The 72,089-nt window shown below is 40.9% G+C and overlaps 2 protein-coding genes across 3 annotated transcripts; both read left to right on the plus strand.

Moving 5' to 3' along the window:
- Positions 1–3,516: 3,516 nt before the first annotated feature.
- Positions 3,517–35,197, plus strand: LOC115172629 (protein lin-52 homolog). The gene is made up of 6 exons (XM_029730259.1): positions 3,517–3,576; positions 5,721–5,795; positions 5,878–5,915; positions 6,011–6,077; positions 6,184–6,267; positions 34,378–35,197. The coding sequence occupies exons 1-6, from the start codon at positions 3,558–3,560 to the stop codon at positions 34,431–34,433; spliced, it is 339 nt and encodes a 112-aa protein (XP_029586119.1). The 5' UTR covers positions 3,517–3,557; the 3' UTR covers positions 34,434–35,197.
- Positions 35,198–52,396: 17,199 nt separating this feature from the next.
- Positions 52,397–59,805, plus strand: LOC115172630 (visual system homeobox 2). Of its 2 annotated transcripts, none has more exons than XM_029730261.1 (5): positions 52,397–53,001; positions 53,404–53,488; positions 54,737–54,860; positions 58,110–58,290; positions 58,613–59,805. In XM_029730261.1, the coding sequence occupies exons 1-5, from the start codon at positions 52,581–52,583 to the stop codon at positions 58,987–58,989; spliced, it is 1,188 nt and encodes a 395-aa protein (XP_029586121.1). In that variant the 5' UTR covers positions 52,397–52,580; the 3' UTR covers positions 58,990–59,805. The 2 variants fall into 2 exon arrangements, with proteins under 2 accessions (XP_029586121.1, XP_029586122.1); XM_029730262.1 differs by having other exon boundaries at positions 58,676–59,805.
- The last annotated feature ends 12,284 nt before the right edge of the window (positions 59,806–72,089 follow it).

Below are 72,089 nucleotides of genomic sequence, written 5' to 3' on the forward strand. Positions count from 1 at the left end.
GTACCACGTTCATCTGTACAAACAATAGTACGCAAGTATAAAAATCATGGGACCACACAGCCGTCATACCATTCAGGAAGGAGACGCGTTCTGTCTCCTAGAGATGAACGTACTTTGTTGTGAAAAGTGCAAATCAATCCCAGAACAACAGCAAAGGACCTTGTGAGGATGCTGGAGGAAACAGGTACAAAAGTATCTCTATCCACAGTAAAACTTGTTCTATATCGACAACCTGAAAGGCCGCTCAGCAAGGAAGAAGCCATTGCTCCAAAACCGCCATAAAAAAGCCAGACTACGGTTTGCAACTGCACATGGGGACAAAGATTGTACTTTTTGGAGAAATGTGCTCTGGTCTGATGAAACAAAAATAAAACTGTTTGGCCATAATGACCATGTTTGGAGGGAAAAGGGGGAGGATTGCAAGCTGAAGAACACCATCCCAACCGTGAAGCACGGGGGTGGCAGCATCATGTTTTGGGGGTGCTTTGCTGGAGGGGGGACTGGTGCACTTCACAAAATAGATGGTATCATGAGGAGGAAAATTATGTGGATATATTGAAGCAACATCTCAAGACATCAGTCAGGAAGTTAAAGCTTGGTCGCAAATGGGTCTTCCAAATAGACAATGACCTCAAGCATACTTCCAAAGTTCTGGCAAAATGACTGAAGGACAACAAAGTCAAGGTATTGGAGTGTACATCACAAAGCCCTGACCTCAATCCTATTGAAAATTTGTGGGCAGAACTGAAAAAGCGTGTGTGAGCAAGGAGGCCTATAAACCTGACCCAGTTACACCAGCTCTGTCAGGAGGAATGGGCCAAAATTCACCCAACTTATTGTGGGAAGCTTGTGGAAGGCTACCTGAAACATTTGACCCAAGTTAATCAATTTAAAGGCAATGCTACCAAATACTAATTGAGTGTATGTAAACTTCTGACCCACTGGGAATGTGATGAAAGAAATAAAAGCTGAAATAAATCATTATCTCTATTATTCTGACATTTCCCATTCTTAAAATTAAGTGGTGATCCTAACTGACCTAAAACAGGGATTTTTTACTAGGATTAAATGTAAGGAATTGTGAAACTGAGTTTAAATGTATTTGGCTAAGGTGTATGTAAACTTCTGACTTCAACTGTACTTATGCTGATCACACGTTACAGACTCATCCAGAAGTTATGCATTAAATAACGTTGGAGTAGTTCAGATCAGTTATATTTATGAAGATCTTGAATTGTTTTCTCTATCTCAAGGATCACTTTGGACACCCTGCTAGAGTGCTGACCTGTGGCGCTGCCCACACTATTTCCACTGGCTGCTCAGAGGAGGACAGGCAATGCTTTTCCTCACCGTCCTCTACAGGTGAGCTAATAATACGGCCTCCTTGTTATTCATACTGTTGATATGCCTTGGAGCTTAATAAAATGTTAACTGTGTAAGTTCTGTTCACGTTAGTGTTATTGCCTACAGTATGACATTGGGGCAACAGTAAATCTACACACAAAAAACATACATTTTGAAATTGGTTTATGTTCTCTTCAGCTTACATTTCAGTTTCCCTCTCAGCTTTTCTAACCCATGCAGATTTTACCTGTTTAAACTTCTGTCTTATGGTATGAGAGGGCTGCTAGCCCATGACCCTGCCAGTACCATGGCTGGCCTGAAGTGAATGGACTCCTGGGAGTTTTAGTCAGGTGAACAGTCAGGGAGAGTTCTGACTGACATAGTGATATATCGTTATTTTTTTATCAGTTGTATTTTATTGACCGCTAATGATGTCTACTAAACTGCCTTAACGTGTTGTTTTTTCTAAGTGCCTAAATACTTTTGAGAATTCAAATATTCTATTTAAATGTTTTATGATATGAATGAATGAACCTGTTTCTCTTTTTAAAATATCAAATATTGACTGTTGTATTTCTTACTTTTTCTTTGTTTATCTTGCAATGTTTGCTCAATCTTAGAGTTCAGTGTTGTATGAATCTTTGGCAAGATAGTGCTTTCAATGATTTTCAGATCTGCATTGTGCTTTCTCAAAGAAAGGGTTCTGTTACTTTTCAATACAACTTTTCAAAACAACCGTTATTTACCTGTTGGTTTGTATATCTTTTTGTTCATTTTAATAGTAAATATTAATGGCCTTTTTCATTGCTCTTTGTGTGTCCCATTTTTTTTTTTTTGCAGTGTATGGGGCTCCAGAGTGGCACAGCGGTCTAAGGCACTGCATCTCAGTGCTAGAGGCGTCACTACAGACCCTGGTTTGATTCCAGGCTGTTTCACAACCGGCTGTGAATGGGAGTCCCATAGAACAGCACACAATTGGCCTAGCGTCATCCGGGTTAGGCCGTCATTGTAAATAAGAATTTGTTCTTAACTGACTTGCCTAGTTAAATAAAGGTTAAATAAAATTATCTTATGTTGTGTGGTTATGACTTTTATACATTTGATCATGTGTTTGTGACAGACATCATTGTCTTACTTCTCGAATACAGAAAAAAAGCACTGAATGTCATGCATAATTTTTTTCTATATAGAAACAAGCAATGGATATTATTTGAATCCATATTATACCTAGGCTATATTGTAGGCTGCTGCCATGTAATCACCCAGAGGTTCATCTAGATTTTTAAACTTTTTATTGAGCATACAGTCACAGATATGAATGCTTTTTACTTAGATATTAAATGATTTATCTATACTGAACAAAAATATAAACACAACATGCAACAATTTTACTGAGTTACAGTTCATATAAGGAAATCAGTCAATTGAAATCAATTCATTAGGCTCTAATCTATGGATTTCACATGGATTATGGCCCATAGGTGGGCATAGGCCCACCCACTTGGAAGCCAGGACCCCACAAAAGGGCTTTATTACAGACAGAAAGACTCCTCAGTTTCAACTGTCCGGTTGACTGGACTCAGATGATCCCACAGGTGACGAAGCCGGATGTGGAGGTCCTGGGCTGGTGTGGTTACATGTGGTCTGCGGTTGTTAGGCCGGTTGGACATACTGCCAAATTCTTTAAAATGATGTTGGAGAGGGCTTGTGGTATCTGGCAACAGCTCTGGTGGATATTCCTGCAGTCAGCATGCCAATTGCACACTCCCCCAAAACTTAAGACATGTGGTATTGTGTGACAAAACTGCACAATTTAGTAGCCTTTAATTGTCCCCAGCACAAGGGGAACCCGTAACGGTCATGCTGTTTAATCAGCTTCTTGCTATACCACACCTGTCAGGTGGATGTATTATCTTGTCAAAGGAGAAATGTTCACTAACAGGGATGTAAATAGATTTGTGCCCGAAAAATTGGGTAAATAATTATTGTGCATATGGGAAAATTCTGCGATCTTCTATTTCAGCTCATGAAACATGGGACCAACACTTTACATCTTGCGTTTATGTTTTTGTTCAGTGGAAGAATCTGTGATGCAGTTGTGTGACACGGTGCCACCTGCTGACAGACGTTTGTAGTGCAGCCTGGTGCAGATACGTCAATCTGAAGCAACATCAACCTATTGGCTGCATTCTATCACGTGTGTGGATCTGAAGATGGCGTCTCCAAATGGAGGTAAATTCTAATTTCGTTGTTGGGTGTATAAATTGACATCTTGATACCGAGATGCTGATGTAACCCGTATGCTTCGTATTTCTATTTGCTGAAACATTCTGAGTTCATATGTTGTACAAATAATGTCTCACGTTTTTCACAAGGCTATGCTCACACAACAGGTTGTCTGCCAAACCAAAACAAGCCAGCTAGCAATGCCCTTCTTCATACTTGATAAGATAACTATGCAGTTTGTCTTTATTAGCCATCTCGGCCTATCCAATTTATCAGTAACAGCCATTTTAATGGACACTGACCTAGCTAGGTGATCAGCAAAGGAACAGTAGCTGTAATGACTAATTCATGTGCATGCTAGTAGCTAGCTACAGCTAGCTACAGCCAGATAATGTGATACAACCAAAGATTGGTTGTCCAATACTGGGCGTTTCAAGAAAGCCCCATACAAACCACCACCAATAGATGTGTCAACGAACCTGTTCTTGGCAATACTTTCTAAGTTATTGGTACTTTTTCCCCCACAGAATCAATCTTAGCAATGTCCGTTTCCAGTTGCAGGTGGTTCTACAAAAACCAGCGAAAACTCAAAGATCATTCATGTTTTGTACCTTGCGAGGAAGTTCCTCTCCGTTTTAGCTGCTGCACATCTGGCATTTCCCAAAATCTTTGCAGGAAATAGTCCTTTCTATGTGATGACAGTGCATCACACCGTGTGACCAAAACACAAGGTTTTCACACATGCAAGTGGCATATCTCACTCGATACTAAACATGGATTTAATGAGTTCTTGCTGGTTTTGAAGAACCACCTGTATGGAGGTACATTTGTGTATTTTCCATACACCTGCAACTGGAAACGGACATTTCTAAGATACTAGTAAGTTCTTGATTCTGTGGAGAAAAAAAATTATCGCCAAGAACTGGTTAGTTGAACAAAAAGGGCTGTCTAGCTGGAACTGGTTCATGGAACGGAACCGCAAAATCGGAAAATAAAACAATTTTGAAGAACAGAACCGAGAACGAAAGTGATCTATACTGTTCTGGAACGAACCAGTTATTACTGTTATTTTACATTCCCACGAAAAAACGCAACAAAGCGCCTATGCAAAGTCCTCACTGTTACTCAGAAACGTATTCCAGTGTCTGCCTGCCAGCTGAAAACCTCCCCCTCCCTCTGAAGCATGCATAGTCTAATGTAGCTACTGACATTACAGGCGTGATTTAGAAATTAGGGAGAGGTTTTTTAATTAGAGAACAATGGATTAACTTTTTCAATGTTAAGGATACTATAGTTATCACGTTTCACATTGGATTTATAACTACAAAAAGGTAAAATGTGTTTTATTTTAATTCTGGTGCCACTCTGCTCACACAAGTTTGTCTGGTCTAGCGCTCAAATTCTAGGCAGCATTATGTGTAATGTAATGAATGGAATGGAACTGAGAGTCATGATCAAGAGCTAGCTCTGGTCCAAAGTTAGTTAAGCCAACTCTCTGAAGTTCAGAGACATTCAAAGTTCCTTCATAGAAGCTGCTCCTCCGTAGGTATAATTCTGTGGGCCTAATTCAGGAAATGCATGTCATAACAAGATGCCCAGTGCTCTCCTCACCTGCAAAATTTCAGTCGCATGTCGCACCCTACACTACACTTGTCTGTCCAATGCATGTACATAGCTTTCCCGTTCCGTAGCAAGCAGCTCTACCCATTGGTGAACTAATTTAATGTCGTTTTCAGAGGTTTAAAAAGGAGCAGAAAGGAACAATATAAACCGTTACTTTTTTGGGGTTCGAACCGGGTCAGAACTTTATTTTGCTGGTCGGACCAGTGGAACGGAATGAAAACAATAATGGTTCTGTTCAGAACTAAACTATTGGAAAATAATTTTGGTTCCAACCCCTCATTAAACCCCTTAAATAAGCCTACACTCAAACTCACTGTATATTGAGAAGAAAGGATTATGACTCCTTTCATAATATTATGTTAAATTCAAACCCAATCCCTAATTACTTATACTAAATGAGCCCTGTTAATGTAGCGAACAAGCACAATGACTTAGCATGAACAGCACTTAGCTAAAGGCTACTCTTTCACATTTAGTAGTGTTGAATCGGTTGATGATGACTAAAATACATTTTCCCCCTTTGTAAGGTGATGATTTTGAGTCCTCTCTGCTGAGTTTTGAGAAGCTGGATAGAGCATCTCCTGACCTATGGCCAGAGCAACGTAAGTTTGTCTTCTCCTCTGTGTTCGCTTCATAAAGCCTATCATTGCAATTTACTCATTCCTGATTCTGATTCTAACACAGTGCCAGGAGTTGCAGAATTTGCTGCATCTTGCAAAAATGTGAGTGTTTTTCAAAGATCTATAGCTAGCGTTGATACATGAATAGACCTACATGGCTGAGAGAATGCACATTCTTCTTATTTTCTGTCTTGCAGCCAATTACCAATTCTCCACCCAAATGGATGGCTGAACTGGAGAGTGGGGACATTGAAATGTTAAAAGGTAAGGTACAGTAGTGTCATATGCTACACTTACTGATGAGCATTGCCTACTTGTGAAAATAGACTAAGTATTCACTGACTGTACTCCAACTCTATTCCTCCCACAGAGCTGGGGAGTCTGACCACAGCAAACCTGATGGAGAAGGTCAAAGGGCTACAGAACCTGGCCTACCAGCTGGGCCTTGAGGAGTGTAAGTATACACACATGATACACATACACACTCACAACCAGTTGGGGACCAGAGCTCTGCACGGGCATATACTTTAAGGCCTACCCATGCCCGTGATACTCCGACCGATTTGCTTCTGCCAAAGTTAAGGCCCTGCCCGAAATTAGAAATAGTTTTCTCCGTTAGTAAATGCATAACTTTCTCACTGCGCGCTGCTCGCTCTGCATGCACTCTGCTCATGGCGGCTCTGGATCTGTGAGTATCCATAGCAACGGCTCCGCTTGAGCTGCTCTGCTCATTGACAAGAAATATATAGAGAGCGGTTAGCTACTTTTCATCACTCTAAACTCTTCCAAAACTCAATGAACATGATTATTTTCTGTGAAATGATCTCTCTCGTCTTGTATTTGACGAGGTTGAAGCGCTTTTGACACCATGTTGTGATCTTAGTCAGATACTGTTGGCTGTACTGCGCAGCAGAGCACAAGGAAATGACTCCGCTTCAAAATATTGGCGATCAATTTAGTGATGCCCTGCCCGTACCCTAGTTATTGATGATAAAACAGGCCCTAACCAAGGCCCTTCAGGCTCAGGTCGTGTAGCAGAGCTCTAGTTGTCATTCCATAGGCTACCTCTAGATGGTGCTGCTAGCCTTATGGCTAATTTATGTGTGAACAGTCAAGGAACATCTCAAGTATTTGCTACAGTCATTCAACTCATTTTACATTTCACGAAGTAGACACCGCTTATTAAGATTCAATGTATTTCTAATCTTTCTGAATATTGTTATGAATTAGACAGAAATAGATTGTAAATGGAGAGTATTGGAATGATTCCTCATGAAATCCAGACAAAACAATAACGTGATTTTTGTAATTTTCACAAAATGTGATCCATAGAATAGTCCATTGGAGGATGGATTGTTGAGATATATTTGACATGTGTATCTAAAAGCATAATTGAGAAATAATTAAAGTTGGCATATTTGACATTTTAGCCTTAACCAAAGACTCCATATTTTTTCATCTTTCATCAGATGCTACAAAACAAAAAAATTGGTGTCATTTGAAGCTTTACCGCTTGCTCTGTAATATTTTTATTTATATATATATATATATATATATATATATATATATACACACTTTGGACAGACACAGGGAGACAAATTCACCTTTCAGCAGGACAATAACCTAAAACACAAGGTCAAATATTCACTGGAGTTTCTTACCAAGACGACTTTGAATGTTCCAGAGTGCCCTAGTTACCGTTTTTAGTTAAATAGGATTGAACATATATATACAGTGGGGGAAAAAACTATTTGATCCCCTGCTGATTTTGTACATTTGCCCACTGACAAAGAAATGATCAGTCTATAATTTTAATAGTAGGTTTATTTGAACAGTGAGAGACAGAATAACAACAAAAAAATCCAGAAAAACACATGTCAGAAATGTTATAAATTGATTAGCATTTTAATGAGGGAAATAAGTATTTGACCCCCTCTCAATCAGAAAGATTTCTGGATCCCAGGTGTCTTTTATACAGGTAACGAGCTGAGATTAGGAGCACACTCTTAAAGGGAGTGCTCCTAACCACAGCTTGTTACCTGTAAAAAAGACACCTGTCCACAGAAGCAATCAATCAGATTCCAAACTCTCCACCATGGCCAAGACCAAAGAGCTCTCCAAGGATGTCAGGGACAAGATTGTAGACCTACACAAGGCTGGAATGGGCTACAAGACCATCGTCAAGCAGCTTGGTGAGAAGGTGACAACATTTGGTGCGATTATTCGCAAATGGAAGAAACACAAAAGAACTGTCAATATCCCTCGGCCTGGGGCTCCATGCAGAACGGTGAGGAATCAGCCCAGAACTACACGGGAGGATCTTGTCAATGATCTCAAGGCAGCTGGGACCATAGTCACCAAGAAAACAATTGGTAACACACTACGCCGTGAAGGACTGAAATCCTACAGCGCCCGCAAGGTCCTCCTGCTCAAGAATACATATACAGGCCCGTCTGAAGTTTGCCAATGAACATCTGAATGACTCAGGACAACTGGTGAAAGTGTTGTGGTCAGGTTAGACCAAAATGGAGCTCTTTGACATCAACTCAACTCGCCGTGTTTGGAGGAGGAATGCTGCCTATGACCCCAAGAACACCATCTCCACCGTCAAACATGGAGGTGGAAACATTATGCTTTGGGGGTGTTTTTCTGCTAAGGGGACAGGACAACTTCACCGCATCAAAGGGACGATGGATGGGGCCATGTACCGTCAAATCTTGGGTGAAAACCTCCTTCCCTCAGCTAGGGCATTGAAAATGGGTCGTGGATGGGTATTCCAGCATGACAATGACCCAAAACACATGGCCAAGGCAACAAAGGAGTGGCTCAAGAAGAAGCACATTAAGGTCCTGGAGTGGCCTAGCAAGTCTCCAGACCTTAATCCCATAGAAAATCTGTGGAGGGAGCTGAAGGTTTGAGTTGCCAAACGTCAGCCTCGAAACCTTAATGACTTGGAGAAGATCTGCAAAGAGGAGTGGGACAAAATCCCTCCTGAGATGTGTGCAAACCTGGTGGCCAACTACAAGAAACGTCTGACCTCTGTGATTGCCAACAAGGGTTTTGCCACCAAGTACTAAGTCAGGTTTGCAGAGGGGTCAAATACTTATTTCCCTCATTAAAATGCAAATCATTTTAGAACATTTTTGACATGCGTTTTTCTGGATTTTTTTGTTGTTATTCTGTCTCTCACTGTTCAAATAAACCTACTATTAAAATTATAGACTGATCATTTCTTTGTAAGTGGGCAAACGTACAAAATCAGCAGGGGATCAAATACTTTTTTCCCCCACTGTGTATGTATGTATATGTGTATATATATATATATATTATATATATAATATTTATAATTATTTTTTATTTTTTTATGAATATTGAAACATCTAAACATGAAAATATATATAAAAAAAATATTTGGCAAATATTTCAATATAATGCCTTCAGAAAGTATTCATACCCCTTGACTTATTTTATATTTTGTTGTTACAGCCTGAGTTTTTTTTTAAGTCAGCCATCTACAGTACTCACAATACCTCATAATGACAAAGTGAAAACATGTTTTAGATTTTTTTTGTGCATTTACTGAAAATGAAATACAGAAATATCTCATTTAAATAAGTATTCACCCCTGAGTCAATACATGCTAGAATCACCATTGGCAGTGATTACAGCTGTGAGTCTTTCTGGGTAAGTCTCTAAGAACTTTGCACACCTGGGTTGTACAATATTTGCACATTATTCATTTTTTTATTCTTCATGCTCTGTGAAGTTGTTTTTTGACCATTGCTAGACAACCAGTCTTGCCATAGATAAAAACGGTAACTAGGACACTCTGGAACATTCAAAGTCGTCTTGGTAAGAAACTCCAGTGAATATTTGACCTTGTGTTTAAGGTTATTGTCCTGCTGAAAGGTGAATTTGTCTCCCGGTGTCTGTTGGAAAGCAGACAACCAGGTCTTCTAGAATTTTGCCTGTGCTTAGCTCTATTCCGTTTATTTTTATCCTAAAAAAAACTCCCTTGCCGATGACAAGCATACCCTTAACATGATGCAGCCTCCACCATGCTTGAAAATATGAAGAGTATTTCAACACAACACTTTATTCAGGGCATAAAAGTTTATTTCTTTGCCACATTTTCATTTTTTTTAATTTTGTGCCTGTTTTGGAATATTTTTATTCTGTAAAAATGTCCTTTGTTTCTCTTTGTCATTTAGGTTAATATTGTTTAGTAACTACAATGTTGCCCTCATGGTGAAATCCCTGAGTGGTTTTCTTCCTCTCCGGCACCTGAGTTAGGCAGGACGCCTGTATCTTTGTTGTGACTGGTTGTATTGATACACCATCCAAAGTGTCATTAATAACTTCAACATGCTCAAAGGGATATTCAATGTCTGCTTTTTAAATTTTGACTCAAGACATTTCAGCTTTTCATTATTAATTAATTTGTAAAATGTCTAAAAACATAATTCCTCTTTGACATTATGGGGTATTGTGTGTAGGCCAGTGACATAAAATCTAAATTTAATCCATTTTAAATTCAGGCTGTAACACAACAAAATTTGGTAAAACTCAAGGGGTATAAATACTTTCTGAAGGCACTGTAATATCTGCTAGTTTAAAGTTATGGCTATTTTATACAGAGAAATTGGCAGTAGTAGGCAATCACAGCCCTCCTTTTACTTGTATCATTGCACGTCAGCAGAGGGCAACCATTTTGAATGCATTTTCACATTAAAGGGTAGTTAGCATGAACTTAGTCACATGTAACAAATGGATTTACAGTAGTATATGCATCAATTTCCAATGCAAAGTTACACCTCACTTTTCAAAACTTGTTTTGTTATTAAATAAAATGGATGAGAATGCTGAAATCATGACGGAAACATTTTTTCGGGATGTGAAGGTATATGTAGGACCCAGCAAGCCAGCCTATTCCCTATAATGTAAACTCCAGCAGAAATGACTTAAAATGTATAACTTAAAATTAAACCAAATCGTTTGCGCTCATGACTACGGGTTTCAATTTAATTTTCAGCCAATTTACAAGCAAATACTTGGATTTATTGTTGCAAATCAGTTTACTAGGTTGCTAGCCAACTAGCCTGCTAACGTTAGCCATACTTGCATGCTAAAGTTAACCCTACCAGCCTGCGAATATTTCAGCGCAGGTGCAGGAATTTGTTTTACTTAGCTGCTGCACACTGCTGCCAATGTAACTTCTGCTCTGTGCTCCCACTGCTCCGCTGCCACTTCCATGGAGGGGGAAACTTCATGTTGTGCACTAAAGATATGGCCGAAATGGCCGAACTATGCATTCCATGCCTCAAGCGCGATTTCATGTTCTTTTTTCAGTAGGGGTGTTAAGCTACATGTAACTATCATGTTGTACACTGAAGACATGAGTGTGCAAAGCTGTCATCGAGGCAAAGGGTGGCTACTTTGAAGAATCTCAAATATAAAATATATTTTGATTTGTTGAACACTTTTTTGCTTACTACATGATTCCATATGTGTTGTTTCATAGTTTTGATGTCTTCGCTATTATTCTACAATGTAGAAAATGTGTTGGTGTGTCCAAACGTTTGACTGGTACTGTAACTCAGTGTAAAACAACAGCAATTCAACATTGCATTTAGAAGTCTGGTGATGTAGGGGCAGGTCTCACATAACACAACAAGTATTGAAGCATGTGATGGATGCAAAATGTGGATTGACAGATTTTCTGCATCCATTGTCCTAATCCATAAAGTGTGGATTAGAGAGATGTAGCCTAGCTAAGTGCTCCTTTTTTTCCTAAGAGGAATATGGGTACTTAGCTCGCTATGGACAAAGCACACCATGCACAAACCCAGAAACAAAACGCAGTGACAGAGATTTGATACAGACTTAAGTTATTTCCTCTCAAAGTATTTTTTTGCTGCCAAAATAAAAGTATTGTTGAATTCTAACTATGCATTTAATGTTGGCTGCACTCGTTTTGCACACACTCTTGTTGTAGAATAGAGCACTCCCTTAAATCTATGTTCTCTGGGCGGAGTTCTACCTTAAATCTGGAGTGGATTTAGCCTCCATTCAATGCTTAAACAGAAACTGTAATCTTGTACAGTGAGGACGAGGAACCCTCTGCCCCCCTTTGTGATTCTGAGAGATGTAGAGCATGTTGGTTATGCAGAGGGGGTGCAGGGCTGATAGGTCCCGCTCCACAGAGAGCACCGCTGATTTGTCAAATTCCATAAAGACAGGATGATTAAAGTAGACTCATTCTGGAAAGGATTATGCCAAACATGATTTGTCTGGGCTTTGCCCTGCTCGCTCATAGAAATGAGAGATATATTTTTGTTTAATGGCAACGTTTATGTTGATCAAGCAAGCAACCTACCTCAAGATATAGCGCATGACTTGACCGCTTGAGTGACAATGAATTGCCTCAAAGTGCACATAGACTTGGTGGGGATGACAAACGCAATCACACTGCTTGAATGTCTCATTATTATGCAGCAGGCATTATGAAAGCTCAGATTAGTGTCATTGACTTCAGCATAGCTGTAGATAACACATTTTATCTGCTTATTCCAGGCTCATATTTACAGGTCAGGATCCTCTCTCTACCACATATTATAGCTAAATGTTATAACTAAATACAAATTAAACAAGCTGATCATACAGTCTGATCCAGGGTCTGTGGGACCAGTCTCACCCAAACGTGATAAGCTTCATTTATAGGCATTTATGGGAAAATGAAGCTATCTGATGTCCCTCACATTTTTCAGATCAGCTTGTCTTATGCCCTGAGCATGCAGTGATCTGTTCATGTTCTTTCATTTGATTAAATGCTTCATGTTGTCTACCATACGACATATTTGTTAGTTGTAAAGATGTTAGCAGCCATAAAGGAAGGGATGTTGTCTTTGCAACCATGTCATGTACCTCAGGATGAAGTAATACAATAATGGTTATTATTGGTCTCAGAGCAGCTTGTAATGATGCCTTTTTAATGTGCTCTGGTTTAATTTTCTTGTTTTCCCGGCTGTCAGAGGAGGCCTTGTAAATCTCAGCTACTTTTTCATCATGTTTGTTTCCTCAGAGAGAGAGAGAGAACACAAACCAGGGCAGGGGACAGGATTTACTACCCCCCCCCCCCTTTAAACATGTGGCCCATTAAACTGAGCTGGTTAATGGGCAGAGCACAATCAGCCAGTGAAAACACCCGCCTTGATGCCTGTGGAGGAAGGGGACTGGCCAGACGTAGACACCCTGACCTAGAGGACACTGATTTCACCTGAACCTTCAGAAGGACTTGGAACACCAGCCTAATGTCATGTAAAATGGCTAAATGTAGCCTAATCTTTGGAGATCCATAGGCAGATTACCTGTAGAACAGAGGCCCCAAGTGTGCAAGTGGGGCAGCACTGCATGTATATTATACATGCACATATGGGTGTGTGTGGCAGGCCCCTGTTCCCTGGGGGCCCCCCTCCACCCCCCCGATGGCTGTGTGATGCTGCCACAGTGTGCCCCAGGCGGGACCTGGCGCATGCCTCCCCAGACCCCAGCTGCTGCTCCGACCTGTGATGAATGCCCCTGTTGTGGGCCGCTGAGCTCGGCATCAGCCCTGGGTCCCAGGAGAGCGCTGACTACTGTGATAAGTGCTGTTATTGGAGGTAATTGAAAGGGGATTGGTCCTGAGGGACAGGCCTCAGGCTGCTGCTCTAACACACTTGTAGGTTTCACTGATCCCCACCACCACCAGCTGACTGGACTGACTGGGCCTTGGCTCCTTGCTAATGCAGTGATATCTTTCTCTATGATGTGGCCTAATATGGAGCCAAGCAGCTTCCCTATGCAGAGACCATTTAGTGTAGACTGATATCATTTTTCTGTATAATTATTTAGAGTCAGATGATGAGGATAAGTACTGAACAGAACCAGCCTCCTTATTTTTCACTGCAATGGATTTATTGTTGGAAATAGATTCAGATTGAAATAATGGGGCCAATGTGTGACATTGGGATTACAATTTATAAATGGTTTGAAACAGAATTAAAAAAAGATTTTCATGCAGGAAGTGAATATTTGCAAATGAGCTATTAACTTCACCTATGCAACATCATATGCCTAGGACTATACATCCCTTTAAGAAGGGTTCATAAAACATTGGCAAGACAAATTCAAGGACTTTCAGGAACTTTTTTAAGCACTTCATTGTAATTGAAGGACCTCTGTTATACAATTGTAAAGACATCATTTAATTATATAGACCCCCCCCCCAAAAAAGCATTTAAGAATAATAAAAACATTTTTTTGGGGGGGGGGGGGTCTTGCCAATGCATTGATATTCAAATGATTATTACATTCTAAAATATGTGAGAATAATGTGGACATTGCCTGACTAAATAGATTGGATGGCCATTTTTCTGTAGCCTATGTGGCCGACGCAGGCACACATAATAAAGCCATGAATAGTGGTAACATTCATCTCACCATTTGAATCTCACCATCACTGTTTTCATAATGACAAAGTGACCAAAAACCAGGTTCCTTTTTTATTGGAAGAATCTGTCAATCAATTGAAGTGGTGGGAAACAAACGAAAGTGGCCACATCTCTCACAAAAACTGGGAAAAAAAGGAAATCATGGAAAATTATAAGGGAGCAGGAGAACGTATAAATTGGCTACAATATTTACAAGGACTTTTCAAGCACCAAATTGATTAAATGTCTGATTTTCAAGGTAGGCCTATTCAAATACTTGAGTTTCTGACCTCCAAATTAAAGTTCAAGTAGGCTACTTCAAGTCCCTTGTACTGTTTAAAATTGCAGGTGTAACATGGAAAACAAAATGTATTTATCATGTTATTTCATTACCAGGTTATATTGTGAATAAGCCCACTGGGGTATGTAATTTGTCATTATATCCAGAATAATTAATAGGAATAGCATTGGGTGTTGTGCAAAAGCCTATCTTACACAATTGAGCACAGTAGACTCGGTGTCCAATCCGAGGCACAAAAATATATGAAAACATGAACTCATTACCTTAATACTTTCTCTGTTAAATCTAACGAGACCCTGCTCTAAATCAAGCAGACAACAACAGATTATCAACATCAATTCGCTAGGGATATTAGATCCAATGTGAATCCAGGCACAACTGTCTTCACCGGCAACAAATGAGACACAAATATTCCTCGCAAACTCCTTTTTTCCAGCACTTGAGCTGTTGTTGCCTGGCATGCGCTATCACAACAGCTGTGTGTCACTTGACTGTCCTTCCTTCATGGATCTGGTGATGTGTGAGAATATCATGGTGTAACTAATCAGCTGGACACCAAACTGTTTTCACCAAACTGTGAAAACTGTTTTCACCCTGTAACATAAGGAGACACGAAATGTTACCTAGTTACACTGCGTTTCTGAGATCTCTATACAAAAAACTGTCCGACAGCTAGATCCGGGATTCTTACAGGGTTCAAGTTTAATATCTAATTTAACTGATTCATACTTTATACAATATATAATGACAACTTGCACTGCCATAAATGCAAGGACAGGAAAGTAACGTTTTATGTCACAATTTTTGACAAATCCATCAAGACACCAACCATGATAAAGGGTTAAACAGGTGAATCAACTCGTGAATTTTATTGAATATAGCTATGTTCTCCCCGTATATCTTCATGTAATGAGATGAAAAAATTGGCAGATTATTATCAATGACTTATCAACAGCTGCAACAAGTTGTCTAGTATAGGAAGTCCTTACTGGTGCCCTAGTTCATATAAAGATCCATTTGCATGTCAAGGTGCTTAAAGTGCATATTAGTCTAAGATCTTGTTAATTTTGAAGTATTGCACTTGAATAAAATACTTTGTCTCTGTTGGTTTTTACTTCTGCCTGCCTGTAGCTGTGGCCAGAGGGGAGGGGTTGGAATTTGGGGTGGAGTGGATAGAAAGAGTCTGATGTGATTCTAGTCGCCTTCTGCAGAGCTCTGCACAGACAGACAGATGACAGGTCTTGCTGCTGCCACATTATTTTACAGCAAGACCTGCCAATCTTCCTCAATGAGGCTGTCATAATCATCCAGGTAATCCTCCAGGTTTGGTTTGATACAAGGGAACGCCAGTCAAGACCAGTGCTGCTTAGTATTGGCTGGCGGTGGCAAAGAGCTGTCCAGGTCTAAACACCACTGTGTCGCCACCACAGTAAAGCCAGGATGACCCCTACATCCCTGCCTATGTGGAGTTGAGGCTGAAGGTCAGTGCTGACAGCTCCTAATGGCCCAGCATCAATCTCCTTCCTATTAAGAGGCCAGGGCTGCTGAATATGATTGCATTCACACTGGCCCATGGTGCTAATGTGCCTTCATCAATCCATCAGGGCGGCCTGAGCGACCGCGGGGCGGGCCGTTATGAAGTTCTGCTCTCTGACAACCTCTGAATGAGGAACTGGGGACCCACCCCCTCCTCTCCTCTGTCCTCCTCTCCGCATCGGCCTGCTTTATGAGCTCATAGTGGAGATGAATAGCAAGGCCCACCCGCTGGAGAATTGTCCGTGGTAAAGACGCCATTAGGAATGGCGTGATGGGAAACTGAAACGAGTCAAACGATGATGTGTGTGTTGAGAAGTTTTCTGTACCAAATAATTTCATTTTTTTGCGATTTGAGATGCATGTTTTGGGTGAAATGTTGTTTGGCTTGAGGAGATGAAATTACTGGTATGAGAAAAGTGTCCCTAAAAAAACGTTTCTGTTTAGCACAATATGTACCAAGTTAATCCAGAATCCTCAAACCAGTGTTGCATGGTTAACACAGTTTAGTTTCCTGACTGTTTATGTTTAGTGCAGCTGTTGAAGCATGTAGCAACAGTCAGTGCTGAATCGCAATCGTACAATCAGAATTGTGGTTCATCAAACTCTTGAAATTCTTCAGTTCACTTTTAGCAATTTTGAATGTTCGACTATTACACTAAGGTTGTCTAAACAGCCTAGAAGCTATGGTGCTTTGCCCTCTGTCTCTGTATCAGTGTTGGAGGTGTGTATCATAGTCGAGGGAAAGAGAGCTGCACACACCGCCTGTTCTTCAGCCCTGCCTGCCTGCCTGCCTGCCTGCCTGCCTGCCTGCCTGCCTGCCTGCCTGCCGCCTCCCTGAGCAGATCGGAAATGACACTTCATTTCCATAAACGCATTAGGAATTCATTGGATTTTCTTTCCCAGCTAATCATAGTGGCGGTGTAAAACCTTTTAGGCATTTTAATGAATGAATTTTGACTGATTGCCTATTAATAAGGACACCTCTTGAACAGGGATAGGCTGTGGCATGGGTGGGGAGGTGTAGATGTGTTTGTTTGTGCGAGCGTGTGTGTCTCAGTGCACACAGGCAGGAATATATTGGAGGGAGAGAAGAGGGGGGAGGAGAGGAGCGCTCTCGGTTGGGACATAAAGAGGAACCAGTGGCTCCCCTGGGAAATCACTGGCTGTGTCTGCATCTTAAATATCCCTGTGAAGTATCAATAAGTAGGTAATTGAATTGTGAACACAAACATGAGCGTCAGGTGTAGGCTATGTTTTGTGAGGCGGGTGTGTATATGGGAAGGGGGGTGAGTGAATGTGTTAATGGAGGAAGGAGGGGTTTGTGGGGGGTGTCATCCCCGGGTCCCAGGGGAAGTGGACAGTGAGAATGGATGTTAAATCCATTAAGTAAAGCTTACAACCAGTAATAGCTGAGTGGCACTTAAAGATGGGCAGCAGGGGTCAGATTAGTCTGCTTGACTCTTAATGATAGTGAATTGTGGAAGTCGGGTCTGGAGGCTGGGACGCCAGTTAACCCAGGTGGTCATCTGTCTCTAGGGCTAACAGGGGTCTGGCTGGCTCCTCTGGCGTGTGCCTGGAGAGGTGAAGCGGCCTCACCATGATTACTACCATTCTACACACGGGGGGGACAAGATGATGTGACAATGACACCCAGATCACCCACTCCAAACGGTAGGAAGGTGATGTCACACATTTAGGCTATACATTTACATTGGGAGAATGCTATTTTGAGAAGTGCTGGTGGACGAATATTGTATTCAGTATTGGATATTCATTTGGTTGAGGGGGACATTTTGTCATTTTTATTTCCCATCAGTCCCACATTGTGATGGCATTCCCAGGCCAGCCCAGCCAGGGCTAAATGATAATTAGAGCGCAACTAATCAACAGGGTGAAGACATGGCCCTCACAATCCATAAGGTGTTATTTAGTATGGCTGGCAGCTGTAACAAGTCACTGATAAATAAGTACAGAATTAGTGATTGACCTTTGTAATCAACTAAACACATCTCTAACTCCTTCTAATCAGTATTGATTGCCCCTGCCGTGTACCAGTGTCTATGTGTGGGCATGTATACATGCATCTGTGTGTGAGTGTGTGTTTCTGGGTGGGGGGGGGGTGTCTGCCATCTATGTCGGTGTCTTCCACTCCGTGTGTGTGAGTCCAGTTGCCTGAGGGTGGCTGACTGGCTGATCATTTCTCTTCCCGCTTTTAATATTTCTCTTACAATGCAAATCATATGAGTTTCTATGTGACAGAGGCGGATGCTAAACTGAACTCATAATTAATGAGTGGCTCAGAGGGGTTAGTCTTGATCAGGGGGGGGGGCTACAGCCACAGACCAGACAGACTCTCATTTATTGTTGGGGGGATCGAGAGAGATACGGAGGGAGAGGGCCACCAGTCTCTCCCATTAGCAGGCCTCTCCAGAAACCAGTGGTCCATTTAACACGCTCTTAGCAGAGAGATCAGAATGATAAACTGGGATTAGGAGACCAATGACTCAATAGTATTCTCTAAAGCAGGGGTATTTAACTCTTAGGGTGTTTTCACATATAGCCCTCAGTCCTCTTTAACGTGAACTCTGGTGTAAAAAAATAAGCAAAATAACTCTGTTCCCTTTGTATTTACACTGCCCTTGCATTTGCATGAGGATTCAACTCTTTTGCCAGTTCACTTCACCTTTTTTGAGGTCTGAGTCCTCTTTGCATTCAAATTGGCATGTTCTGAAAGGAACCAAGATATTTTTCCAACATTCACTCAATGCACTCTGGGTAAAAGTCCAGGACAAGCCATTCCATCAGAACGTGTTATCGGACAGCTAGATATACCAACGTACATTTTGTAAACTAATTGATTTAGTTAAAAAAACATTGTAATCGGAAGATAATATTAACATGTAAATATCATTGATAACAGATTAAATAGCAGAAGAATTACTGGAGATTAAATAATGCTGTAGGCCTAACTGAAAATTGTGCACTCAATGTAGGCTACTGCCCCTTTAACTTCTTACGGCTGAAATCCGTTAACGGGATCGATATGACAACAACCAGTGAAAGTGCAGAGCGCCAAATTCAAAACAGCAGAAATCTCATAATTAAAATTCCTCAAACATACAAGTATTATACACCATTTTAAAGATAAGATTCTCATTAATCCAACCACAGTGTTCGATTTCAAAAAAGCTTTACAGCGAAAGCACACCTAACGATTATGTTAGGTCAGCACCTAACAGCCATTTTCCAGCCAAATAGAGGAGTCACAAAAAGCAGAAATAGAGATAAAATTAATCACTAACCTTTGATGATCTTCATCAGATGGCACTCATAGGACTTCATGTTACACAATACATGTATGTTTTGTTCGATAAAGTTCATATTTATATCCAAAAATCTCAGTTTACATTGGCGCGTTATGTTCAGGAATGTTTTGCCTCCAAAACCTCGGTGACTTTGCAGAGAGCCACATCAATTTACAGAAATACTTATCATAAACTTTGATAAGATATACAAGTGTTATGCACAGAATTAAAGATACACTTCTCCTTAATGCAACCGCTGTGTCAGATTTCAAAAAAGCTTTACGTCGAAAGCAAACTTTGCAATAATCTGAGTACAGCGCTCAGACGTCAAAACAATCCATACAGATACCCGCCATTTTGGAGTCAACGGAAGTCACAAATACCATTATAAATATTCACTTACCTTTGATGATCTTCATCGGAATGCACTCCCAGGTATCCCAGTTCCACAATAAATGTTTGTTTTGTTCGATAAAGTCCATCCTTTATGTCCAAATACCTCCTTTTTATTCGCGCGTTCAGTCGAGTAATCCAAATGCACTGTGCTCGCGCAGTAAGTTCAGACGAAAAGTAAAAAAAGTTATATTACAGTTTGTAGAAACATGTCAAACGATGTATAGAATCAATCTTTAGGATGTTTTTATCATAAATCTTCCATAATATTCCAACCGGACGATTCCTTTGTCTTCAGAAATGAAAAGGAACACACCTAACTCTCACGGGAGCGCGCCTGTCTGAGCTCATGTCATTTTCTCAGTCATCTGATTCCAATGGCTCTTATTCTCGCCCCATTCACAGTAGACGCATGAAACAACATTCTAAAGACTGTTGACATCTAGTGGAAGCCTTAGGAAGTGCAAAATGACCCCACAGACACGGTATACTGGATAGGCAATCACTTGAAAAACTACAAGCCTCAGATTTCCACACTTCCTGGTTGGATTTTTCTCAGGTTTTTGCCTGCCATATGAGTTCTGTTATACTCACAGACATCATTCAAACAGTTTTAGAAACTTCAGAGTGTTTTCTATCCAAATCTACTAATAATATGCATATCTTAGCTTCTGGGCCTGAGAAGCAGGCAGTTTACTCTGGGCACCTTCTTCATCCAAGCTACTCAATACTGTCACCCATCCATAAGAAGTTAAGAGCTGGAATGGATTTTGGACCTTATGTTTTGATTATCAGCAACTATGTTGTTGTCTTCTCACACCATTCAAGCCCCACAATTGAATAATCCGTTTATGAATCTCTCTTAGCCTATAGATCAATATATTGCAAACAAATAATTTGAACATCGTGTCAGTACAAAACTCCACATATATTTTGGAATCCTTTGTATCCTTGACAATCACTAGTCAATATCCAAAAACAGTTTTTTTCTACGAACCTGCACATCATCTTCTCTCTCCAATGTGAGGGGTTATGTCAGGTGAAACAGTGTTGCAGTAGTCTAGTGTGAGGGGTTATGGCAGTAGTCTAGTGTGAGGGGTTATGACAGGGGAAACAGTGTTGCAGTAGTCTAGTGTGAGGGGTTATGTCAGTAGTCTAGTGTGAGGGGTTATGTCAGTAGTCTAGTGTGAGGGGTTATGTCAGTAGTCTAGTGTGAGGGGTTATGGCAGGAGAAACAGTGTTACAGTAGTCTAGTGTGAGGGGTTATGGCAGTAGTCTATTGTGAGGGGTTATGGCAGGGGAACAGTGTTACAGTAGTCTAGTGTGAGGGGTTATGGCAGTAGTCTAGTGTGAGAGGTTATGGCAGTAGTCTAGTGTGAGGGGTTATGGCAGGGGAACAGTGTTGCAGTAGTCTAGTGTGAGGAGTTATGTCAGTAGTCTAGTGTGAGGGGTTATGGCAGGTGAAACACTGTTGCAGTAGTCTAGTGTGAGGGGTTATGTCAGTAGTCTAGTATGAGGAGTTATGTCAGTAGTCTAGTGTGAGGGGTTATGTCAGTAGTCTAGTGTGAAGGGTTATGTCAGTAGTCTAGTGTGAGGGGTTATGTCAGTAGTCTAGTGTGAGGGGTTATGTCAGTAGTCTAGTATGAGGAGTTATGTCAGTAGTCTCGTGTGAGGGGTTATGTCAGTAGTCTAGTATGAGGAGTTATGGCAGGGGAAACAGTGTTGCAGTAGTCTAGTGTGAGGGGTTATGTCAGTAGTCTAGTGTGAGGGGTTATGTCAGTAGTCTAGTGTGAGGGGTTATGTCAGTAGTCTAGTGTGAGAGGTTATGGCAGGTGAAACACTGTTGCAGTAGTCTAGTGTGAGGGGTTGTGTCAGTAGTCTAGTGTGAGGGGTTATGTCAATAGTCTAGTGTGAGGGGTTATGGCAGTAGTCTAGTGTGAGGGGTTATGGCAGTAGTCTAGTGTGAGGGGTTATGTCAGTAGTCTAGTGTGAGGGGTTATGGCAGGAGAAACAGTGTTACAGTAGTCTAGTGTGAAGGGTTATGGCAGTAGTCTAGTGTGAGGGGTTATGGCAGGGGAACAGTGTTACAGTAGTCTAGTGTGAGGGGTTATGTCAGTAGTCTAGTGTGAGGGGTTATGGCAGTAGTCTAGTGTGAGGGATTATGGCAGGTGAAACACTGTTGCAGTAGTCTAGTGTGAGGGGTTATGTCAGTAGTCTAGTGTGAGGGGTTATGTCAGTAGTCTAGTGTGAGGGGTTATGGCAGGTGAAACACTGTTGCAGTAGTCTAGTGTGAGGGGTTATGTCAGTAGTCTAGTGTGAGGGGTTATGTCAGTAGTCTAGTGTGAGGGGTTATGACAGTAGTCTAGTGTGAGGGGTTATGTCAGTAGTCTAGTGTGAGGGGTTATGTCAGTAGTCTAGTGTGAGGGGTTATGTCAGTAGTCTAGTGTGAGGGGTTATGACAGTAGTCTAGTGTGAGGGGTTATGTCAGCAGTCTAGTGTGAGGGGTTATGGCAGGAGAAACAGTGTTACAGTAGTCTAGTGTGAGGGGTTATGGCAGTAGTCTAGTGTGAGGGGTTATGGCAGTAGTCTAGTGTGAGGGGTTATGGCAGGGGAACAGTGTTACAGTAGTCTAGTGTGAGGGGTTATGGCAGTAGTCTAGTGTGAGGGGTTATGGCAGTAGTCTAGTGTGAGGGGTTATGGCAGGGGAACAGTGTTGCAGTAGTCTAGTGTGAGGGGTTATGTCAGTAGTCTAGTGTCAGGGGTTATGGCAGGTGAAACACTGTTGCAGTAGTCTAGTGTGAGGGGTTATGTCAGTAGTCTAGTGTGAGGAGTTATGTCAGTAGTCTAGTGTGAGGAGTTATGTCAGTAGTCTAGTGTGAGGAGTTATGTCAGTAGTCTAGTGTGAGGGGTTATGGCAGTAGTCTAGTATGAGGAGTTATGGCAGTAGTCTAGTGTGAGGGGTTATGGCAGTAGTCTAGTGTGAGGGGTTATGGCAGTAGTCTAGTGTGAGGGGTTATGGCAGTAGTCTAGTGTGAGGAGTTATGTCAGTAGTCTAGTGTGAGGGGTTATGGCAGTAGTCTAGTGTGAGGGGTTATGGCAGGGGAAACAGTGTTACAGTAGTCTAGTGTGAGGGGTTATGTCAGTAGTCTAGTGTGAGGGGTTATGTCAGTAGTCTAGTGTGAGGGGTTATGGCAGGGGAACAGTGTTACAGTAGTCTAGTGTGAGGGGTTATGGCAGGGGAACAGTGTTACAGTAGTCTAGTGTGAGGGGTTATGTCAGTAGTCTAGTGTGAGGGGTTATGGCAGGGGAACAGTGTTACAGTAGTCTAGTGTGAGGGGTTATGGCAGTAGTCTAGTGTGAGGGGTTATGGCAGTAGTCTAGTGTGAGGGGTTATGGCAGGGGAACAGTGTTGCAGTAGTCTAGTGTGAGGGGTTATGTCAGTAGTCTAGTGTGAGGGTTATGGCAGGTGAAACACTGTTGCAGTAGTCTAGTGTGAGGGGTTATGTCAGTAGTCTAGTGTGAGGAGTTATGTCAGTAGTCTAGTGTGAGGAGTTATGTCAGTAGTCTAGTGTGAGGGGTTATGTCAGTAGTCTAGTGTGAGGGGTTATGTCAGTAGTCTAGTGTGAGGGGTTATGGCAATTGAAACTGTTGCAGTAGTCTAGTGTGAGGGGTTATGGCAGGTGAAACTGTGTTGCATAGTTTAGTGTGTGGTGCGGGAATAATGACAAGTGAACCTGGGAAGCTTTGTGTTCACATTGCCCTAAAAAAGGGAACTAGGCCTGCCGAGTTGTGCAGCGTTCTAAGGCACTGGAGCGCAGTGCTAGATGCGTCACTACAGACTAGAGGTCGACCGATTATGATTTTTCAACGCCGATACTGATACCGATTATTGGAGGGCCAAAAACCGCCGATCTCGATTAATCGGGCAATTTCTTTTATTTGTAATAATGACAATTACAACAATACTGAATGAACACTTATTTTAACTTAATATAATACATCAATAAAATCAATTTAGCCTCAAATAAATAATGAAACATGTTCAATTTGGTTTAAATAATGCAAAAACAGTGTTGGAGAAGAAAGTAAAAGTACATAATGTGCCATGTAAAAAAGCTAACATTTAAGTTCCTTTCTCAGAACATGAGAACATATGAAAGCTGGTGGTTCCTTTTAACATGAGTCTTCAATATTCCCAGGTAAGAAGTTTTAGGTTGTAGTTATTATAGGAATTATAGGACTATTTCTCTCTATACAATTTGTATTTCATATACCTTTGACTATTGGATGTTCTTATAGGCACTTTAGTATTGCCAGTGTAACAGTATAGCTTCTGCCCCTCTCCTCGCTCCTACCTGGGCTCGAACCAGGAACACATCGACAACAGCCACCCTCGAAGCAGCGTTACCCATGCAGAGCAAGGGGAACAACTACTCCCAGTCTCAGAGCGAGTGACGTTTGAAACGCTATTAGCGCGCACCCCGCTAACTAGCTAGCCATTTCACATCGGTTACACCAGCCTAATCTCGGGAGTTGATAGGCTTGAAGTCATAAACAGCACAATGCTTGAAGCATTGCGAAGAGCTGCTGGCAAACGCACGAAAGTGCTGTTTGAAGGAATGCTTACGAGCCTGCTGGTGCCTACCATCGCTCAGTCAGACTGCTCTGTCAAATCATAGACTTAATTTTAACATAATAACACACAGAAATACGAGCCTTTGGTCATTAAAATGGTAGAATCCGGAAACTATCATTTTGAAAACAAAACGTTTATTCTTTCAGTGAAATACGGAACCGTTCCGTATTTTATCTAACGGATGTCATCCCTAAGTCTAAATATTGCTGTTACATTGTACAACCTTCAATGTTATGTCATAATTAATTACGGCCTTTGTTAGGAATAAATGGACTTCACACAGTTCGCAATGAGCCAGGCGGCCCAAACTGCTGCATATACCCTGACTGCTTGCACGGAACGCAAGAGAAGTGACACAATTTCCCTAGTTATAAGAAATTCATGTTAGCAGGCAATATTAACTAAAAATGCAGGTTTAAAAATATATACTTGTGTATTGATTTTAAAGAAAGGCATTGATGTTTATGGTTAGGTACATTGGTGCAACGACAGTGCTTTTTTCGCAAATGCGCTTGTTAAATCATCACCCGTTTGTCGAAGTAGGCTGTGATTCAATGAGAAATGAGGCACCGCATCGATTATATGCAACGCAGGACACGCTAGATAAACTAGTAATATCATCAACCATGTGTAGTTAACTAGTGATTATGTTAAGATTGATTGTTTTTTATAAGATAAGTTTAATGCTAGCTAGCAACTTACCTTGGCTTCTTGCTGCCCTCGCGTAACAGGTAGTCAGCCTGCCACGCAGGCTCCTCGTGGAGTGCAATGTAAGGCAGGTGGTTAGAGCGTTGGACTAGTAACCGGAAGGTTGCAAAAACGAATCCCCGAGCTGAGAAGGTAAAAATATGTCGTTCTGCCCCTGAACAAGGCAGTTAACCCACCGTTCCTAGGCCGTCATTGAAAATAATAATGTGTTCTTAACTGACTTGCCTAGTTAAATAAAGGTGTATAAAAAACATTTTTTTTAAATGTGTGTGTGTGTGTGTAATCGGCTAAGCGGTGTCCAAAAATACCGATTACCGATTGTTATGAAAACTTGAAATCGGCCCTAATTAATCGCCCATTCCGATTAATCGGTCGACCTCTACCACAGACCCGGGTTCAATCCCAGGCTGTGTCGCAGACAGCCGCGACCGGGAGACCCATGAGGCGGCACACAATTGGCCCAGCATCGTCCAGGTTAGGGGAGGGTTTGGCCGGCCGGGATGTCCTTGTCCAATCGCATTCTAGCGACTCCTTGTGGCGGGCCGGGCGCATCCGTGCTGAATTCGGTCGCCATGGTGTTTCCTCCGACACATTGGTGCAGCTGGCTTCCGGGTTAAGCGAGCAGTGTGTCAAGTAGCAGTGCGGCTTGGCGGGGTCGTGTTTTGGAGGACACATGGCTCTCGACCTTCGCCTCTCACGAGTCCGTACAGGAGTTGCAGGGATGGGACAAGACTGTATCTACAAATTGGATATCATGAAATTGGGGAGAAAAAGGGGTAAAAGTTAAATAAAAATAAATAAAAATAAGGGAACCTGACCGCGGAATTCAAGCAAACCAAACTCAGACCACATATCGAGATGGTCTCAGTTTTGGTTCGCTTTGGGGACTCTTTTGATGTGTTTGAGTTCCTTTTGGAGTCTTCACACTCCACAAAAAATGAAGCGAACCACACCGAGTTCCCAAAAATTGTCTGAAAGGGACCAAGTGTGAAAACACCCTTACCCTACGATGTCCGGAGCGTGCTGGTTTTCTGTTCTGCTTGATAATTAATTGCACACAGGTGTTCCAGGTCTAGAGGGCAACAATGAGAAAATGGAGTTGAACTGGCTTTGAGTTCCAGAATTAAGTTTGAAGGCTCTCGAGGTCCTGTCTCCATCCACATGAAGTATGTCATTTGTATATGAACGATATATGAGCGATAAATCTATCATTTTAGGTTATAGTTTTATCTACACTCTTGTCTTTTTATTTAGTGTCATCATCAAATACAAGCTCATAGCAGACTACTAATCATGCTGTTGGATCTATCTTCTCTATTTAACATGTAGATCTCTATTCCTCTGTGCGGTGTGTAGGCCTAATTACTGATGTTAAACACTGTTGTGGTAGCCTTTGGCTCACCAAGCCCAACTCTTCCAAATAGGGAAATGATATCTGTGCACCAGTCGTTTTGGGTCATCCTAATTCATTACATCCCACCTGATACTGGTTGTTTCATTCGATCTAAGATCCTGTCTGCCTGTCTGTCCGGGGGATCTGATTATTTTTGTTTAGTGTTATTCGAAGAGACAGCAGCGCCGCACAAAATGTATCAATCCCAATCCAATTAGCATCATGTTAACCTGATGATGGACACCTCAAGGTGAAGCGGCCCTTGCTCAGCCGGGGCATTATCATTCCAGGCGGGGCGGCTCATCTAAATTACAATCCACCCTGGTTTTTCATTAGCTGCTAACCCCTTCACCGTGCACCACAACGCTCTGCACAGCCCAACAAGCACCCAGAAACCCAGGCTGCTCATCAGCTCTGGTGTCAGGTTCAACGAGCAGAGACAGACACTTCTACAACTGTGGACCTTCTGTGTGGGTGGGAACGCTTGGGACTGTGGTATTTGTATGCATGTTTTTCCAAAAAGATACAAGATGAAGGGCCGCTGCCCACTTGAAATGTGTTGCCTGTATTGCTCTTCATGTCCTGGTGGGTATGCTTAGCAACTGTATGAAGGAGGTGATTTTTGTGCGGGTTTGAAGAGGTGATCCCTGCTCCCCTCTTGGCCCTGCCTGAGCTTTGATTCTCTAAGAGCCTTCTTCTCTTATTACCAAGAACAAAGAGTAATTACTGGATCTGGGTGAGGCCTCTCCAGGGCCACACTGATGCTGGAGGAACATTGCTGTAGCTTCCATTGTGATATAATCTGGCTATTGTTGACTGAAAACCTCCTGAAATACTCTCCTTACCAGATAGAAGCAAAGTGACAAAAGGCCTTCAGTTGGGGCCAATCTGTTGTCGAGCTACAGTATGGGGTTGGCACGGATCCAGAACTATTGCGCAGAGCTTGTTTTGTAGACCCCCACCAAGTGTTTTTCATTATGTCTCTACAAAGTACTTCTCCCTGTTCATGGGCTTTTCTAGCTAACCTTTATGGTCTGTGTTGGGAGTTCTATCTGATCAGTGTCTTCGGTTCTTACTATGGTATTTCAGTGGTAAGTGTATAGTAATGGCAGTCAGAGTGGAAAAATATCGCCATAGTCTCTTACACATAAGGCACTCTGATGGAAAGTTGTGGACTAGGTATGGGCACTGTTAATCAAATATCCGGATATCCAAACAGATGTTCGTATTCAATTACTTGAGAGAGTGTCATCTTTGGAGATAAAACAATTGAAGGCCTATTTTAAAAATGAAAAAGTTTTTGTTTAAATTGTGACATTTTTACCTACAAGGATATGATATTTTAAATTCTTAATTTAATAAAACAACAAAACTTTTGAAAATGTTTATGACCTTGCGTTGAGCTACTGCTGCGCATTTCTCCCTCCAGGCTGCCCTGACATCGTTATGCTGTGTTTCCTTTCAAATAGCAATTACAGGCACTCACCTAACAGAGTTTCCACAAGACTAGACAGATCAATGCAAAATACTCATCAGAAAACCTTTTTGTAACAGAATCTGTTCTATCATGGCTAAAATCAGACTTCTCTTTTGCTGTTGCAGTTAGCCAAACAACCAGAGAAAAGCAAGCAGCCGATCTGCTGTTTACCTCTGCCATGTGTATTTGCGTCATTCTTATAGGTCAAGTCATTATTATTATTATCGCCTATCCGGATATCCGAAAAAATTTAATATTATTCAATTAGTAAAATCATTTCAAATGCCCAACCCTATGTGGGTTGATTCGTTTGCGTTCCAGAGAACGGTATCTTTCAGACAACAAATCCCCCTATCACTCCCCCTATCTTTTTTGTTGTTGTTATTTTTTTATTTATTTTTTACCTTTATTTAACTAGGCAAGTCAGTTCTTATTCTTGAACACACTTGCATGCCCGTAAACACCAACACACATACACTACCGTTCAAAAGTTTGGGGTCACTTAGAAATGTTCTTGTTTTTGAAAGAAAAGCAATTTTTTTGTCCATTAAAATAACATCAAATTGATCAGAAATACAGTGTAGACATTGTTAATGTTGTAAATGACTATTGTAGCTGGAAACAGTAGATTTTTTATGGAATATCTACATAGGCGTACAGAGGCACATTATCAGCAACCATCACTCCTGTGTTCCAATGGCACATTGTGTTAGCTAATCCAAGTTTATCATTTTAAAAGGCTAATAGGTCATTAGAAAACCCTTTTGCAATTATGTTAGCACATCTGAAAACTGTTGTCCTGACTAAAGCAGCAATAAAACTGGCCATCTTTAGACTAGTTGAGTATCTGGAGCATGAGCATTTGGGGGTTTGATTACAGCCTCAAAATGGCCGTCTTAGGTTGTTTTCCATGCCCAGAATGGAACAGATGTTGGTGTAAATTACCTCCCTGTTAGACATCTCACAAATGAAATGCATGCTTTGCATTGATAAGTGATTCTGCTCTGAAGTGAGGGACTGAGAGATGGAGTGCTGTAGCTTGTTTAAGTCTAAATCCCTGGTCAAAGCATGTTTTGACAGCATAACGTTTGTAGTGTTCCCAGTAGTGACGCACGGGTTGACTCATAACCCGTAGTCCCCGCGGTTATATCTGCAGGACAGGTGAGTTTAGGATCATTAAATATTGTGTGGCTGAAGGGCAGGTGGGTGTTGGGAAAGAGAGAAAACAATACCTTAAATCCATAAATGTATAATTCTTGTGCAATTTACAGTGAGGGAAAAAAGTATTTGATCCCCTGCTGATTTTGTACGTTTGCCCACTGACAAAGAAATGATCAGTCTATAATTTTAATGGTAGGTTTATTTGAACAGTGAGAGACAGAATAACAACAAAAAATCCAGAAAAATGCATGTCAAAAATTTTATAAATTGATTTGCATTTTAATGAGGGAAATAAGTATTTGACACCCTCTCAATCAGAAAGATTTCTGGCTCCCAGGTGTCTTTTATACAGGTAACAAGCTGAGATTAGGAGCACACTCTTAAAGGGAGTGCTCCTAATCTCACCTTGTTACCTGTATAAAAGACACCTGTCCACAGAAGCAATCAAAAAAATCCTGAAAACCGCATGTCAAAAATGTTATAAATTGATTTGCATTTTAATGGGGGAAATAAGTATTTGACCCCTCTGCAAAACATGACTTAGTGCTTGGTGGCAAAACCCTTGTTCGCAATCACAGAGGTCAGATGTTTCTTGTAGTTGGCCACCAGGTTTGCACACATCTCAGGAGGGATTTTGTCCCACTCCTCTTTGCAGATCTTCTCCAAGTCATTAAAGTTTCGAGGCTGACGTTTGGCAACTCAAACCTTCATCTCCCTCCACAGATTTTCTATGGGATTACGGTCTGGAGACTGGCTAGGCCACTCCAGGACCTTAATGTGCTTCTTCTTGAGCCACTCCTTTGTTGCCTTGGCCGTGTGTTTTGGGTCATTGTCATGCTGGAATACCCATCCACGACCCATTTTCAATGCCCTGGCTGAGGGAAGGAGGTTTTCACCCAAGATTTGACGGTACATGGCCCCATCCATCGTCCCTTTGATGCGGTGAAGTTGTCCTGTCCCCTTAGCAGAAAAACACCCCCAAAGCATAATGTTTCCACCTCCATGTTTGACGGTGGGGATGGTGTTCTTGGGGTCATAGGCAGCATTCCTCCTCCTAACACGGCGAGTTGAGTTGATGCCAAAGAGCTCCATTTTGGTCTCATCTGACCACAACACTTTCACCCAGTTGTCCTCTGAATCATTCAGATGTTCATTGGCAATCTTCAGACGGGCATGTATATGTGCTTTCTTGAGCAGGGAGACCTTGCAGGCGCTGCAGGATTTCAGTCCTTCACGGCGTAGTGTGTTACCAATTGTTTTCTTGGTGACTATGGTCCCAGCTGTCTTGAGATCATTGACAAGATCCTCCCGTGTAGTTCTGGGCTGATTCCTCACTGTTCTCATGATCATTGCAACTCCACGAGGTGAGATCTTGCATGGAGCCCCAGGCCGAGGGAGATTGACAGTTATTTTGTGTTTCTTCCATTTGCAAATAATCGCACCAACTGTTGTCACCTTCTCACCAAGCTGCTTGGCAATGGTCTTGTAGCCCATTCCAGCCTTGTGTAGGTCTACAATCTTGTCCCTGACATCCTTGGAGAGCTCTTTGGTCTTGGCCATGGTGGAGAGTTTGGAATCTGATTGATTGATTGCTTCTGTGGACAGGTGTCTTTTATACAGGTAACAAGCTGAGATTAGGAGCACTCCCTGTATAAAAGACACCTGGGAGCCAGAAATCTTTCTGATTGAGAGGGGGTCAAATACTTATTTCCCTCATTAAAATGCAAATCAATTTATAACATTTTTGACATGCGTTTTTCTGGATTTTTTTGTTGTTATTCTGTCTCTCACTGTTCAAATAAGCCTACCATTAAAATTATAGGCTGGTCATTTCTTTGTCAGTGGGCAAACGTACAAAATCAGCAGGGGATCAAATACTTTTTTCACTCACTGTATATGTATGGGCTACTTTAAGGTTTTTCTTTCATTATTTTAGGCTATCTGGTACAGTTAAGCCTAAACTTAACTGTACGTGCGCCAAATAGACTACACGCCAATCACCAAATGCTTTTGTGAAGTTCATGTCAATCCATGGAGGCAAAACGGACATTGTTGAAGTTTAATTCATTAAGACAAAAGCTGCGAAAGGAGAGTTGAAAATTAAGAGAAGGGAGTGCCAGAAAAGTAATGTTTGGGAAAGATTTGGTGAAGTGGTAAAAGAGGATGACAGCATTGTGTGATGATTGTGAGGTGCTATACAAATTTGACAGTCACAAAATGGGACTTCAAATAGGCCTATGGCATGTCAAGGGAACTGTAGCCTACTGTTAAGATGGGTTAAATGGAAACTGAAATCTGGACACACTGTAGGTCTATAACCTCTCACATAGTCTTAATATTAAATCCTGCAGAATAAAAAAATCCTTGCAGTAAAATGATACATCAAATGTAGGCAAAATGTGGACTTGAGAACAGGAGTGGGGGAAAATGATTTCTTTATTTCAGCGTCTTCAAATTTTATTGGTCACATACACATGGTTAGCAGATGTTATTAATGCGAGTGTAGCAAAATGCTTGTGCTTCTAGTTCCGACCGTGCAGTAATATCTAACAAGTAATCTAACAATTTCACAACAACTACCTTATACACACAAGTGTAAAGGAATGATTAAGAGTATGTACATATAAATATATGTATGAGCGATGGCCGAACGGCATAGGCAAGATGGTATAGAGTACAGTATATACATATGAGATGAGTAATGTAGGGTATGTAAACATTATATAAAGTGGCATTGTTTAAGTGACTAGTGATACATTTATTACATCCAATTATTAATTATTAAAGTGGTTAGAGATTTAGTCTGTATGTTGGCAGCAGCCACTCAATGTTAATGATGGCTGTTTAACAGTCTGATGGCCTTGAGATAGTAGCTGTTTTTCAGTCTCTCGGTCCCAGCTTTGATGCACCTGTACTGACCTCGCCTTCTGGATGATAGCAGCGTGAACAGGCAGTGGCTCGGGTGGTTGTTGTCCTTGATCTTTTTGGCCTTCCTGTGACATTGGGTGGTGTAGGTGTCCTGGAGGGCAGGTAGTTTGCCCCCTGTGATGCATTGTGCAGACCTTACTACCCTCTGGAGAGCCTTCCGGTTGTGGGCGGAGCAGCTGCCGTACCAGGCAGTGATACAGCCCAACAGGATGCTCTCGATTGTGCATCTGTAAAAGTTTGTGAGTGTTTTTGGTGACAAGCCAAATTTCTTCAGCCTCCTGAGGTTGAAGAGGCGCTGCTGCGCCTTCTTCACCACACTGTGTGGGTGGACCATTTCAGTTTGTCTGTGACGTGTACACCGAGGAACTTAAAACTTTCCACCTTCTCCACTACTGTCCCGTCGATGTGGATAGGGGGGTGCTCCCTCTGCTGTTTCCTGAAGTCCACGATCATCTCCTTTGTTTTGTTGACGTTGAGTGTGAGGTTCTTTTCCTGACACCAGGAAACCCTTGAGACACTTGAGAGAATGTGAATGCTCATATACCATCTGTAGAGGTGCTGTCTTTATCAGCATCATAAAAGCTGATAGTATTTCAACCACATGAAATATGCATCGAAGCCGAACTCAGATCTAATCAGATAATGTTGGGTCATTTTCACAGCTTTCTATTTCCTTACAACCAGTCAAACAGCTGTCATTTGGACATTTTGCAAAGAAAAACATTCCTTTTTTTGTGTGTGTGTGTTATTGCATTGCTCCGTGAAATAAGATGACAGAGAGAACTTTACCAGTGTCAACTAGATTGAAGCATTCATTCTATCGATCTATTACATTATTCTGTTGAGCAAGGGTTTATTTAGTGTTCTAGGGCAATGACAATAGAGAAGGTGCATGTATTTTAATTATAACAAATAGCCTACCAAAATGACGGAAATTATACGCAGAATCATACATTATATATACAAAGTGTTTGGACACCCCTTCAAATGAGTAGATTCGGCTATTTCAGCCATACCCGTAGCAGACAGGTGTATAAAATTGAGCACACCGCCATGCAATCTCCATAGACAAACATTGGCAATAGAATGGCCTTACTGAAGTGCTCAGTGACTTTCAAAGTGGCACCGTAATAGGATGTCACCTTTCCAACAAGCCAGTTCTTCAAATTTCTGCCCTGCTAAAGCTGCCCCGGTCAACTGTAAGTGCTGTTATTGTGAAATGGAAACGTCTAGGAGCAACAACAGCTCAGCCACAAAGTGGTAGGCCACACAAGCTCACAGAACCCGACTGCTGAAGTGCGTAATGCGTATAAATCGTCTGTCCTTGGTTGCAACACTCACTAATGAGTTCCAAACTGCCTCTGAAAGAAAAGTCAGCACAAGAACTGTTCTTCGGCAGCTTCATGAAATGGGTTTCCATGGCCAAGCAGGCACACACAAGTCTAAGATCACCATGGACGATGCACTTCGGCTGGAGTGGTGTAAAGCTCGCCACTATTGGACTCTGGAGCATTGGAAACACTTTCTCTGGAGTGATGAATCCCGGTTCACCATCTGGCAGTCCAACGGATGAATCTGGGTTTGGCTGATGCCAGGAGAATTTGGTTTGGAAGAACTTGACTGGCCTGCACAGAGCCCTGACCTCAACCCCATCAAACACTTTTGGGATGAATTGGAATGCCGACTACGAGCCAGACGTAATCGCCAAACATCAGTGCCCGACCTCACTAATGCTCTTGTGGCTGAATGCAAGCAAGTCCTCGCATAGCAATGTTCCAACATCTAGTGGAAAGCCTTCTCAGAAGAGTGGAGTCTGTTATAGCAGCAAAGGGAGGGACCAACTCCATATTAATGCCCATGGTTTTGGAATGAGAAGTTTGCCAAGCAGGTGTCCACATACTTTTGGTCATGTAAAGTATCTTAATCAGGCAGCATCAAAAAACCTGCATTCCCTGTAAAAAATCTTTCATTTGACTAGCCTGTAGCGCATTTTCTATATTTGCTGGTTAGGGTTGGGTGTGGATTTTCACTATCACACATAGTCGGGCGGATGGGTTATTAGCAATTGTGGGCAGGTGAGCAAACAGCAGACCCGTGCATCACTAGTTCCCAGAAGCATATAGAGAATCAGTGGAAATACTTTCAATTAACAAATTATTTTTAGGTAGGTTACCTCAAGTTGAATAAGAGGTGCTACAAAACGTTTCTGAAATATTCAGTTGTTGATATTTACGTTGTATCATTTGTTCATTCTCCAGCCAGGGAGATGACCAGGGGAAAGTTCCTGAACATCCTGGAGAGACCCAAGAAGTGAAGACCCCAGGAATGCTCTTTACACAGTATGTGTCTGCAAAGAGAGTAATACAACACCCAGACGACTGACTTAAGACTCAGAATCAGACTTATGCCTTCATGTATACACTCATACTACAACCATCATCAAGTTCCTGGACTTTTCATTTAAATAGAGACAGTGGGGCTAAATTCACTCACTGCAGAGTTCTCCTCTAACAGACCCTACACACTCTATGCAAATGGGGAGTGTCGTATATGATCCGTTCCAGAATTTGAGCCACACAAAGTACGTAGAACATTATGTATTTGGAGCATTATTTTCACCTCCTGTTGCATAATTAGGTGAGACAATGTCTCGGACTGTTCCCGGCTGGAGATGTCGCTCTGGGAGCGCTCACTCTCCACAAGTTACACATCTCCACAGGCCACTAATAAGCCTCTAATTGTCTTTCCAATTGACACGGACAGAGGCAGCCACTGTCCAAAGGGCTGCACCCCCTGCCTCGTTTGCTGTCGTTTGCGTAAAGTGTGTAACATCCTTAAGAGTCCAAGGGCTGCAACATTTTTCACCTCCTGTGGTCCTCAAAAACAGTTCCATTTACTTTTATAATGATTTGAAATGGTGAGTCGCTTTCAATTTCCTTTTTAGCTAGCTCGTAGGACTGTTTTGTAAATGAGTGTATATTCTGTATTTATTCATATTTTTTATTTGTATTTGTAGCATTATTTACATTTTGCCAATTTGTAGAAGAAAATTATGTAATAAAGTCTTAAAATTGAAAATATTTTTCCTCCCTCATTTTAGAGCTGGGCGATATGGCCAAAATATCATATCAAAGTATTATTATTTTTTAGTTTGACGGTATGACGGTAGTTTATGTTTCTAAATAACAAGAGTTTTACATTTGCTTCATGAGTAGTGCTTGACCCTAGGGTTGCAACACATACATTCTAAATTATTTTAATGGGTCTTTATCCATTCTGATTGTTTTATAATGTTCAATTAAACTTCAACCAAAAATAATTTATCAATTTCTGCATTTCCTGCACTGATTTTGAGATCATTTCCATGCTGCCAAGTAGAGCTACACATATGAGCAATCAATCTAGGCTTTATTTTTAACCAAATGTTGCAATTGCGATTTGACTTGTGATTTAGAGCAAAACACTTGGGTGAACTGTTGGAATCATGGAAATAGAATGATTATTCTAATTCTATAGTTAGAATATAATAGTGTGCACTTTGAATAATAATGTTTGACTTGACAACGAATGAAAATGCCAGGGAGGAGTTGTGACAGGGTAGGATCCAACGTTTTGATAAGTGTTTCCAAGGGAACTTGCACTATAAGCTTTGGTTACATTGAATGTTTTCTCTAATCTACTTCACGTAGGTTACATTCTTGCTTCGCGTATTCCTCTATGATTTAGAAGACACTGTTGCACAAACAACTTGCTGATTTAGGTCTACGCCATCATTGCTATTATCAGGCCGTATAGCTAATTACGTTTGCTCGGACAGTACATATATTAGCCAGCTAACTAGTGATTAGCATTAGCGGCTAACAAGATTTAGGCCAAACTTGCTAAGAAAAGACAAACCAGCTGTTTGCAGATGTAAGAAACACAAACTAATAGTGTAATTATAGAACGCTAGTGGATTTATATTAAGAAGCAAAGTGAAAACAGCATCGTCATCAACATTGACCATGCAGACTTAACACACGTTTCTGGTGGTCGAGGAACAACAAATACGCTCCTTGACTGACGGGGCGGGGCTAGGTCTGTGTGGAAAGCGGCAGAGAGATGACTCATGTAGCAAGTAGTAGAATGAGATGACTCATTCTACTACTTGCACATATCACTTGTGTCCATTGCTAAATTGTAATTATTTCGCCACTATGGCCTATTTATTGCCTTACCTCCTTTGCACACACTGTATACAGATTTTCTATTGTGTTATTGATTACGTGTAGCAAAGTAAACGATACTGAACAAAAAAATATAAACGCAACCTGCAACAATTTCAAAGATTCTACCGAGTTACTGTTCAAATAAGGAAATCAGTCAATTGAAATAAATTCATTAGGCCATAATCTATGGATTTCACATGATTGGGCAGGGCGCAACCATGGGAGGCATAGACGCACCCACTGGGGAGCCAGGTCCAGCCAATCAGAATTCGTTTTTACATACAAAAAGGCTTTATTAGAGACATAAATACTCCTCAATTTAATCAGCTGTCCGGTCCGCAGGTGAAGAATCCAGATTGGGAGGTCCTGGGCTGGCATGGTTAAGAGAAAAAAGCTTTTTATGTGTGTGTAACCGATGTGAAATGGCTAGTTAGTCAGCGGTGGTGCGCGCTAATAGCGTTTCAATCGGGTGACATCACTCACTCTTAGACCTGAAGTAGTTGTTCCCCTTGCTCTGCAAGGGCTGCGGCTTTTGTGGCGCGATGGGTAACGATGCTTCGTGGGTGTCAGTTGTTAATGTGTGCAGAGGGTCCCTGGTTCAAGCCCAGATTGGGGCGAGGAGAGGGACGGAAGCTATACTGTTACATATGGAAAATGTATGGGATCTATTATTTCAGCTTATAAAACATGGGACCAACAATTTACATGTTGCGTTTATATTTTTGTTCAGTATATAAAAATTGACTTTACACACAGCTTATCACATTTAGCAAACCAAACATTCAAATACCGTTATAGAAGATAAACCCAAACCGGTCCGTGCATCGATACCAGTATAGCTGAAAAATGTGGACCCCTACAAATCAGCCGGGCTAGAAAATCTGGACACTTTCTTTCTAAAATGATCTGCCGAAATTGTTGCAACCCCTAGCCTGTTCAACCTCTCTTTCGTGTCGTCTGAGATTCCCAAAGATTGGAAAGCAGCTGCGGTCATCCCCCTCTTCAAAGGGGGGGACACTCTTGACCCAAACTGCTACAGTCCTATATCTATCCTACCCTGCCTCTCTAAAGTCTTCGAAAGCCAAGTCAACAAACAGATTACTGACCATTTCGAATCCCACCGCACCTTCTCCGCTATGCAATCTGGTTTCAGAGCTGGTCATGGGTGCACCTCAGCCACGCTCAAGGTCCTAAACGATATCTTAACCGCCGTCAATAAGAAACAATACTGTGCAGCCGTATTCATTGACCTGGCCAAGGCTTTCGACTCTGTCAATCACCACATCCTCATCAGCAGACTCAACAGCCTTGGTTTCTCAAATGATTGCCTCGTCTGGTTCACCAACTACTTCTCTGATAGAGTTCAGTGTGTCAAATCAGAGGGCCTGTTGTCCGGGCCTCTGGCAGTCTCTATGGGGGTGCCACAGGGTTCAATTCTTGGGCCGACTCTTTTCTCTGTATACATCAATGATGTCGCTCTTGCTGCTGGTGAGTTTCTGATCCACCTCTACGCAGACGACACCATTCTGTATACTTCTGGCCCTTCTTTGGACACTGTTAACTACCCTCCAGATGAGCTTCAATGTCATACAACTCTCCTTCCGTAGCCTCTAACTGCTGTTAAATACAAGTAAAACTAAATGCATGCTCTTCAACCGATCGCTGCCTACACCTGCCCGCCCGTCCAGCATCACTACTCTGGACGGTTCTGACTTAGAATATGTGGACAACTACAAATACCTAGGTGTCTGGTTAGACTGTAAACTCTCCTTCCAGACTCACATCAAACATCTCCAATCCAACGTTAAATCTAGAATTGGCTTCCTATTTCGCAACAAAGCATCTTTCACTCATGCTGCCAAACATACCCTCGTAAAACTGACCATCCTACCGATCCTCGACTTCGGCGATGTCATTTACAAAATAGCCTCCAATACCCTACTCAATAAATTGGATGCAGTCTATCACAGTGCCATCCGTTTTGTCACCAAAGCCCCATATACTACCCACCACTGCGACCTGTAAACTCTCGTTGGCTGGCCCAAGCTTCATACTCGTCGCCAAACCCACTGGCTCCAGGTCATCTACAAGACCCTGCTAGGTAAAGTTCCCCCTTATCTCAGCTCGCTGGTCACCATAGCAGCACCCACCTGTAGCACGCGCTCCAGCAGGTATATCTCTCTGGTCACCCCCAAAGCCAATTTCTCCTTCGGCCGCCTCTCCTTTCAGTTCTCTGCTGCCAATGACTGGAACGAACTACAAAAATCTCTAAAACTAGAAACACTTATCTCCCTCACTAGCTTTAAGCACCAGCTGTCAGAGCAGCTCACAGATTACTGCACCTGTACATAGCTCATCTATAATTTAGCCCAAACAACTACCTCTTCCCCTACTGTATTTATTTATTTATTTAGCTCCTTTGCACCCCATTGTTTTTATTTCTACTTTGCACTTTGTTCCACTGCAAATCTACCGTTCCAGTGTTTTACTTGCTATATTGTATTTACCTCGTCACCATGGCCTTTTTGCCTTTACCTCCCTTATCTCACCTCATTTGCTCACTTTGTATATAGACTTATTTTTCTACTATATTATTGACTGTATGTTTGTTTTACTCCATGTGTAACTCTGTGTTGTTGTATGTGTCAAACTGCTTTGCTTTATCTTGGCCAGGTCGCAATTGTAAATGAGAACTTGTTCTCAACTTGCCTACCTGGTTAAATAAAGGTGAAATAATTTTTTTGAAATATCATAAAATACGGTATATCGTCCAGCCCTACATCTTTTAGTATAGTAACATATTTATTAATCGTCCTCATAATCAAACGAATTGGAAATCAACCTCAGTGTGCGTCTGTGGATACAATTGCATCTTTCAATGGGTTAGGATACAATGGAATTCACTTCAGAAACTGGTTTCATGATGCGACAGTTTTTGGGGGGACTCAAACTTTTAATTAGGGCAATAACTTCATGCATGTGCCACTCCATAGACACTCTGTTAAAGCACCTCTCTGGCTTTGGACATGTAAGGAGCTCTGACATGAGAGTGCTTCCCCCGCTACAAGGGCATTTTTCAATTTAATGAGGATTGGAAGTAGAGGCCCTACACAAAACATTGCGTAAAAATAATATTGCTCATTCTCATCCCTTTTAATGAGAGTTGACATAATTACTAGGACCATTTATTTTCTAATTAGCACACTTCCAGCGACGTCGGAGCTAGCGGCCAGGCAAAAAGGGAATCAGACAGGCATGCTGAATGGTAAACAAAAAGAAGTCCGTCCAGCATAATTAGGTGAGACAATGTCTCGGACTGTTCCCGGCTGGAGATGACGCTCTGGCCGCGCTGGGGAGCGCTCACTCTCCACAAGTTACACATCTCCACAGGCCACTAATAAGCCCCTAATTGTCTTTCCGATTCACACAGACAGACTGCCCAAGTGGCTGCACCCCCTGCCTCTCGCACGGACCCAGCTTCACCTCTTGCAAAATAACGATTATATACAGTACTAGTCAAAAGTTTGTACACACCTAATCATTCAAGGGTTTTTCTTTATTTTTACTATTTTCTACATTGTAGAATAATAGTGAAGACATCACAACTATGAAATACACATATGGAATAATGTAGTAACCAAGAAAGTGTTAGACAAATCAAAATATATTTTATATTTGAGATTCTTCAAAGTAGCCATCCTTTGCCTTGATGACAGCTTTGCACACTCTTGGCATTCTCTCAACCAGCTTCGCCTGGAATCCTTAAAGGAGTTCCCACATACAGTGAGGGAAAAAAAGTATTTGATCCCCTGCTGATTCTGTACGTTTGCCCACTGACAAAGAAATGATCAGTCTATAATTTTAATGGTAGGTTTATTTGAACAGTGAGAGACAGAATAACAAAAAAATCCAGAAAAAAGCTATAACATTTATAAAATGTTATAAATTGATTTGCATTTTAATGAGGGAAATAAGTATTTGACCCCCTCTCAATCAGAAAGATTTCTGGCTCCCAGGTGTCTTTTATACAGGTAACGAGCTGAGATTAGGAGCACACTCTTAAAGGGAGTGCTCCTAATCTCAGCTTGTTACCTTTTATAAAAGACACCTGTCCACAGAAGCAATCAATCAATCAGATTCCAAACTCTCCACCATGGCCAAGACCAAAGAGCTCTCCAAGGATGTCAGGGACACGATTGTAGACCTACACAAGGCTGGAATGGGCTACAAGACCATTGCCAAGCAGCTTGGTGAGAAGGTGACAACAGTTGGTGCGATTATTCGCAAATGGAAGAAACACAAAAGAACTGTCAATCTCCCTCGGCCTGGGGCTCCATGCAAGATCTCACCTCGTGGAGTTGCAATGATCATGAGAACGGTGAGGAATCAGCCCAGAACTACACGGGAGGATCTTGTCAATGATCTCAAGGCAGCTGAAACCATAGTCACCAAGAAAACAATTGGTAACACACTACGCCGTGAAGGACTGAAATCCTGCAGCGCCCGCAAGGTACCCCTGCTTAAGAAAGCACATATACATGCCCGTCTGAAGTTTGCCAATGAACATCTGAATGATTCAGAGGACAACTGGGTGAAAGTGTTGTGGTCAGATGAGACCAAAATGGAGCTCTTTGGCATCAACTCAACTCGCCGTGTTTGGAGGAGGAGGAATGCTGCCTATGACCCCAAGAACACCATCCCCACCGTCAAACATGGAGGTGGAAACATTATGCTTTGGGGGTGTTTTTCTGCTAAGGGGACAGGACAACTTCACCGCATCAAAGGGACGATGGACGGGGCCAAGTATCGTCAAATCTTGGTTGACAACCTCCTTCCCTCAGCCAGGGCATTGAAAATGGGTCGTGGATGGGTATTCCAGCATGACAATGACCCAAAACATACGGCCAAGGCAACAAAGGAGTGGCTCAAGAAGAAGCACATTAAGGTCCTGGAGTGGCCTAGCCAGTCTCCAGACCTTAATCCCATAGAAAATCTGTGGAGGGAGCTGAAGGTTTGAGTTGCCAAACGTCAGCCTCGAAACCTTAATGACTTGGAGAAGATCTGCAAAGAGGAGTGGGACAAAATCCCTCCTGAGATGTGTGCAAACCTGGTGGCCAACTACAAGAAACGTCTGACGTCTGTGATTGCCAACAAGGGTTTTGCCACCAAGTGCTAAGCCATGTTTTGCAGAGGGGTCAAATACTTATTTCCCTCATTAAAATGCAAATCAATTTATAACATTTTTGACATGCGTTTTTCTGGATTTTTTGTTGTTATTCTGTCTCTCGCTGTTCAAATAAACCTACCATTAAAATTATAGACTGATCATTTCTTTGTCAGTGGGCAAACGTACAGAATCAGCAGGGGATCAAATACTTTTTTCCCTCACTGTACAGTGGGTTCCAAAATTACTGCCACCCCTGACTGGCAATGCACAAACAATACTTAAACAAATATAAACAATATAATTATAGAGAAAAACTCAAAATAACAACATGTGAAAAATACTGTACTTTATTAATGTTTCAATGGAACCCAACAAAATCATTTATTGATTTAATTAAAAATCTATGTCCTCCAAATCAAAGTTTCACAATTAATGGCACCCTTAAATATTATTGTAAATAACATCTACCAACATTAAACCAGGAATTAAATTCCACTTATTTAAGTTTATTTAAGTGTTAAGGAACTATATTGAGCCATTACAATACTTCCTTTTTTAACTAGGGTATAAACATGAGGACAGGCATGCAATATCCCTTTGTCATCCAACATCATGAAGAAAAGAAAAGAACTGGCAGTTCAAAAGGGACAGATGGTCGTAGACCTTCATAAATCTGGTAATGGCTACAAGAAGATCCACAAACGGTTGAATATACCACTGAGCTCTGTCAGAGCGATTATTAAAACATTCAAAGATATGGAACAGTTGAAAACGTCACGGGTAGAGGACGTAAATGCATTTTGCCCCCCAGGATAGGGAGGAGGATGGTGAGAGAAGCAACAAAATCCCCAAGAATCACTGTGAAAGAATTGCAGGCCTTAGTGGCGTCTTGGGGTCGCCAGGTTTAAAAAAGCACCATCAGACGCCACCTCCACAACCACAGACTCTTTGGAAGGGTTGCCAGAAAAAAGCCCTTAATGACCCCAAGACACAGACGCAAGCGCTTGGAGTTTGCCAAACGTCATTTAAATTATGATTGGAAGAAGGTGCTCTGGTCAGATGAGACCAAAATTGAACGTTTTGGTCAGATACAGCATCGGCATGTTTGGCGTCGAAACAGAGATGCATACAAGGAGAGGCATCTCATACTCACGGTGAAATGTGGTGGGTCAGTGATGTTTTTGGGCTGTTTTAATTCCAGAGGTCCAGAGGCACTGGTTAAGATTGATGGCATAATGAATTCCACCAAGTACCAGGCAATTTTGGCTGACAGTCTGGTTGCCTCTGCCAGAAGGCTGGGACTTGGCCGTATGTGGACTTTCCAACAAGACAATAACCCAAAACATACCTCAAGATCCACACAGAAATGGTTCTGTGACAACAAAATCAATGTTCTGCCATGGCCATCTCAGTCGCCAGACCTCAATCCAATCGAAAACCTGTGGGCTGAGTTGAAGGAAGCAGTTGATAAGCGCAAACCCAAGAATGTGAAGGATCTTGAAAGGATCTGCATAGAGGAATGGTCCAAAATCCCTCCAAATGTGTTCCTTAACCTTGTCAAACATTACAGGAAAAGACCATGCTGTTATCCTTGCCAGAGGTGGTGGCACTAAGTGCTAAATAAGGAGTGCCAATAATTGTGAAACCTTGAGTTTGGTGAAATGTATTTTGTATTAAATAATTGTTTGATTTTGGTGGGTTTCATTGAAACATTAATAAAGTACAGTATTTCTCACATGTTGGTATTTTGAGTTTATCTCTATAATTATATTGTTTATATTATTTTAAGTATTGTTTGTGCATTGCCAGTCAGGGGTGCTAGTAATTTTGGAGCCCACTGTATGCTGAGCACTTGTTGGCTGCTTTTCCTTCACTCTGCAGTCCAACTGAGGTCGGGTGATTGTGGATGCCAGGTCATCTGATGCAGGACCATCACTCTTGGTCAAATAGCCCTTACACAGCCTGGAGGTGTGTTGGGTTGTTGCCCTGTTGAAAAACATATGATAGTCACTCTAAGCGCAAACCAAATGGGATGGCGTATCGCTGCAGAATGCTGTGTGCCTTGAATTCTAAATAAATCACTGACAGTGTCACCAGCAAAGCACCCCCACACCATCACACACCACCTCCATGCTTCACGGTGGGAACCACACACGCGGAGATCATCCGTTCACCTACCGTAAATTCCGGACTATAAGCCGCAACTTTTTTCCCAGGCTTTGAACCTCGCGGCTTAAACAATGACTCCGGCAATTTCTGAGGTTGGCAACTCTAATGAACTTATCCTCTGCAGCAGAGGTAACTCTTGGTCTTCCTTTCCTTTAGTGGTCCTCATGAGAGCCAGTTTCATCATAGCGCTTCATGGTTTTTTCGACTGCACTTGAAGAAACTTTCCAAGTTCTTGAAGTGTTCCACATTGACTGACCTTCATGTCTTAAAGCAATGATGGACTGTCGTTTTTCTTTGTTTATTTGAGCTGTTCTTTTACCAAATAGGGCTATCTTCAGTATACCAACCCTACCTTGTCATAACACAACTGATTGGCTCAAACGCATTAAGAAAGAAAGAAATTCCACAAATTAACTTTTAAAACAAGGCCCACCTGTTAATTGAAATACCTCATGGAGCTGTGACTACCTCATGAAGCTAGTTGAGAGAATGCCAAGAGTGTGCAAAGCTGTCAAGGCAAAGGGTGGCTACTTAGAAGAATCTCAAATATGACATATATTTTGATTTGTTTAACACTTTTTTGGTTACTACATGATTCCATATGTGTTATTTCATAGTTTTGATGTCTTCACTATTATTTTACAATTTAGAAAATAAAGAAAAACACTTGCGTGAGTAGGTGCGTCCAAACTTTTGACTGGTACTGTATTGTGTGTGTGTGTGTGTGTGTGTGTGTGTGTGTGTGTGTGTGTGTGTGTGTGTGTGTGTATATACACTGCTCAAAAAAATAAAGGGAACACTTAAACAACACAATGTAACTCCAAGTCAATCACACTTCTGTGAAATCAAACTGTCCACTTAGGAAGCAACACTGATTGACAATAAATTCCACATGCTGTTGTGCAAATGGAATAGACAACAGGTGGAAATTATAGGCAATTAGCAAGACACCCCCAATAAAGGAGTGGTTCTGCAGGTGGTGACCACAGACCACTTCTCAGTTCCTATGCTTCCTGGCTGATGTTTTGGTCACTTTTGAATGCTGGCGGTGCTTTCACTCTAGTGGTAGCATGAGATGGAGTCTACAACCCACACAAGTGGCTCAGGTAGTGCAGCTCATTCAGGATGGCACATCAATGCGAGCTGTGGCAAGAAGGTTTGCTGTGTCTGTCAGCGTAGTGTCCAGAGCATGGAGGCGCTACCAGGAGACAGGCCAGTACATCAGGAGACGTGGAGGAGGCCGTAGGAGGGCAACAACCCAGCAGCAGGACCGCTACCTCCGCCTTTGTGCAAGGAGGAGCAGGTGGAGCACTGCCAGAGCCCTGCAAAATGACCTCCAGCAGGCCACAAATGTGCATGTGTCTGCTCAAACGGTCAGAAACAGACTCCATGAGGGTGGTATGAGGGCCCGACGTCCACAGGTGGGGGTTGTGCTTACAGCCCAACACCGTGCAGGACGTTTGGCATTTGCCAGAGAACACCAAGATTGGCAAATTCGCCACTGGCGCCCTGTGCTCTTCACAGATGAAAGCAGGTTCACACTGAGCACATGTGACAGACGTGACAGAGTCTTGAGACGCCGTGGAGAACGTTCTGCTGCCTGCAACATCCTCCAGCATGAGGATGTGGGTCAGTCATGGTGTGGGGTGGCATTTCTTTGGGGGGCTGCACAGCCCTCCATGTGCTCGCCAGAGGTAGCCTGACTGCCGTTAGGTACCGAGATGAGATCCTCAGACCCCTTGTGAGACCATATGCTGGTGCGGTTGGCTCTGGGTTCCTCCTAATGCAAGACAATGCTAGACCTCATGTGGCTGGAGTGTGTCAGCAGTTCCTGCAAGAGGAAGGCATTGATGCTATGGACTGGCCCGCCCGTTCCCCAGACCTGAATCCAATTGAGCACATCTGGGACATCATGTCTCGCTCCATCCACCAACGCCACATTGCACCACAGACTGTCCAGGAGTTGGCGGAAGCTTTAGTCCAGGTCTGGGAGGAGATCCCTCAGGAGACCATCCGCCACCTCATCAGGAGCATGCCCAGGCGTTGTAGGGAGGTCATACAGGCACGTGGAGGCCACACACACTACTGAGCCTCATTTTGACTTGTTTTAAGGACATTACATCAAAGTTGGATCAGCCTGTAGTGTGGTTTTCCACTTTAATTTTGAGTGTGACTCCAAATCCAGACCTCCATGGGTTGATAAATTGGATTTCCATTGATTATTTTTGTGTTATTTTGTTGTCAGTACATTCAACTATGTAAAGAAAAAAGTATTTAATAAGATTATTTCATTCATTCAGATCTAGGATGTGTTATTTTAGTGTTCCCTTTATTTTTTTGAGCAGTGTATATATATATATATAATTTCCCCATTCCTAGACAGCGTGTGTGTTTTCCTGTGTGTGCTGGAGACTCCTGTGATGGGCAGGATGGGGTTGGGGGAGTGGATGTACAGCATCACCTGATGGGCAGGAATTTAAGCTGTGAGAGGAGGGCAATCTACTTATTTTACCCCCAATGCATCCAAGGTTTATTATGGTCCCTTGTAGTCAGTTTAATTGGTCTGCTCTAGTCTAGTGTACAGTGTGTTTGTTTTTTGTCAAATAACCACCATGGAAGCTTTTAACAGAAGTTTTACATCATTAGAAGGGTGAAAAGGGACTGTTTAGCTCAGATGGTGTAGCGCTGACTGGTTGACACTGGTTTACATGGCCTATTGCTGAGTTGGCTGGTTAACACTTGTTGGCTGATGTACATTGATCAGTCTACTGAGCATTGACACAGTAAGTGACCTGACGTTCACAATATGCTGCAATCACTGGTGGCTGCCTGTCATGCGAAGCCTCCAGTCCAGCCAGACATGCTCCTCAAGAAACAGGTCATTCCCCATGGAGGGGTCGTCTATACAGAGAGAAAAAAAGTCCTCCATCCATCAACAATACATAGACCTGACCTCACCGAGCCTCGCTGCCCCGACAAACGTCAATCCGATGTGCCCTCAGGCCTTTAATTAGCTGTCAATTAGTGCAAATTAATCAACTCCTCGCCTAGTTAAGCAATGCCGGCAGGCAGCTCCCAAACACGCCATTGTAGAGGAGCCATGAGAACTGGAGCTAGCAAACTCACTTTGCATCAGGGGGTCAACACGCCCTTGGCAGCGCTTTGGGGAAAGAAAAAAAGCAGAACCTCTTGCAGTGTTTTAGTTTTCCCTTGACTCGACACAAGATGTGTTCTGTCATCAGGACAGGCTCATTGTTTCAACACAGAGCTATAGAGTTAGGAGCCGGGCTTGATTCAGAACTATAACAGCTGAATCACAAAATGTGTTGGATTTACCTGCTGGCAAAGTCTGATCAGAGTTGAAAAATGCTGCTTCTCATTTGTTATATCTGCACAGTATAGGGCGAATGCAGATGTATGGCTGTGTGAGCATCAGTAATCCTTCATTTTGATTGCATAGCATGAAATATCAAGTTCAAGCAATCTGCAGGGGCTGTGCGAATGCATAGTTATGTTACTTATACAGCCCATCACATAGCCCATTATCTAGTGACCTTCCTGTGGACTGAAAGTTCTTTACCTATTCATTATACATAGACGTCAAGCTTTTCCCATCAAAATGACTGCAGACTGAAGACTCCATTCATATTCATTCAAAGGGGGAGGTTTTTGTTTGCGACATTAAGATATCTGGTGAAATGGAAAGTGACACAGTTAAACATCCTCTGGTTTGATCTCTCGTCTATGAAGGTCAAGAAGTTTACTTCAGATGACCTCAGTTTGTCTAACACACTAGATAGCCATTCCAAATATGACTATGTAATAATGTGCTTTAAAGTTGAAGCACACATTTGTTTATTTCTTCTCCATTTCAGCCTCCTTTCGTCGAGTTGAAATCTTAACCTATATTTGTTTCTCATTTGAGGGCAATCTGGTTTACACAACATGACAACTCTCCCACAGTAAGATGGAAACAGAGGGAAAGGGGGAACAGAACAGATAAACACATTTTTGCAACAGCTGTTTGCCTTTTAATCTGCAGCCCTCAGATCTTGTGGTCTTTGATGAGCAACCAAATACACGAATGACTGAACTAAATCTTCCCTTAATCTAGAGCCCTATTAGACTGTCCTCTCCTCTGCATGTAAATCAGGGTGGAGTCATTTTCATATGGAGATGGATTATTAAAAGCCATACTGAGGAAGAGGGTCTCTTGCAACAATAAACAACAAAGCCGTGAGAGATTGCAACAGAAGTGGAGTGAGGGCAGGAACCCGCGGTGTAATTGACAGGTCATCCTGACTCACGGTTCCATGTGAATAGATGGGCTCATCTCCACTGGCTGATGCGTCATTAGCATATCCTGATAACATTGATTTCTTCATTACCCGTAATGAAATTTCCACTTAATAGCCTCCTAATTAGTTTCAACTGGTGATCGAGTAATTGTAGCGGTAATGTTTTTCTCCCTCTTAATCAGTGGCTCAATTTGAACTGTTTGATGTAGTTTACAATATTTATTTTGTTTTAGCATCCATGTCTCATTCACCCCATTGACTAGATCAGATATGGACATAATCACACATTTCAAGAACAAAATACAATTTAGCCTACCAGAATAACCATTTTACCAAACGTTTCCTTTTTGACACAAATTGCCAATGCCGTAATGGCTATTTACAGTGCCTTCAAAAAGTATTCACACCCCTTGACTTTTTCCACATTTTGTTGTGTTACGGCCTGAATTTAAAATGGATTAAATTGAGATTTTGTTTGTCATTAGCCAACATACAATACCCCATAATGTCAAAGTGGAATTATGTTTTTAGAAATTTGTAAAAATGTATTAAAAATGAAAGCTGAAATGTCTTGAGTGAATAAGTATTCAACCCCTTTGTTATGTCAAGCCTAAATAAATTGAGGAGTAAAAATGTGCTTAACAGGTCACATAAAAGTTGCATGGACTCACTCTGTGTGCAGTAATAGTGTTTAACATGATTTTTGAATGACTACCTCATCTCTGTACCCCACACACAATTATCTCCCTCAGTCGAGCAGTGAATTTCAAACATATTCAACCACAAAGACCAGGAAGGATTTCCAGAGCCTCGCAAAGAAGGGCACCTATTGGTAGATGGGTAAAAATAAAAATGCAGACATTGGATATCCGTTTAAGCCTAGTGAAGTTATTAATGACACTTTGGATGGTGTACCAATACACCCAGTCACTAAAAAGATACAGGCGTCCTTCCTAACTCAGTTGCTGGAGAGGAAGGAAACCGCTCAGGGATTTCACCATGAGGGCAATGGTGACTTTAAAACAGTTACAGAGTTTAATGGCTGTGATAGGAGAAAACTGAGGATGGATCAACAACATTGTAGTTACTCCAAAATACTAACCTAACTGACAAAGGGAAAAAAGGAAGCCTGTACAGAATAAAAATGTTCCAATACATGCATACCTGTTTGCAACAAGGCACTGAAGTAATACAGCAAATCCAACACAACACATTACTGAGTACCATTCTCCATATTTTCAAGCATAGTGGTGGCTACATCATGTTATGGGTATGCTTGTATTCGGGATACAAAAGAAAGAAAAGGGAGCTAAGCTCAGGCAAAATCCTAGAGGAAAACCTGGTTCAGTCTGCTTTCCACCAGACACTGGGAGATTAATTCACCTTTCAGCAGGACAATAACCTAAAACACAAGGCCAAATCTACAATGGCATTGCTTACCAAGAACAGTTTTCATTTAAATCTACTTGAAAATCTATGGCAAAACCTGAAAATGGTTGCCTAGCAATTTTTTTTATTTTTACTATTTAACTAGGCAAGTCAGTTAATAACACATTCTTATTTACAATGACGGCCTGGGTTAACTGCCTTGTTCAGGGGCAGAACGACAGATTTTTACCTTGTCAGCTCAGGGATTCGATCTAGCAACCTTTTGGGAACTGGCCCAATGTGATATTTCTGTATTTCGTTTTCGATACATTTACAAAACTGTCTAAAAATATGTTTTCACTTTGTCATTATGGGGTATTGTGTCACGTCCTGGCCAGTATATAAGGTTAATTGTTTTGTAGTTTGGTCAGGGCGTGACAGAGGGTATTTGTTTTATGTGGTTCAGGGTGGTGTGTTTTGTTAAAAGGGTGTTTGTTTTAGTAATTCCGGGTGTTGGTTTATGTTTAGGTATTTCTATGGGGAGTCTAGTGAATGTATGTCTATGTTTGGTTAATTGGGGTTGGGACTCTCAGTTGAAGGCAGGTGTTGTCTATCTGCCTTTGATTGAGAGTCTCATATAGTAGGGTGTGTTTGTGTTTGGGATTTGTGGGTGATTGTTCTGTGTTCAGCCCTAGGCTTTGCCAGACTGTTTTGTTGTTCGTTCGTTTTCGTGTTTTGTTTGTTTTGGAGTGTTCATTTTTTGTAGTTAATAAAAGTCGAAATGAGCATACACGTACCTGCTGCATTTTGGTCCTCATTCACCGACGACAACCGTGACATATTGTGTGTAGATGGGTGAAAAAATATATATTTCATACATTTTTAATTCCGTCTGTTACACAACAAAATGTGGCATAAATCAAGGGGTATGAATACTTTCCGAAGGCACTTAACCCCATTTCGATGGGGTTATCTTCAAACGTGTAAATGATATATTGTATGAACCGCTCTGTAGCCATGGATCGGTCGGTTTTAGCCTGACGTAAATCAGAGAGCCTGAAGGCTAATGGTATGAGGTGTCTTGTTTATACATCTGATAACCCACACCTGGTTCCAACTGGATTATGTCTATATCAGTAGTCATGGCTGGACATCATCCGTACATTTCACATTCACAACAACAACAAGTTCCCATCGAATCAGTATGTGTCATTTCTTGTGGAATAACTAAGTAGGTATAATAATAGGCCATTATTGTGTTTCTGGGGCACCTAACGCGTTTCTTCTCTACTTTATACCAGGACATTTATTCATCTATTACCACGTGGCACTTAGATAAGATCGGAGTTAGCTTTGTCCCCCTCAGATAGTTTCAGCTCATTTCCATAAATGATCTGGGTGTAATTATCTGTCCAGATGTCCAAATTGTCCCACACACAACTCCAAACGCATCCAAACCCTATGCGGAAAACAATGGTTGTATGACTTATTTGACCCATTAGTAGGCCTAATCGTAAACCTGCTCACAACAGGGGAATTTATATGTAGTATTGACAAAAGAATGCTGCCATAAACAAGCATTTAGCTACACCAAGAGCATTTCGCTACACCCGCAATAACATCTTCTAAATATGTGTATGTGACCAATAAAATGTCATTATATTCGAAACTAACTAAGTAGGTCACTTTGTGAATTGAACCAAATGAAGTATACTATTCGTCTCAAATGAAACGACTTATTCTGTGGAAACGACCTCTGAGATATAGGATAACGAATGATATTGCAAGGAGAAAGGGTGGGTATCTAATCTAATGTATTGTTGGAACAATTATACGAATAATGCCAATTTAATTTATATAAAATCTATGTTTTTCAAATAGCCTAAATAGTCGAAATAGATTTTGACGTTAAAATAGGCCTGCCTACATGTTCTCTCCAAATATTTAACATAAACTGCCTTTATTCTAACAAAGCGAATTGTGCATATTAAAATCTGCGAGGCCTCCACACAGAGTTAAATTGCGTTGGATTGCACCGGGGATTAAATGTGAATTGAAAAGAAAAGCAATTAGCAAGACAAATAAAGAAATATATGTAACACATTAAACATCCGATCAAATTGTGACATTTTTGATAATGATAATCATCTTTATTAATTTGATTGCGCTTTATGAACATGCGTGCACGCATGCTTAGCATGCTCCCCATGCATCAGTAACTTATTGGCTTTAAGAGGTTTAATAAAACTCGGACTATCCTTTTCTAAACGATTGAAAGTGAAACAGTAGGCTAATGTTACTGTTGTTTGTAAAGTTAATTAGACACCATGTTGTTTAATAAATAGCTTCTAATAGGCCGAAGCGTTGGTTGCCCAGATTGTTTCCTAATTTTCCATTTCTCATGTGAAATAAATATCTCCATAATCTGTTATGTACTGCCGCTGCTGTGAAATAGCAGTCTGCAGCGAGACAGAGATGTGGGTTCGCGTCCAGCTGTCGTTTTGGAGAGGCTTTGATTTCTGTGTGGTTTCCTCTGTAGCATCTGGAGATCAATTATCCGTTCATGTGAGGTAACGGATGGACATGGAGATCATAGAAGATAGAAATAGCACTAGAAGCTGGTCTGAAATATATTCAATGAAGAGGCTAATAGCCTAAACACGGACTAACATGCATTTTAATTTTATGAAATCGGTAACTTAATCCAGATCCCAGGTCGATTCAATCCCCCTCAAATAATTGTAATCCTGCATGAAACGTATAATGTCGAGATCACGTTTAAATACCAGAATAATTGTCATATTCTATATACAGTATAAACGGTCACACATATCAATGAAAAACATAGCAAACGGCGTGTGGTTATATATTTTTCTCAGTACATTGGATGGATAGCATAGCTTCGTATTAGCCTACATTCTTCAACTCAGTCCACCTGTTTCATCTTCTTTATCCGCGGGCGTTTTGGGTTATCCTGACACTCTGGTTTGTGTAGCCTACCTATAGCCTTATAATATATCAGTTATTTGGGAATAAACCGTTTCCAAAGGCGCGTAATAATGCCTGGTGCGCAGGAATCCGGAAAATTCCCTCGTAGCTGATTGGCTGCTGGACTCTGACTCTTGTTGGGATGGACCTGTTGGATAAAAGGACCATTTTAGAGAGTCTCGAGTGAGACATCGTGGCTAGTGCACTGGGGACCGACCTGTGAGCTGATACAAATAGGGAATAGGCCAACTATCGAAGACACCATGACAGGTAAACAAGGAGCTGCGGTGCTATCGGAAACGTTGAATATATCCAAAACATCCTCTATCGGTGCTAACGGAGGGAATAACAGCCTGCACCAACAATCTAAGAACAGCGCCACGCACCCTCCCAGATGCACGGGATTCGGGATACAGGAGATTTTAGGGCTGAATAAAGAGCCTTCGGCGGCCCCGAGGAGCGCCTTGCAGTCGCTGCCAGCTGGGGCGCACCTGCTTGCCGCCAGGTCAATGCTTGGCCCCGCTGGTGTAGGAGTTGGGATGGGATTAATCGGGCCTGGAGGGATTCCGTCATTCTACAGGCAACCAGCGTTTTTGGAGGTCCTGCAGGATGCGCAGAACGTTCACTTGCAAACCCACAACAGAACTGTGGGACATCTGGACCACAGCCAGTCCGCCAGTTCAGGTAGGAATTGCAGTCGTCATTACATTAAAGACTTAAAATATACAGTTGTATTATTAGTAGTAGTAATAGTAGTACTATTATTAGTAGTTAGCCTATTATTCTTATTATTATTAATAGTAGTAGTAGTAGTAGTAGTAAGCTAGTATTAGTATTCATATTATTATTAGGCTGAACTTTAAAAGCACAATAGGCAACTTATAATATAAAATTATACTAACAATAATAGAAATAGGCTACTTATGTCAGTATTATAACAAGAACAGAATATAATGATAACATCTGTGTTAGACGTTGTTTCTTAGTCTACTCAATTTTAACACTACAATTGTGATAACATATTGAATATGTCTAATTCCTCAAACGAGTCATTCATGTTATTGCCACGTTTTCTAATATTCACAGACTCAGAAGATGTGTCATCAAGTGAACGAAAACTCTCAAAGAACTCATTAAGCCAGAGCAAGAAACGGAAGAAAAGACGGCACCGGTAGGTGTTGCATTCCAACACATGATAGGCCTTTTATTGTTTATCATAACGCTGTAGCCTAATAGCTTCAAATTCTGAAGCGCACGTTTCAACATTTTTTGGTTTGGCCTAACGATACTCGTTTTTTGTTTAGGGCTTTTGAACTGTCTTAATTCAAGAACAACTATTTGGGATTTTGTGAAGGCTATTGTAACAAGATTGAAAAATTAGAAAATGTATTGAAGAATTGAAAAAGTAGCCCATGCTAATTACTGAGCTGACAAACAGCTTGTCCTTTTCCATTATTAATAACCTTGTAACAAATATGGAATTACATTTAATAGGGTCTAGGCCTATATGTTACAAAGTTAATACAAATTATTTTTATGCAATTAGGCTTACAACGCATTTCCTTATTTAATGGTCTTTGGATTCCATTTTTCCATATAGCAAATTAATGATTTAGGCCTACAAGTGTGAATTTACAGGCTAGCCTACTCTAACAATTCCGTATTATTTCATACATTTTTGTTAATTCATTTTGATGTACATTTGTTTTGGGGTGTGAAAGCATTAGCGTTTTGTTGCGAATCAGCCGCGGTAAATGCATCATTAATGGGCCTGTTTTGAATATAGACTTTTTACAATCGAGTGTATAGGCCTAATAGTACACCATATGGATATAGCCTACCTTTTACTTATTAAAACGTTTCATAACGATATAGGCTTAGTCTGTGAAGACGTTATACTTCTTTATGAGGGGGATGAGACATTGAAATGGAAATAGATCATTTCCTTTTTCCCCAGCATAAAGAAAGAAAAGGGATTAGTGCCTGTTTTGCTCATCTTTTTAAAATGTATCCACTTATTTATACTCACTTACCGAGTGCATGAAAATGATGCAATTTCCCTACACGTTGCTTTCTGGCTTACATGCATTGGCTACTGAATACTTTTTATTGTAATGAAATACTATGATCGGCAGCTCCTTTTGGATGGCATGTGGACGAGAGGGTCGCTGCATTGAGTTAGGCCTACTCTATTTCTAAAATGCACCATTGTTTTGCATGTACCTAAGATTAAATGCATACCACCAAAACCTTTGTATATATAAGATGTACGGCATGCATTGGGCCACCGTGCAAATGAAGGTGTGCATTTGTACAGCTGATCTGTTTAAATGAAATAATAGCCAACCGAGCTTGCCTATTTATTTGCATTGCGACCATTTTTCAATGTGGACAATTTACATATTTCATATTTCTTCAGAACCATATTCACATCTTACCAGCTCGAGGAGTTGGAGAAGGCCTTTAATGAAGCTCACTACCCAGATGTGTATGCAAGAGAGATGCTGGCTATGAAAACAGAGCTTCCTGAGGACAGAATACAGGTATGACAGCAGGCTGTTGATGTTGGCAGTTTCTAATTGTATATCATGTCAGAGGAAATGTATTTTTTCACTTGATTTCTTCCTCCCCAACACAAATGCATTCAATTTATTAGCATGAACTAAAATTGCATTTAAATGTCTCAGAACAGCATTATTCATGTTTATAGCCTATAATTTGTATTTATCTACTGGATAAAATGACTGGAATATTATGTCAGATGTAGTTTTTTTTACATACTCAGTGTCCTTGCAAACAAACTCAAACTGGAATATTGTTACTCTGCAAAATATTTAATACAGGAGAACTTGTGCTAATTGTAAAACATCTTTCTCCAATTAAATGTGATTAACAGTGAATAATTCTTCTTCTTTTTAATATAGGTTCTGCATTTATCTTAGAGCAAGCACTATTAAGCACTATTGGTATCTGTCACTGGATACATTGCGACTGTGATCTGCTTTTGATATTGGCATTGTTAGCATTATTCTCTTGGAAATAATCATAATTAAATTTACATGATAATGGTTGTAGTTTTGCTAACAAATTAATGATCAGTTGGGCCTTAAAGGCCCGATGCAGCTGTTTTTATATCAATATCAAATCATTTCTGGCTAACAATTAAGTACCTTACTTAAATAGATTACCATTAAAATGGGCAAAAGTAGCTATTTAGCAAAAAACTATTTCTCAAGCAAAAATTTGTCTAGGACTGTCTGGGAGTGGTCTGAGGGAGGAGGGGAAAACTAGCTGTTCTTAGCAGAGGTTTGGAACTCTCTTTGTTATTGGTCTATTAACCAATTTACCACATGGTGATGTCACCATGGAAAGCCAAAACTCCTGTGGAATATCATATCATTCCTTTATGGGCAGAAGGTGGTTTTGGGGTCCATGGACAGAGTAATGGAGGAAATGAAAAGGCATCAAACACATGGTATTTGATACCATTCCACTGATTCCGCCCCAGTCATTACCACGACCCCGTTCTCACCAATCAAGGTGCTACCAACCTCCTGTGCTGCTGGTGATGTCATCACACCAAACAGGCTGAAATTTCAGGCAGTCTTGTCAAACAGCTCTTACACTAAAAGGGCATTACCATCAATTTCACAGCATTATTCCAACCTCATAATATACAGGTAACTGCCAAAATAAAAGACACACTTGAGTAAATGAGGGATTCAAAGTATAGCAGGGGCTTCCACACAGGTGTGGTTCCTAAGTTAATTAAGCAATTAAAACATCCCATCATGCATAGGGTGATGTATAAAAATGCCCAGTTGCCCATTATGTTGGCTACCATGGCTAGAATAAGAGATCTCAGTGACTTTCAAAGAGGGATTTCATAGGAACATAGGGGGTTTAAAGTGTGTGTCTCAGTCACCAGATCTCAACCCAATTGAACCCTAAAAGGAGATTCTGGAGCGGGGCATGAGACAGCGTTTTCCACCACCATCAACAAAACACCAAATTATGGAATTTATCGTGGAAGAATGGTATTTTATCCTTCCAATAGAGTGCCAGAACCTTGTAGAATATATGCTAAGACGCATCAAAGCTGTCCTGACGCCTCTGGCGGCTTGTGTCGGCCCAACGCCCTATTAAGATATTTATATTGGTGTTTCCTTTATTTTTTCAGTTACCTGTATATAAAACATAGGAAAATCAAGGTTTTGACTGCACTGGGCCTTTACGTTGAAATAGGCTTGTCTCAACATTTTTGGCTTTAGCCGTGGGATTTAAATAGCCTTGATCCAGACTATAAAGCAGGTATTAAAAAAACAATGAATTGTCTAGAAAATGAAATGTGGAGTGATCTAGGCCTAGCCTACTCTGCACTTGACGAACTAGTTAACCACATAATGTTTTACGGAGGATGCAAGTGAGCCCACGTAAATCGATCAGAGATGTCAAAGACACCTCTAGCAGCATCCTCGCCAGAGCAGATCATCTCTCATCAGGCGCAGTTGGATGTGAAACAATTTGTTCTCGGAGAGGAGCACTAACGACCTAATCATGCTATCAAGGCGGAAGAAGATTGCGGTGTGACCTGGACCATCCATCTGCCCCAGCGCCTTTTAATTTCCTTCTCATTAAGGCTCTTCGCCGCGAATAAATAATAAGGAAATAAATAAATAAACGTAGGCTATTCCTATCCTAAATAAAATTAACACCCAATTTTCTCATAGATTGTAATTAGTTAAATCAGACGAGCTTGCCTTGTTCCAGGGGGAGGCTGGCTCGAGACACTGGGAGTTCAGACGAAATAACTACATTGAATTTATTAGCACGGGTCAATAGCGCCGTTCCCCCGAGTCCCGCTCGTTTAATTTCCCGTGATATTTGCCCGCCTGTCCACCATCGATTGGGCTTGAAATTAACTTATTTTTCAATCAGCCTCGGCGTGCCCTAGGGGTCGCTTCTGCTCGCAGCTTCCCCCTCGGCTTCCTTTGAGGGCCAGAGAAACAATTTCTCATAAAAAAGCATCTTGTATGAAATAAGGGCTATCATCAGAATTACCAGAAAAAGGTTCTAAATGGTTTTGATCATTTTCAATTTAATGTCTGGTCCCCCTCCACAGTCGAGACATCTCTGTGCTTGCCCCTCTTATTTCTTTGCACTCCACATACAGCCATCAGACGTGGCCAAGGCTGTTTAACAGCTCTGTGTTGTGCTATGAAATCAATTTGGCCTCTCACTGAGCTGACAGATAGCCTGGGGGCCCCAACCAGTAGTCATGGTTGGGCAAGTGAAGTATCTTAATGTTTTAGTCACTATCCATCGACACTACCTCAGGCTGGGGGGAGATAGGGACTGACAGAAGGCAGAGATCATTCAGAGACCACCAGCAGCCTGTTTGGGAAATCAATGTGCTGAATCAAATCACATCAGTTTTATCTTATATCATCACACATTACATAAGAGATCTAACTGATATCTCAAAACAACACAACACTGAAGTGAATGTAAACTGGAATAATAGTGAGAGAAACAAGACCAGATTAAGTTATGTAGTTTTCATAAATAAAATAAAATAATTGGCATAAAGGGCCATTAGGTCTGCCAAAGATTGGGATGGATTTTTCACAGGGTGGACAACTGTGTCACAATGTGATGCCAGTGCTAGAGCCAGTTAAGGTGGCGGTGTCTGTCAGTTAGTAGACTCATTGATGCTGCTAGTGTCAGTGTGTCTGAATATTGCCAGTTTCAGTGTTGGTCAGTGGTACTGAATAATTCCTCCTGGGTTACAGGTCTGGTTCCAGAACCGCAGGGCCAAATGGAGGAAGAGGGAGAAGTGCTGGGGTCGCAGCAGTGTGATGGCAGAGTATGGGCTGTATGGCGCCATGGTCCGTCACTCCATCCCCCTACCGGATTCCATCCTCAAGTCTGCCAAGGATGGCATCATGGACTCCTGTGCCCCATGGCTGCTTGGTATGAGACTAATGTTTTATCTACAGCAGGTTTCACCCTCCATGCTTACTCTCAGATATTTTCCACATTTTACTTTCCTAATTGTGATTTTGGGTTGTGTTCCTCGTCATTCGGGGAAGAGGCCAAACACACTATTTCATACTTGATTTCATCTTTTCATCAAATGAAATGATCAAGATATCATAATTTACATATCGCTTAGTGGGAGAAAAAAACTATTCAGCAAATATTTACTATCAGTTTACACTTATTATGAATCCTCAATTTGAAGATCATATTCCTATAGCTAAATCAGAACTATTTCTTTGCTTACTATTTTCAGTTCAAGATGGCTTTCCAATCAGCAGACGCTTTTCTAAATCCGAATACCCACAATTCTTTACAGGGATGCACAAAAAGTCCATGGAGACCACGGTCGTCCAGCCAAAAGAGAAGTCCAATGTTCCCCAGCAGCCAGCCATTCAGAGGGCTGAAGAGTGCGACGTGGAGGAGAAGAGGGCAGAGGGCAAGTCACCCATCTCCAAAGAGGAACTGAGGGAGAACAGCATCGCAGCACTCAGGGCAAAAGCACAGGAGCACAGTGCCAAGGTGCTTGGGACTGTTACATGTGAGAGACCAGAGAGCAAAGTGGAGAGACAGGCGACAGAGGAAAAATCTAGTGGCCCTTTGAGTCCAGTGGAAGAGCCCAAGAGTCCATAGACCCTCAATTTGTACAGACTTTGCAGTGCCCTTGACTGTGCTCTAAACATCTGTATGGACTCAACTAGATTGATCAGTATTACAGTGTTCTCTGAGAGGTTTTTACATGTTGAACATCCTAAATCTCTATTATACTGTTTAAAAATGACCTGCTTTATACTGGTCTTCCTATTGGAAAGATTAAATATCTACATTTGTATTTTATTGACTAAGAAAAACCCCAATGCACTTTCTGTCTTTCTTACTCACTGACATTCATACAAATATTGATGCTTACATGCTGTTGAAAATGGTTTAATATGGGGTTAGCAGTCCATACAGATGTATATTGCTGACAACCCCTATAACTAGAAGATACCCACTTTACACATTTCTATCATTGAATATTCTTAAACTACTAATTCAGTGTGCAAAGTGCATATTTGTGTTTGTTTTAAGGAACCAATTAGGACATTTGTTGATATATAAGTTTGTTGATATTTAAGTAGCCAATCTCTGAAACTATACTGTACTCTATATTGAATTCACAGCATCCATAGTGTTGATGCTGAGTGTGTTTCTTGTCTAGTCGCTCCACTGAAGCGACTATACATATGTGGGATGATGTACGAAAGGGAAAACATTATTCCACTAATTTGGAACACGCAATAATTAAAACGTTGTCTTACGTTGTTCTTATGCTGTATATAATGGAGATAAAGACGGCTCACAAAGGCACTGTTAAAATATACTTTCATGTAGTCTTTAAATGTTTGTGTTTTTGTTTCACAGTCTGTATAGTATGCAATACAAAGTATTAAACCATTTTTTATGAGGTCTGCTGTTACATTATTTTATGTATTACCTCATCACAAAGCCAAGTGGCCAGGTGAACCTGCACGAGAGAAGCTGTAGGTCTATAATTATTGATATTCTTCACTACCTGGGCTTACTTATGTTATTTACATCTTCAGTAAGCTGCAAGAAGTAAGTCCTGGACTGCTGTACCAGACAAAGGATGCTCTAAAATCCACCAGAGTTGTCCTTGTTGTCATTCCCTGTGCATGATGCTCCGTTGGTCATGCTCATTAGAAGGTGGCTAGCTGGTCCTATAACTGAACGCTCTGCCTGTTCCCAGGGCAGCCAAGTGTAGCACTGTGTTCTGTCTGCAATCTGTTGCAGTTGAGAGGCTTCAATCTCTCAAATTAAACTATGGGGCCGATGCATGAGGACCATATGGGAGAGCCAGTGAAACAGCCCAGATGAGATGCTCTCAGCCTGTATTAAAGGCACCTGCTCTGATACTTACCAAGAACCTTATCAGGCTCTAGTAATGTTTTTTATTCCTTCCTTTCAGATGTTTAGATCACATATCCATCCCAGCTTTTTTATGTATGCACATACTGCTAGCTGCAAAGTTGAGCTAACGTATATGCATTGGTTCACAGGTCAACGTGACGCAAGGGATTTTAGATTTAGATTCGATACCCCCTGTCCGGGGGTATCATCGGATGGGGCCACAGTGTCTTCTGATCCCTCCTGTCTCAGCCTCCAGTATTTATGCTGCAGTAGTTTATGTGTCGGGGGGCTAGGGTCAGTCTGTTACATCTGGAGTATTCTCTTGTCTTATCCAGTGTCCTGTGTGAATGTAAATATGCTCTCTCTAATTCTCTCTTTCTCTCTTTCTTTCTTTCTTTCTTTCTTTCTTTCTTTCTTTCTTTCTTTCTTTCTCTCCTTCTCTCGGAGGACCTGAGCCCTAGGACTACCTGGCATGATGACTCCTTGCTGTCCCCAGTCCACCTGGCCATGCTGCTGCTCCAGTTTCAACTGTTCTGCCTGCGGCTACGGAACCCTGACCTGTTCACCGGACGTGCTTGTTGCACCCTCGACAATTACTATGATTATTATTATTTGACCATGCTGGTCATTTACGAACATTTTAACATCTTGACCATGTTCTGTTATAATATCCACCCGGCACAGCCAGAAGAGGACTGGCCACCCCTCATAGCCTGGTTCCTCTCTAGGTTTCTTCCTAGGTTTTTGGCCTTTCTCAGGAGTTTTTCCTAGGGAGTTTTTCCCAGCCACCGTGCTTCTTTCACATGCATTGCTTGCTGTTTGGGGTTTTAGGCTGGGTTTCTGTACAGCACTTTGAGATTTCAGCTGATGTACGAAGGGCTATATAAATAAATTTGATTTGATTTGATTTGATTTGATTTATTAAGAGTAACTGACAGAAACAAGCATACATAAATAATAATGATAAGGAAATAGCATTACTAGAGGTAGCATAATAGGAATATTAAAACATTCCTAAGCAACTTGACCACTTTATAAATGGTATTAGGCCTACTGTAGTACTAATAGCTAGATGTGGGGATGCAGCCTGCTCAACACTAATCTCCTATAGTGTATCAACAGCACTCTGTCCATCCTGAATCATCACTACTGGATCTTTGATTCCAGCTGCTCCTCATCATCGTTGACCCTGTATGGCTAGTGCCACTGTCATTAGATTTCCGCTGTTCATTTGACCCTAATTTAATTCAATGTAATCAATTCAATGACATCTGGTGTGATAATGCCTGATTTGTGTAAAAAATATATATTTTAGGAACATCGATTTCATTCATTGAGGGATACCTGCCACTCTCAATTCAATGGTCCAGTTTATATTGAAATGCCGGAAATTTCAGATCACATAAAAAAATGCCATTTACAGTGTACTCGGAAAGTATTCAGACCCCTTGACTTTTTCAACATTTTGTTATATTACAGCCTTATTCTAAAATGGATTTAAAAAATGTTTTATCCTCAATCTACACAAAATACCTCATAATGAGAAAGCAAAAACAGGTTTTGGGCAATTTTTGCAAATGTATAAAAAAATAAAAACAGAAATAGCACATTTACATAAGTATTCAGACCATTTACTCAGTACTTTGTTGAAGCACCTTTGGCAGCGATTACAGCCTTGAGTCTCCTTGGGCATTACGCTACAAGCTTGGCACACCTGTGTTTGGGGAGTTCCTCATATTCTTTTCTGCAGGTCCTCTCAAGCTCTGTCAGGTTAAATGGGGAGTTTCGCTGCTCAGCTAGTTTCAGGTCTCTCCAGAGATGTTCGATCGGGTTCAAGTCCAGGCTCTGGCTGAGTCACTCAAGGACATTCAGAGACTTGACCTGGAGCCACTCCGGCGTCGTCTTGGCTGTGTGCTTTGGGTCGTTGTCCTGTTGGAAGTTGAACCTTTCATCAGACCAGATAATCTTGTTTCTCATGGTCTGAGAGTCTTTAAGTGCCTTTTGGCAAACTCCAAGTGTGCATTTTACTGAGGAGTGGCATCTGTCTCGCCACTCTACCATAAAGGCCTGATTGGTGGAGTGCTGCAGAGATGGTTGTCCTTCTGGAAGGTTCTCCCATCTCCACAGAGGAACTCTGGAGCTCTGTCTGATTGACCATTAGGTTCTTGGTCACCTCCCTGACCAAGGCCCTTCTTCCCCGATTGCTCAGTTTGGCCGGGCAGCCAGTTCTAGGAAGAGTCTTAGTGGTTCCAAGCTTCTTCCATTTAAGAATGATGGAGGCCACTATGTTCTTGAGGACCTTTGATGCTGCAAAAATGTTTTGGTACCCTTCCCCAGATCTGTGCCTCGACACAATCCTGTCTCAAAGCTCTAGGGACAATTCCTTCGACCTCATGGCTTGGTTTTTACTTTGACATTCACTGTCAACTGTGGGACCTTCTATAGACTGGTGTGTGCCTTTCCAAATTATGTCCAATCAATTTGAATTTACCACAGGTGGACTCCAATCAAGTTGTGGAAACATCTCAAGGATGATCAATGGAAACAGGATGCACTTGAGCTAAATTTTGAGTCTCATAGCAAAGGGTCTAAACACTTATAAGTTATTTCATTTTTTGTACATTTGCAGGTATTGACCGGATATACGTCATCAGATACGTCATCAGAGAGCGCAACAGAACATTGTACAGTCTACACTCGGTTTGTTGTTTATATTAAAACATTTTCATTAGATCGATTTTAATCCGAACTAAAGTTTTGTTCCTAAGGATTCCACAACGCGGTTAGCCTTTACGGCTGGGACTCCAAGTTTGTGTTCCTTTTTTCGTGTGGATTCCACGAGTGCTAGCTGGCTGTACTACAGACACCTGTCATCGTCGTGGGAAAGACTCATTTTTATCTCTTTGTAAAACAACTGGTTGCAGTAAAGAGCCAATCTGGATACTAAGGAGACCCTGAGGGAAATCGATGAGTACCAACAGCTTTACGCTATGGAGGAACAACATACTCCTTCGTGGAAAGATCCGACCACCTCACAAAATAACTTTAACCCAACAAAAAAATGAAAAACAGATTCATCTGCATACGTGGATGATTTACTTACCATTGAGGTAGAGGCTAGTGCTCTAGCTGGAATCCATGCAACACTGGAAACATTTGTAAGGAGTGTGAGCAGGGCTGAGGGGGAGTTTGGAGTTCAGCCAGAGTGAAATTCTCACGCTCCAAAGAGAAAACAAGACACTCACAGCCAAGGTAAAAATCCACGATTCCAACATGGATTGTCTACTCAGGGAAAACAGGGTGATGAAGGAGACGCTACTAGACATACAAAGTCGTAGCATGCGTGAAAATATTTGTTTTTCTGGGATTCCTGAGGACGCATTCAATAATCCAGAGGGCGCGATCAGAGAATTCATGCAATCCGCCTTGAAACTTCCTATAGAGACTGTAAACAAGGTGGCTTTCCACCGAGTACACAGACTTGGAGCTCGGAGCGACAAGACCAAGGGTCCCCGACCGATCATCACAAAATTTGAACACTACCAACAAAAGGAGCTGATCAAAAGCAGGGGAAGGGAGCTTACCAAATTCGGTCTCAATGACCAATTTCCAAGGGAGATAAACGAACGTCGTAAGAGACTGTATCCAGTACAAAGACAACAAAGGGAGAATGGTAAGCGTGTCTTTATCATTGTGGACAAACTCTTTATAGATGGACAGCCATTCCAAGACAGTTCCATAACACCGTGGCTGTACTAAATTCAACAGGGACTTCAGGTTACGAAAAAAAGAAGGTATGGGAACTGTAAAAATATCTGAACATTATGAAGTGGATATGAACACACACATACTCAATTAGATGCTTGCTTACACATACAGACTTATACATACACACACACACACACCTGATCTCGCTCTCTTCTCTCTTTCTCTCTTTTCTCTTCTCTTCTCTCCCTCTCTCTCTATTGTCGAGAACTGTTTTATAATTGAATGTGTTTATTGTTTATCTTTTTTTATGTATTTGTCTACAAGTTTATATATGTTTACAACAAGCAAGGGGAAGATATCAGAATAGGGGCATTGGGGAATAATAACATATTGTACGGAATACATTTATACTCTAGTGAAGCCGTCTCTAGAGTAATGCAAGGTCTCTTTCATGATCATGTGAAACGTCAATTGCTATGGAAATGCTGGGATGTGTTTGTCAATTATGTTAAAGGTAATTATGATGCAACTATGATGGTGATACGATATGGATTACAATTATCATCATGAATATTAAGGCTATACACACGACATGTTACACATATAGACACTCAACCATGCAAATTGGCAGAGTTAATATTTATTTGGACATCACACATTATAGTCTTACTCTTATACAAACATCGTACACATTCTCACTATATCACACCCAATATCATACACATCAACCTACTCAGATTTGCTACACACATAATATCTTGTCTCAATTTTCTAAAATCTGTGGCATAGGCTCACAGGCAAACAGGCAAGGGAATAAAAATTCTAAATATCAGACATTTGAAAGCTCTAGTTTTGACCTTCATAATACCTCTGATGGGAGTAAATTTACAAGCATAATTATGGTACATTTAGACTGAGAATAGTGTCTACTTATGGTAAGAGGTGAAATAAGTATAGCCAGTTATAATTGTAACGGTTTAGCAGATTATAAAAAAAGAAGATCAGTCTTTACATGGCTAAAAGAAAAGGAATATAACATATACTGTTTACATTAAATTCACTCTACATCTACATAGACATCATACATCTCTACATCTACATACATCTACATGGAAAAAGGAATGGGGTGTTGAAATAATTTTCTGTCATGGACAAAGGAACTCAAAGGGTGTGATGATATTAATTGACAAACATTTCGATCTGCATGTGCAAATAGTCAGGAATGATTCGCAAGGAAGGTGGATCCTTTTGAATATGAAAGTGGACGAAAAAGAGATCTGGCTCATTAATCTATATGGTCCAAATCAGGATGATCCACACCTCTTCAAAAATATTTATACCAATTTATTGAACTTACAGGCAACAAATGATCTAATCATTATGGTAGGAGACTATAACACAGTGATAAGTATCTCAATGGACCGTAAAGGTAATCACTCTACAAACTATCATCACCGTGCCCTTAAGGAAATCACAAATATTATGGACACAATAGAAATAGTGGATATTTGGAGACTAAAAAACCCCGACCTAGTGAGATATACATGGAAGAGACTTAATCAAGCTAGTTGGCTTGACTACTTTCTTGTCTCTTTCTCCCTTGCATCAAAGGTTAAAAAAGTTTTAATAGGAGACAGAATGCGATCGGATCATCATCTAATTGGCATTCACATAACTCTTATAGATTTTCTACGTGGAGGGGGATATTGGAAATTGAATCAAAGTTTACTGGAAGACAACTTATTTTTAAGTATGTAATTTTTCCAGTATAATATAGGTTCAGCAAATCCCGTTATTGTTTGGTATACCTTTAAATGTACCTTCAGGGGTCATTCAATTCAATATTCATCAATAATTTTAAAAAAGCAGTTTCTGACTAAAGAGACAAGACTAAGAGACAAGACTAACAAATCCATTAACTAATAGTACAGGTAGATAGAAAAAAACAATACTACAGAGATACAAAATAAGTTAGAGGAAAAACAAAAAAATAACTTGAGGAACTTTTTCAAGAATGATCTAATGTAATCTATTACAAAAATAAAGCAAACTGGATGGAATATGGAGAAAAATGCACAAAATTCTTCCTGAATCTCCAATACAGGAACGCTAATGAAAAGAATTTGCAGAAACTCGTTACTGAAGAACGAGTCATCTATGATTCTCCGAATTATATTTTAAAAGAGGAAGCTAATTATTTTAGGCAGATGTTCTCTTTTCCATTTCATCCTTTCCCACTGAATTAAGATTATGGTAAGGAATTCTTTCCAAATAATATAAAAAATGGAAAATGAACAAATGTACAGAAAGGTCAGTGCGAAGGCCAAATTACAGAGGAAGAACTTTCTGAGGCTATTAAATCCTTTCAGTCTGGGAAACCCCCAGGGCTTGATGGCATACCAGTAGAGGTATATCAAGTATTTTTTGATATACTAAAAGCTCCATTGTTAGATTGTTTTAACTACTCCTATAGAAATGGTAGTCTATCAGGTACTCAGCAGGAAGGTCTGAATTCTCTATTATTAAAACAAGACCCAGATGGCAAATATGAAGACCCAGTCTATCTAAAAAACTGGAGGCCCCTTACACTTCAATGTTGTGATGCAAAAATACTAGCAGAATGCATAGCACTCAGAATTAAAAGGGTTTTACCAAGTATTGCTCATCCTGATCAGACAGGTTTTTTACATGGACGATACACTGGAGATAATATTCGACAACTACTAGAAATAATAAAACATCATGAAACATATAAGAAGCCAGTAATGGTATTTATAGTGGATTTTGAAAAGGCATTTGATAAAGTAAGACTGGCTTTTATTTATAAATGCCTGGATTTTTTCAATTTCGGTAATTCTCTTATAAAATGGGTAAAAATATTGTATAGCAACCCCAGGTGTAAAATAGTAAATAACGGCTAATTCTCAGAGAGTTTTGAATTGTCAAGAGGAGTTAAACAAGGGTGTCCACTGTCACCATATCTATTCGTTATGGCCATTGAAATGCTAGCTACTAAAATCAGATCCAATAACAACATTAGAGGATTAGAAATCAAAGGCTTAAAACAAAGGTGTCCATGTATGCCCGATGACTTAAGTTTTATATTAAGTCCGCAAGCTAGATCCCTGCAATGTCTCGTTGAAAATCTAGATAACGTTTCTGTACTCTCTGGACTAAAACCTAATTATGATAAGTGTACAATATTACATATTGGATCCTTAAAAAATACAACTTTTACATTACCCTGCAGTTTACCTATAAAATGGGCTGATAGTGAAGTAGACATGCTCGGTATTCATATCACAAAATATATAAATAAGCTCTCCACAATGCATTTCAATTGAAATCTTGTAAAAATAGACAAGATCCTGCAACCATGGAGAGGTAAATACCTCTATTTTTATGGAAAACTTGCCCTGATTAACTCCTTAGTCATATATCAGTTTACTAAGTTAATTATGGCGCTGCCTACTCCTGATGATTTGTTTTTCAAATCATAGGAGCAAAAAATATTTAGTTTTATCTGGGATGCTAAACCAGACAAAATAATACATCCCTATCTATATGATGAATATGAATTGGGTGGGTTGAGATTATTAAATATAAAAGCACTAAACCTCTCTCTAAAAGCTTCACTCATTGAAAAGTTTTATTTGAACCCTAAATGGTTCTCAAGTAGATTATTAAGAAAAGCTCATCCATTGTTTAAAAATGGCCTTTTTGCCGTTGTGCAGAGAGCCATGTCTCATTTTCGATTAATGGAAAATGATACTTTTTTCAAAGTATCTCTCTTTTTCAAACAACCATTGCAGAGCTGGCTACAATTTCAATTTCATCCCCCTGAAAAGATAGAACAAATGTTACAACAAATGTTATGGTTGAACTCAAATGTGCTGGTTGATAAAATACCTGTATTTATGGGAAAGTTGTTTGAAAAGGGCATTTTGTTCTTAAATGATATTGTAAAATTGGGATGGTAGAGTTATGTCCTTCATGGAGTTATCAGAATTGTGTGGAAAGGTCTGCTCAATTGATTACAGCATTACCCCAAAAATGGAGGAGGCAGGTGGCAGCGGAAGGAGGCAGGGAACTGGTCTGTCTGCCCAATATAAAGGATCAAAACTGGGGGAGGAATAAAAATAGCATAGATAGGAAAGTATACCAGTTTCATTTGAGGACCAGGATGTTGACAACTATGCCATACCGATTGCAAAATAGTTGGGAAGAGATTTTTTGATGTACCGATTCCATGGTACAGTGTGTATGAGTTGATATATAAAACAACGCAAGATTCAAGACTTCGTGCTTTTCAGCTAAAATTATTATATAGAATTCTTGCCACCAACAAAATGTTGAATATTTTGTGCATGAAATCATTGAAGCTCTGCAGATTCTGTTGTGAGGATACAGAATCAATAGACTATTTATTTTGGTATTGCCCTCAGGTAGCCTTTTTCTGCTCTCAGGTTCAGGAATGGCTGAAAATGCACAGCATTGATCTAAAATTGACCCTAGAAATAGTACTGTTAGGAGATCTGTAGAGACCAGGTCAGTCAATTACTAACATACTAATACTCTTAGTAAAAGTATTTATCTTCAACTTGCAATCTGTGGATTCTATTCGATTAGATAGATTGAAATTGTAAGTTAAACATCAAAGCATAGTTGAAAGATATGTGTTGCGTAGTATCCCGAAGTGGGTGGCCAGCAGAGATAGATGGAATGGGTTGAGGGAAGCTGGTATGTGGAATTGGAGACAAGTGGGAGTGGATTTGCTGTGTGGGAGGTAGAATGATGGTCAAAGATAAAAGTAAAAAAATAAAAAAAAATAAAGTCTAAATTAAACTTAATTAAAAGTAAATTTGAATGACACTAAGTGGCAGTGTTTTTACAACTAATGTCGGTTTGCCTGTGGCTGATGCCGTACAGGTGTTTGTACACATGCATTTACACACACTCTTATTCAAATAAACACATGCAAGACCACACACATACATGTAATAGTGCCAGACATGCACACAAACATATACAGTTGGCATTGCAGTTATGATTTTAGTTGTCCTTGATGTCCTTTGTTTTAAATGTATTATTATTTTTTTTAAATGTTGCATTGTTTGCTGTTTTCTTGTCTTTTCCTTTTTTCTCTTTAGTTCATTCTCGTCGTTGTTGGTGCATTGGGGGTTCTTGGGGGTGGGGAATGGAATTAATTGTATTTTTTTATTTATTTTTTTCCTGGGGGGGACTGTGGGAGGGGTCTCGAATGGTTGAGGGACAGCTATTGCCTTCCCTGTAGCTCAGTTGGTAGAGCATGGTGTTTGCAACACCAGGGTTGTGGGTTCGATTCCCATGGGGGGCCAGCACAGGAAAAAAAATGTATGAAATTGTATGAAATGTATGCATTCACTACTGTAAGTCGCTCTGGATAAGAGCGTCTGCTAAATGACTAAAATGTAAAATGTATTGGGGTATTGTGGGGGAATCTTGGAGGGTTCAGGTTTACGTTTTTTGGCCTGGTGGTAGATCGGTCAACATGCCCTTGAGCAGGGCATTGACCCTGGATGCTTCTGTGTGTCGCTCTGAATGGGAATCTGTTGGATGACTGGTATGATGTAGTTGTTGAGCGGCTTCACTGCAAGTATATTGCATGTTTCAAATATTCAATAAATGAATTATAAAAATAAAAAAAGTTATTTCTCTTTTTCATTTTTTATACATTTGCAAAAAATTCTAAAAACCTGTTTTTACTTATTCATTTTGGGGTATTGTGTAGATTGATGGGGAATGTTTTTGAATGTAATACATTTTAGAATAAGGCTTTAATGTAACAAAATGTGGAAAAAGTCAAGGGGTCTGAATACTTTCCGAATGCACTGTATACACATCTAAACCTTTGTAATACTTTGAATCTTAATATCCACTCTGGTTTATGTTTGCTGGATCAAAAATAATAATCTCACAGGGATAAACAAAATGAAGTTGGCGTCCTGAATTTTAAAACTAGGCAAAGAAGTTAATGGGTAAAAGTTTCATAATTTCATTTGAACATCTGCTGTAGAAATGAGACTTACCATTAGCTGTTTGAGAGGATATTTGTCTGTCAGAAACATTATACAGCTTTGTTGTTGAGTTATCCTTACAGTTTAGAGGGACAACATTTGTAATGCCACGTTGTGGATCCTCGGAATCCTGACAGTATAGCAAATAGTGAACTGGACCTTTACCCACAATACATAAACTCACAAATTCAATTACTTGGGCCAAGACATATGCAGAGTGAAGATTATTCATCTAAGTGCAAAACTATTTAATCCTCTGAAAATGGAATGGATGCCTACGAGGGATCAGATTTGTTGATGAGCAAGCTGTTTATATTAGTTATGAGGAGGTAATTCAACATATTTCTTCTGATGGACAGATCAAACTCTTTAAACTATAAGATAAGAGGTTTTATGTAAAATAGTCTTCTTAATACAACATTAAGAGTGATTGTCTTGGTCAAATAATGCATAAAGTATAAGAAAAAAAAGTGGAGTAAATCTATGAGATGAGGCAGCTGAAGCTCATAAGCCATGTTACTAACGGCAGATTAGGGTCAATTGAAGATGTAACACCAACATCATTTCCTATGGCAACCAGCTCTGCACATGCAGCTCAGAGCAGTGGCAAATGAAAGTGACCATCGCAAGATCATTATACATGTCAATAACCCATTTCCAGTCCACCTTCTCATTCCATCAGTCTGCTAATTTCGGAGGTAAACTGCACTGCAAGTTGAGGACTAACAACTCTGGATCCTGGTTCATCACAAGAGCAATTCAGACCTTACTATCTGTCTATCACTGCCTTTATAGTCAGCAGCTGGTGCCAAATCAGCAATTGATCTGTTAATAGTGGTTACATTACTGCGACCTCCATTTAGGCGTACTTTAGAAAGTCCTTTTATGGTAGTCATAGTGAATTTAATTAATAAACTAATGTAAATTTTATAGAAACATTGCTATATATGTGCATTATATTTTTCAATAGATGCAGTTGCTTGTAAATTGACGTAACGTGACAGCAGCCGTACATATGTAATGTTGTTCTGCCATCTGTTGGCCACTCCAGGGAATGCATCTAAAGCAGTGTTTCACTGATGGTGAGATTATGGGTTTTGAGGACTAGAGTTTTTATACTCTTACAGTTACTACAGCTAACTCCCAAAATCAAGGAAACACTTGAGTAAATGAGGGATTCAAAGTATATTGAAAGCAGGTCCTTCCATACAGGTGGGGTTCATTAGTTAATTTAGCAATTAACATCCCATCATGCTTTTGGGCTCCTGAGTAGCGCAGCGGTCTAAGGCACTGCATCTTAGTGCAGGCCCACAGGGCTGCACACAATTGTCCCATAGGGCTGCACACAATTGTCCCAGCATCATCCAGGTTTGGCTGGTGTAGGCCGTCATTGTAAATAACAATTTGTTATTAACTGACTTGCCTAGTTAAATAAAGGTTAAATATATATTTTTTTAATGTAGGGTCATTTATAAAAATGCCCAGTTGCCCATTATGTTGGCTACCATGGCTAGAAGAAATCTCAGTGACTTTGATAGAGGGGTCTCAAAGGAGCATAGGGGGTTTAAAGGGTGTGTGTGTGAGTGTGTGTGATTGTGTGTGTCTAAGTCACCAGATCTCATCCCAATTGAACACTGGGATGAGATCTGGTGACAGCGTTTTCCACCACCATCAACAAAACACCAAAATATGGAATTTCTCATAACAGAATGGTGTCGCATCCCTCCAATAGAGTTCCAGACACTTGTAGAATCTATGCCAAGTTACATTGAAGCTGTTCTGGCTGTTCGTGGTGGCCCAACACCCTATTATTTATTTTGGCAGTTGCCTGTATATGTCTGTCTGTCTATGGTCAATATGCTCCAGAGGGAGCAGAAGAATAAAGGCAAGCTAGACATTCAACCTCATGCATACTTTGAGTTAGGTATGAATTTGACCTACTAGCTTGCTGTTCTTTGTTTGCTTGTTGTTTTCAACACTGTTGAGATTAACCACAAAAATAATATGTAGAAATGTGGTGCTGGCTTCTTCTATTATTGTTCTCCTCATACCTTGTCA

The sequence above is a fragment of the Salmo trutta genome, chromosome 33, assembly GCF_901001165.1.
Source record: "Salmo trutta chromosome 33, fSalTru1.1, whole genome shotgun sequence".
NCBI lineage: Eukaryota > Metazoa > Chordata > Actinopteri > Salmoniformes > Salmonidae > Salmo > Salmo trutta.

Bases quoted from the DNA above. Each gene is read 5' to 3' on its own strand.
- LOC115172629 (XM_029730259.1), top strand. The intron at 5,796-5,877 runs GTAAGTTTGTCT...ATTCTAACACAG, and splicing joins TGACCTATGGCCAGAGCAAC to TGCCAGGAGTTGCAGAATTT. The intron at 6,268-34,377 runs GTAAGTATACAC...TTCATTCTCCAG, and splicing joins CCAGCTGGGCCTTGAGGAGT to CCAGGGAGATGACCAGGGGA.
- LOC115172630 (XM_029730261.1), top strand. From the start codon at position 52,581: ATGACAGGTAAACAAGGAGCTGCGGTGCTATCGGAAACGTTGAATATA. The intron at 53,002-53,403 runs GTAGGAATTGCA...TAATATTCACAG, and splicing joins CAGCCAGTCCGCCAGTTCAG to ACTCAGAAGATGTGTCATCA. The intron at 58,291-58,612 runs GTATGAGACTAA...TACTATTTTCAG, and splicing joins CTGTGCCCCATGGCTGCTTG to TTCAAGATGGCTTTCCAATC.